Here is a 72,089-nt window from a genome sequence, read left to right on the forward strand (position 1 = left end):
TGCAGGAACAAATGAGGCAGCAACAGGAAACAAACCAGATGCTATTAAGGGAGATACAACTCCTGAAGTCCGGCTCGAGCAGACCTGCTGAGAATATCGTCACTCCATTACAGCCCAGAGCTTTGAACTTTAGTTCAGCCGTGTATACTGAGGATAATAGGGGGAATATTGTGCCCAGCCTCCCTCAGAATCCTACTCCTGAGATACCCTCCTCGGTTAGGATGTCAACCGTGAGGAGCTCAGGATATGCTTCGGGATATGGGCAGAATCCTCCGACTGGTAACGTATCTAATAATAATAATGTTATTGCCACTAACAGTGTTGGATCTTTGCAGGATACAACTGTAACGTCAGAATTATCCAGGGAGCTTCAGAAATTAAAGGATATGATATCCAGTGTACCTGGGGTGGTGCAGCCAATTCCTGAAGTATCCCAGGATAGCCACAGGATATCTCGGTTCGTACATCCTATATGTGATGCTGAAATCCCAAAAAGATTTCAGACTCCGAACATGAAGCGTTACGATGGAACCACGGATCCTGAAGAGCATATTGCCCAGTATAGGGAAAGGATGGAGATCAACCCTATCCCTCCGGATCTCAAGGAAGCTTGCCTGTGCAAGGGTTTCGGTTCTACTTTAGCAGGATCAGCCTTAAAATGGCTGTTAAATGTTCCTCCGCATTCGATTACATCATTTGCCCACTTAGTGAATTTATTTAATAGTCAATTTTCTTGCAGTCTGAGTTTTGAAAAACTAACCAGTGATCTTTACAGGATAACCCAAGGACCTCAGGAATCCTTGAGGGATTACGTGAACAAATTCAGTCGAGAATCCTTGGATATTCCGCATCTTGATGTTGCAACAGCTGTGCAAGCCTTTAAGATGGGGTTACAAAAGGACTCTCATTTTTATCAGGATCTTGTAATGAATCCCTGCAGGAATCTTGACGAAGCTCGTAACAGGGCTCTAAGATATATTCGGTTGGAGGATGACAAGAAAATGCAAGAAAGGATGAATGCATCCTCAACATACGAATCAACTAACAGGAAATTGGAATCCTCATATAAGCCATATCGCTCCAAGCCATATGGCAGAAATGATAACAAGCGAGTGAATGCTGTTGAAGACGAGGATCCTGAAGAATATCCTGAATTATCTGAATATTGTTTTTCTGTTAATATACCTGAACTAATGTATGCTATGCAGGGTCAGGGAGATAAAGCCAGGTGGCCTCGGAAGAATCAACAAAAAGCTGATTGGAAGGATAAATCCAAATGGTGTGCCTTCCATGAGGATTTCGGACATGTTACGAAGGATTGCATTGCTTTGAGGAAGGAAATAAGCTATCTTCTGAGCAAGGGATATCTGAAAGATCTCTTAGGAAGAAAGAAGAATAAAGGTCAGGATACTGAGAAGGATCCTGAGCGAGCAGCATCACCTCCCGCGAATGCCAAGATAATCAACTTCATTTCGGGAGGATCCGACATTTGTGGGACTTCGTATTCGGCAGCAAAGAGACATGCAAAGGAAGCTAAGGCCGAAAGGGGAGACAAACTTGTTAGGATGACCACCCTCACAACTGACAAAGTGATCACTTTTGATGCAGATGACAGGGATACTGTCCAGGATCCTCACCATGATGCTCTGGTAACAACGTTGTATGTGGCTAACCATTTTGTACGCAGGATATTGGTTGATAATGGCAGCTCCGTCAACATAATCCAACTTGAAACTCTGAAGAGAATGAATGTATCTCCAATGGATATCACTTCAAAGTCTACCGTGCTTGTTGGGTTCAGTGGAGAGGCTAGTAACACAGTGCGAGAGATAAAGTTGCCAGTATACATTGAAGGAGTCAACAAGATGCAACGTTTCTGTGTGATAGATTCTCTATCCTGCTATAACATCATCCTGGAAAGACCGTGGATTCATGATATGAAGGCCGTTCCATCAACATATCACCAATGCGTCAAGATCCCTACCCCTTGGGGAGTTGTCAAAATCGATAGTGATCAGCAAGAAGCGAAAGAATGTTACTCATCCTCAATGAAATCCTCGGCCAAACCGAGTCCAGCATAGCAATTAAAGATGCGGGCCCAGGATATCGTGGAGAATTCGGAGCAGGATGTGAAAAAAGTTGTCCTGGACCAGGATAATCCTGATATCTCGGTGCTCGTAGGAACCAATATCCCTCAGGATATTAAAGAACAATTAACTAACTTTCTGAAATGCAGGATGTCAACATTCGCATGGAAGCATGAGGATATGACAGGTATATCAAAAGACATTATTACTCACAAGCTTGGAATTGACAGGTCATACAAGCCTATACAACAAAAGAGAAGGAAATTCGCCCCTGAACGGAATGCAATTATCCAAGAGGAAGTTGAAAGATTATTGAAGTCTAGAATGATTAGAGAAGTCAAATTCCCTAGATGGCTAGCAAATGTGGTAGTGGTTCAAAAGAAGAATGGGAAGTGGAGAGTCTGTGTAGACTACACAGACCTGAACAAAGCTTGTCCAAAAGACCCATTCCCTCTGCCTCATATAGACTCGATGGTGGATGCCACTGCCGGCCATGAAATGTTAACCTTCATGGATGCATCCTCAGGATTCCAGCAGATTCAAATGGAACCTTCAGACCAGGAGGATACTGCTTTCATGACACCAACAGGTATTTACTATTATACTACTATGCCTTTAGGTTTAAAAAATGCAGGTGCGACGTACCAGAGATTGGTGAACATGATGTTCAAAGACAAACTGGGGGACATAATACCCCAGGCTGTTAGATGTGAATTCCCAGCTACTAACAATGAGGTAGAATATGAAGCTTTAATTGCAGGATTAGAATTGGCTAAGAATATGAATATCAAGAATTTGCAAGTATATGTTGATTCCTTGTTAATTACTAATCATTTTAATGGATCCTATGCAGTCAAGGGTGAGAAACTAATTGAATACCTCGGTATTCTTAAAGGATTAGCAGGATATTTCGATATTTTTACACTTGAACAGGTACCAAGAGAGGATAACGCCGAAGCAGACGCGTTGGCAAACTTGGGGTCATCAATCAGGATACCAGAAGGGACCCCGATACCGATATTACATATCCTATATCCTGCAACGGATCCTCAGCATAAGGAAGTAGCAAGTATCCAAAATCCTGGAGTGGTGTATCCTGAAGGGGATCCTAAATCCTGGACGACTCCAATTATGAGATATCTCAAGGAAGGACATATCCCCGAAGATGAAAATCCTAAGGCGTTTAGGATGAAGGTATCACGATTCACTATTATAAATAATATTTTATATAAGAAATCTCTTGCAGGACCATACTTGAGATGCTTTGAGGATCCTGAAGCCAAAGAAGTACTTCGGGATATACATGAAGGGGATTGTGGTAACCATACTAGGGGCAGGTCATTATTTTCAAAAGTATTAAGGACAGCATATTATTGGCCAACAATGAGAATAGATGCCGCAGAGTATGCTCGAAGATGTGATGCGTGCCAAAGACATAGTAACATATTCCATCAGCCCGCTGAACCGTTATATCCTATTGTTTCCCCTTGGCCATTTATGAAGTGGGGGATGGATATAGTAGGAAAATTACCAAAGGCCCCGGGAGGAAAAGTCTTTATGCTAGTAATGACGGATTATTTCTCTAAGTGGGTTGAAGCTGAAGCCTTTGTCCAAGTTAGAGACCAAGAAGTAGTATCCTTCATAAAAAGGAATATCCTGACCAGGTTTGGGGTACCAGCTGAAATCATCTGTGATAATGGGTCCCAGTTTATAAGCAAGAGGACCACTGATTTCTACAAGAGTTGGGGGATCAAAATGATAACATCCACTCCAGTACACCCTCAAGCGAATGGGCAGGCAGAATCCTCAAACAAGATAATTGTCAACAATTTGAAAAAGAGACTTGGGGCAAAGAAGGGAAGATGGGCAGAAGAATTACCATTTGTCCTATGGGCTGACAGGACAACTGTGAAGAATGCTACTGGGCAAACTCCATTTTCCTTAGTGTTTGGAGCAGAGGCAGTGATCCTGACAGAAATGACAATGCCCACTGTAAGATCTACCCTAAGTGATCCTGAGCAGAATCCTGAAGCCTTGTGTCAAGATTTAGACACTATAGATGAAAAAAGAGATGCGGCAAGGCTAAGGATGGCAGCATATCAACAGAGAATATCCAGGGCATATAACAAGAACATTAGGACCAGAAGGTTAAAGGTTGGAGATTGGGTGCTAAGAAAGGCTTTTCAGAATACTACTAATCCTGTCGATGGCAAGCTAGCCCCAAAATGGGAAGGACCATACGAGGTTGAATCAGAAGCAGGGAAAGGAGCATACAGACTCAAGAATATGGAGGGGGATATGCTACCGAGGTCCTGGAATGCTATACACCTCAAGCTCTATTTCAAGTGAGTTTAGAATTTAATCTCTAACTCAGGATGGTATGAATTCTACCTTTTTTAAATATGTTTGGTTTAATTTATTCTTTGTAACCCAATACTGACTTAAGCATCAGAGGGGTGTTAGCCAAGCTAACACCCACCTTAGTTTACAATTGTTTTGCAAGATATGTTTCAGGATGTAGCTTCAGGATATGTGCTCAGGATAACTCGAAAGATTAGAGGATTGGCCCCCTCTCTCACGTTTAAGGGATACTGATCCCTTCACAGGTTTAAAGGTATTCACCTTTCTTCCGAATTGGGTTTAAACACCCCGCCTGGAGCGCAAGTTATTCAGGGATAGTTCAAGGTGGCGGGACCAGTCCATGTAAAAGTGGCTGACAATTTCGTTACTGTTGGCTATATCCTGAATCCTAAAGGTATATGAGGATTGATCACCCTCTCTCACGAAAAGGGTATTTTCATACTCTCTAAGGTTTAAAGGTTTTCACCTTTCTAAGTCTTGGAGTTTATACACTCCCGCCTGTAGCGCATGAAAATTTGGGATTTTCCCCAGGATACAAGGGATTTATCTCCAGTACATCCTTGGGTTTTGCCCTTAGGACATAAAAAATTGCCTAGACAATGGAAACTAACATTCAGAAGATTTCTAAAGTATTTGAAGGCATTGTACACAGGGGGCATTCCCATTAAGGTGGTGGTGCAGAAGTTAAAAAGCTGGGATTTGGAACTAATGCACTAAATACCTTGCACTGGGGACATCTTTATGGGAAGAATTGCAAAAGGACTGAAGTTTGGTAATAGGTTTATACCCTATTTCTGGTATGATCTTTCCTTTGTGAACATCGTTTAAGTTTTTAATGACATTATGTTTTATAAAAAGGACAAGTATCCTGATATATTTTCAAAGTCTTTTTCAGAATATTTGATTAGGATGTTTGAAACTAATGATAGTTTGGAACTGGTCGTTTATCTAAAACTTTCTACAAAATTGAAAGGATGTTTGTAAGTTCTATCTAATAAAAAGTTTTACAGTATATTGCTGAGGATACTGATCAGGATATATTATAAGATAACAGTATGAAATTTTTGCAAAGCTAAAATTTATACTTAGAAATATAAAGAGATGAAATTATTCTTTGATAACCGAAGGTTTCATCCTGAAACCCAGGACCCATCCACCTTCGGCTATCGAATTGTTCAGGTACGAAAACGTAAATCGTTCTTAGAAACATAAAATTGTTCGAATAATTCAAAGGAAATAAGTTCTAGGGGATAGCGCCTTCTTGGTCCATTGTGGTTTCAGCGGCATCCATCTTGGGATCGGCCTCAGCATCCTTCTCAACATCGGTTGCTTTTTCGGCCGCTTTGGAAGACTCCTCGACATTTGATTTGGAAAAGGTGTCGCCGAGGTTCTTTAGCTTGGTCTCCCAAGCACCAACGTCCCAGGAAGGACAGTCGAAGCCTAATGTTTTGGCTTCGTGAGCCATCTTCAACCTGGCTTGAAGGAGGGAAATGAGAACGGAACTTTTGAGGCTCTCCCGGTAGCTAACCATATCCCTCTCGTACTGCACATGGGCGGCTTCTAGATCGGCCTGGGCTTGAAGAGTGGCTTGGTTGAGAGCAGCTTGGTGTTCTTGGGTCATAGCTTTGTATTTCTCCTCGTAATGACGAGATTTGGCGGCCGCAATCATACCTTGGTTGGAGATCGTGGCTTCTGCTTCCTTTAATTTAGATTCAAGTGTCTTGTTAAGCTTACAGGATTCTTGATATAGGTTAACCAAATGCTCGAGACCCTGTAAAGGTAAAAGGATAGGTATTAATACTGATAAACCTTGGATAATAGTGTAAATCGCAGGATACGGTATGAGGATACTGACGTGATTAAGAAAAGAGGTCATAAACCCGCTAGCTTCAATGAACCCGTGCTTCTCGTAAGGAAATGTGTCAGAAATGACGGGGGAATCAGGTTCTTTCCTTTTGCGGGAACTTGAACTCCGGGGTTTGGTGGCCGGTGAAGGTTTAGGTATGACGATGGCTTTGGAGCTGCTGGGTTTGGATGTAGCTGTGGTTTTGGGGTTAGGCTCTTTCTTGACCTGGATCTGATCAGAATAGCTGTCCAATTCGTCAAGATCAAAAACTTCAGGGATCTTAGCTGGCGCTGCATAAAAGGGAAAAGTCTTAATATTTATCATTGTGACTAATTATTCTGAAAGAAATTCTTACCAGACATCTCGGATGATGAGTATTGGCTGGAACTCGGGACGTGTGTGGTGAAAGTTCTATCTATTGCAGGTAACCGGTAAATGGTATTGATTCTCTCTTCTGAGTCAGCGCTAGGGGGAGCAACTTCCTTAAAGTTCACTGCATAAAGACCAAAAAGAAGGGTATTAATAGAAGACAGCAATTAAATGGTCTATGAGGATATTTATGATCCTACCGGTGGTTAACCACTCCACCGGAAGGTTGGCACCCTCGGCAATGGAATCTCGTTTGACAAAGAAAAATTTGCGTTGCCATCCGTCTTCATTTTTGGTGGCTTTGAGAATCAAGGGTTTGCTGGATGTCGAGAAAAGCAAGAATCGGCTAGAGCCGTGGGATCGGAGACGATAAGCGATAGGCAAGTCCTCGATGCGAAGGTCGGAACAGTGGAGATTTTTTATTTGATTAAGTACAATCAGTACTCTCCAAACCATGGGCATGGTTTGGGCAAAGGAGATGCCGGTGGTTCGAAAGAATTGCATCATGAATTCAGGAGAAGGGTACCGAAGACCTAGTGAAAAGGGATATGCCGGAAAACAAATCCATTCGGTAGAAGAAACATCCGATCGGACTGACCGATCGAATGGTCTGAAGACTGTGCTGTCGGGAAAAGCACCGGAAGCTCTTAAAGCTGCGATGTCCGCATTGTCAAAAGCGCAGACCTCCTTTTCGGGATTTTTAAGGAGATTCTGCTGAGTGAAGATCTCGGTATCTATTGCAAGCGAAATGAAGTAAATTGACAGGAAGAAGATTTGAAATGAAGAAATTACCTGAAGGTTCTGTTGGAGATATCTGCTTTTCAAACAAGAAGAGAGAAGATATAGGGGCATCGTAAATCTCCATTGAGTAAAAAACGCGTTGGAAGTTACGATGTGATCTTGACCGTCGCTTCGTTTTGAATGCCATGAGTTATGGGATAAGATTTTCAAAATATATCCGTTGGATTGGTACACCAACAGATATATTTGGGGACAATTGTTATGGGTCATTTTCTAAGCATGCATATCCTGACCAATATCCTGCCTTTGTTTGTTCACTTGTGAACAGGATGCTGCAAGAGGATATTGCTGACATCTTGGGTAATATCCTGAGATTTATTAATTAACCACGTGCAGGTTGGAGGTTAAGGCTTACTAACGGTCGAAAGGACTTCTTCTCCTCAAGACTCGGACGAATCTGTTGAAGAAGAGACGTTGAGCCCGAAAGACTAGGTCTACAACGTTCAATGAAGGAATATCCGGTGAATCCCGCAAGTTTAGGATAGTTTGTTGGTTTATCTTTACTATAAATAGATGTGGCGGATCAGTTTAAGGCACACACTTTTTCACCAACACTTCCGTACGCTCTAACTCTCTAGTTCACAGCAATCACCACACTTGTATCCAAATCATATTGTAACACTTAGTTGATCCGCACCACATCCTGCACTGTATCCTGATATTTGAAGCAATAGAAGAACAAGGCAGTTGCGATTGTCAGCTCCCGAGGTTTTATGCCGGCGATCTAGATTGATCAAGGGCTTTCCTCGTACATCTCGTGTCATTTACTTTACTTTCTGCTCATTGTTTGATCATTGATACAGCTCGATATCCTGAGCCGTATCCCGAATACTGATTTTATAAACAACTTAACAAGCACATTTTCAACAACACTTTCTAGCACACTACCTCACTTAACTAATTTGATCACTAAATTGCTTAGGTAATTTTTGACCAAAACAGGTATTATACCCGAAATTTATAATTGCTATTCAGAAATTAGAGAGGGAGCTCGAGAGATGAACGAATTCGACTGAAGACTAGAGGTCTCCATTTATAGGGCCAGATTTCGAGTTTTAGGCGGCCCACGTAAGACGTAGCTAAGGGCTACGCGGCCCGCGAGGCTCCCTAGGGTTGCTGATTCGGAACAGAGGCTCCACACACGTTATGCCACGTGGCACCTCAGGGTGCGACCCTGGTCTCGAGCTTTCGCGGCCCGCGAAGCTCAAGGGGATGGCTTACGCGCCTCGCGAGAGACCATAAAAACTTGTTTTTATTTTATTTTTATAAAAATAAAGTTATCGAGGGTCTGTTTTCGCGTATAGGGTGCATTTTAAGACATATTGAGATATTTTAATATATATTAGGGGTGTCGGAAAATATTTTGGAGGGTTGTTATATGAAGCAACGTCAAAATATTATAGCTTATGCCTCAAGAGAGCTTAAGAAACATGAAGAAAATTATACAACCCACAATCTAGAGTTAAGAGCCATAATTTTTGCCCCTTAAGATTTGGAGACACTATCTTTATGGTAGTAAATTCATTGTATTTACAGATCATAAGAGCTTAAAATATGTTTTTGGGCAAAAGGAATTAAATATGAGACAGAGACGTTGGATGGAGATTCTTAGTGATTATGATTGTGATATCCAGTATCATGCAGGAAAAGCTAATGTAGTAGCTGATATTTTAAGTCGGAAGTATCTTGAAAAGCCAAAACAAGTACACTCTCTCAGACTAAATCTGCAGATAGATTTAAATGAGCAAATTAGAAAGGTACAGGAAACAACAATCAAGGACGATGCTGAATGTTTAAAAGGAATGATTAAGGAATTAGAACTAGGAATAGATGGAATTTAGAGATTCCATAAGAAAAGGATCTGGATACCTAATCAAGGAAACCTACGAAACTAAATTTTTAGAAGAAGCCCATAAGTCTAACAATACAATACATCCTGGTAGTGATAAGATGTATCAAGTTTTAAGAAAGAATTTCTGGTGGATAGGAATGAAAAAGGATATAGCAAACTATGTTGCTAAATGTTTAACCTGTTCACATGTTAAAGCTAAACATCAGAAACCTTCAGGGTTATTGCAATAATTTGAGATGCCAATCTAGAAATGGGAATTAATAACAAGGGACTTTGTTACCAAATTACCCAAGACACGGAAAGGTAATGATACAATCTGGGTGATTGTCGACAGATTAACCAAATCTGCTTATTTTTTACTTATAAAGGAACCTTTCAGTATGGAACGGTTAGCCAAGTTATATGTAAACGAAATAGTTTCATTACATGGAATTCCTCTATCCATTATGTCTAATAGAAATAGCCGTTTTTCATCTCATTTTTGGACAAGTTTCCAAAAAGCAATGGGAACCAGGTTGAATCTAAGCACAGGTTATCATCCTCAAACGGACGGACAAGCGAAAGGACAATTCAGACAATGGAAGATATGCTTAGAGCCTGTGTAATTGATTTCGGAGGAAATTGGGATGATCATTTACCATTAATATAATTTTCCTACAATAACAGCTATCATATCATCATTAATGATGCACCATTTGAAGCCCTTTATGGACGAAAATGCCAAACTCCAGTCTGTTGGGCAGAGATTGGAGAAAAGCAACTATCTGGACCAGAGATAGTACAAGAAACAACAGACAAAATTATTTAAGTCAAGGAAAGACTAAAAGCAGCACGAGATCGTCAAAAGAGTTATGCAGATAACAGATAAAAACCGTTGGAATTTCAAGTTGGAGACAAGGTATTATGAAAAGTTTCTCCATGGAAAGGCATTGCGAGATTCGGTAAAAGTGGAAAGCTAAGCCCAAGTTATGTAGGACCTTTTGAGATTATCAAAAGAATAGGACCAGTAGCTTATCAGCTACAATTGCCAGAGGAAATGGTAGGAATACATGATGTATTTCATGTATGTAAACTTAAAAAGTGCTTAGCAGATGAATCATTAGTGATACCTCTTCAAGACATAGAGGTAAATGAGAAGCTTAAGTTTGTAGAGAAACCATTACAAATTGAAGATAGAAAAATCAAGAATCTCAATCACAAGAGATTAGTTCTGGTCAAAGTAAAATGGGATTCGAAGAGAGCACCAGAATATACATGGGAACTCAAGTCAGAAATGCAACGGAAATATCCACACCTATTCTAGTAAATCTCGAGGACGAGATTTAACACAAGGTGGGGAGGATATAACAATCCTCGAAAAACACCCTAAATATACCCCGTATACGCTAAACTAGACCGTATAACCTGAGTTTTTATAAAAATCAAATAAAATAAGAAATTATTGCCGCTGGCGGGCTGCGATAAAGTCAGGGGTGGCTCGCGGGGCGCGACAACCCCTTTGTGCGTCGGATCCTCTTGTGCCACGTGTCCCCTGTATGTGGCAAGTCTAGGTGGTGAGAAGGCCACCCTAGCCATAGCTAGGGGTTCTCTCGCGGGCTGCGAACGGCCGACCCCAGTGGGTCACGGGGCGCGAGCGAGTGTCGGATTCAATTATAAATTGAGACTTTCAGCCTCAGTATCAGTCGTTCAATTCTTTCTTCACTCAAGCCCCTATTATAGCAATATAGTAGCTCGGTATTATACCCCTAAAACACCAAGCTCTGCCTCGTTGTAAGTATTTTAACCCCTGATCACTAATTCGTTACCCTACCCGATTGATCTAGGGCTTCGTAACGTATGTCGAGGCTCTGCCTGACTAAGTTCGTTGTAAGTGACTTGGGTTATCTTACTAACACATGTGCATTGTGTATTTTTAATAGAAAATAATCAGGAACACCAACAGGAAGCTGTAGAATTACCTAAGTCTACAAAGTGAGTCCTTCTCTTTTTCCACTAAACTGTTTTACAAAACCTCAATTATTTTTAGTTATACGTACAGTGATTGAGTCTCTGTATTCTACAATTGTTGCCGATATGTGGTTTTGTATACACTATTAGTAAAGCGTTACTATTGGACAAATAGTTAGCCAATAGTAATATGACCACAGTCATGTAACTGCGAACATGACAAATACTGAATGAGTATATTGGTCGATATAAAAATTGTAATCACTCGCAATACTGTAAGTTATAAAAGCTTGTTTTGATTAAAATGGGATGCACTCGACAGTATTTCTTGCTGATAGTGGGGTCTTGTAGAGCCTGAAAAATTAGGCAAGTTAGGCTTTGAAATTAACTGATTTGGTGAAGAAATGAAAAAGATATCAATTCACCAAGTCCCAAGCCCTAGATTTGATCCTTGCTCAAATTCGGGAATTAGAGACCGATATTGCACGATATGAGAGTTCGTGTAATATAATATGGGATGTCGTTTTCTATAAGAGACATGCTTTGAAATAGACAAATGTTCGTGTTATGATTTGTGTTCTAGAAAGATGAAAAAGGTCCCTTGAATTATCTTTTAATTAGACAATTATGAGATGATAATGAGTCATAAAGTTTGCATTAAGTCATATCATCAAAACCCAATTGATTGGGTAAATAAAGAAACCGAAAGGTCATGTATTAAGCGAATTAGAAACTGGTCGGTTTCATGGACTCGCATTTATGAAGATGATGAATAACATATGTCGTTTGCAATACAGTAGGAGTCGTTTGGATTCTTTTGCAAACAACATGGGATATTGCTTGGAATTAAGGGTGTGAGCTAAAATTGTGTGTAGTTTGGAAATGGATTGTAATTTAGAGAGATGTTATCTGGGATTTTCCTTGTCGTTGGGTTGTTGAGACTTGGAAGAGGTTGGTATCGTTTGGCACATGTTGTATGGTTTAAAATACGGGGTATCGTTTGCTATTTTTTTTTAAACAATAAATAAAATAATAAACATCAATATAAAAAACATACACGTTATCATTTATTGCAAAAATTAAATCCAGTTTTTTTACAAACCGGTCGGTTTTTGCTACCCGTTTTTTGTAGATGTTACAATTGAGCCTTAATGGATCACGATAGACAATTAAAAAAATTAAGATGACCAAGTACTGCTAAAGGGTGTGGGGGACATGGTTGGGTTATTAATTACCATGTAGGATCATTAATAAATTGCTACACCACCCCCCTTGTTTCATCCACCATGGTTGGCATGGATTAAACCATGGCAACCATGACCCTCCTTTCCTTTTTTAATATTCTTTTTTCCTTTTTTACAAATAAATTAAAATAAGATAATAGTGATTTGGGTCATGACCACACCCTTAAGGTAGTGGTTTTGAATGATGAATTAAAAGTAACTGACATGGCGCTAATGTGGAGGGTCATGGAGACAATAAGGATCATTACCACACCCTATAGCCTAAAACGTCTAAAATAGTTGCCAAAAAAATCAACAAATATCAGGTTGGGTTGGCTCAAATATATATTCCAAAATTGTTTTTTACAATATCGGGTTGGTCAGATGTCTCAAATATAGTATCCAATATGATTTATAGATTTTGTACCTGTGTCCATAATGATCGCTTAAGATTGTATTTATTTCGATAAAATCTAGCTTTTTAAATGAACATCTACTATTTCCCAAATTATTTTACCTATTTGACTCGTTGGATATAAAGAAAATTATAATAAACCAAACAACAATCCACAGGATCTTCCACTCTCTCAATTTGGTATATTTATTTTCTATAACATCACATAAGATATATCTCAAATTAAAATTATTAATATGATCTTATCTAAAATGCTCCTAGATGGTATAAAGATATCTATAACTTTGGTTTCGAGGGCCCTTTGTGTTATGGTACATAATAGTATGATCGATTAGAAGAGAAAGACCAGAAAGAGAAGAAGAATTTATCTGAAATCATCGATGCACATTCCATTAGGTCAATGTGATTAAGTACAACATATTAACAACTAACGATTTGACTGCTACATTATTACACTATCACATTTTGGCCCTTCTACTTTTTGTACGGTAACAATACTCCCCCTATAAAAAGTTCTTGACCTCAAGAGCTATAATTAAACATTACTAACACAGGCAGAGTCTAACATTATATTCCCATTGTACCAACACATAATTTAGAGTTGCTCTATATCCACTCTTTGGTAACTTCGATCAAGCATTTTCATTGGTTGGAACACAAACTTGGATCTTGTGGCAATGGAATAGTAGTAGGACGTTAGAACACTTACATTTAGATAACTGCATAGATCATCATTTTCAAGAAACAAGGTCACCATTGTTTCTTTTGCTGTGAGTGTGCCTTGATGATCACAATAGCAGTAGGAATCCAGTGATTCTTTTAATGTTGGGCTTGGCCATAGCGTGGACAAGGGTCCGAGTAATCTCGAAGAAAAGGCCTGCGGGCATGTGGGAACCCAGTGGAGCCAGGGTCCCAGGAGCATAGTTGTGGTCGGCTACCCTCATTTGATGCTCAGACCAGGCGAAATATTCAGGTTCTAAGCACTAGATGCTTGTTTTGTGGTATTGGAGATGAATCAATAGATGAACCAATACTGATTCTTATCTAATTTTTTTGCTTTAAATTATTATTATTTAATTTAATATGGTCCTAACAAAAACAATCTATATTCTTATCTATTGTTTTTTGAAATTTTTATTATAATTATTTAATATGATTGTAATAAAAGCAAACGTTTATCCTAATCTAAATTTTTGTTTAAAATTATTTATAAAAAAATAAATATTTATTATTATCTAATTTTTATTTAAAAAAAATACTATTATCATATGACATATAAATATGAAAATAAGGTGAGAAAGCACCAAGATGTGATACGTGTACAAAAAAGATTTTCATTTAATAGTATAGAAAGATTTTGTTGGCTGTTATAAGAAAATTGACCGATAATCTTAATATTTATATATCACGTGGAAAAATTACACATTATTAATTCTATTCTATTATTAATAATTTATTAACCATCATAGCATCATCATAGATTTTAGATTTTGACTTTTTCTGTTGCATTGCTTAGAAAAACCTAATAATCCTGTTACAGATTTTATTGAATATATCATCAAGACAAATACATATATATTTAAGATGGTAGTTCCGCTGTTGTTATATTCTTCAGTTTTGCGAATCTACCCTAGATCATAAGATTTAATTTTAATAGACATATTTATACTTTTATTTATGTAATCTTTAAACCAACAAAGAAAATCATTTTGACAGGTAAGTATAACCTAACCGTAGCCCCTCACGCTTTATTAATATAATATTTTCCAAATATCCATCTAAACTATAATAAGACTAGGATAGAAACCTGTGTATTACACGAGATTAAATCAATAAAATATTACATTTTTAAGCAAGCAACAAAAAATAATAGAAACATTGAAAAAAGAAACACTAAACAAAAAAATATTCATAAAGTAAATATTATAAAGAAAAATAACAAATAGTTAAGAAACCTTTACATCAATTGAATTGACTCAACCGGAAAGTCATTCTTTTACTCATTGCCAACTAACTCTTCCCCGGCCTTAGGATAAATATGGCTAACTTTCCTTGAGACTCCTTCTGGAACATCCCTATCTTTCGATCAATTACTTCCAACATTACTTGTAATGAGACGAGGTTTGGCATTAGATGACTTCATTTGAGACATAACTTCGTCCAACTGAACTTCAATTCTTAGCTACCCGAAATAAAATAGAATAACGGAAGTAATTTCATTTAGTTAGTATCAACATTTCTTATTTTAAAATATTTACCATAATATTGGACCTTTAAATATATATGTTAAATAACTAATATTTTTTTTGTTAGATTAGGTTTGCTAAACCTTACTACAAAATCAACCCATACCTCAAACATATTTTTAATTTTTAACTTATATTGATAGATTTTATTTAAACCTTACAAAAAATAGATTTTACAAAAGTGTTTTTATATTACATTTATAATGATGATTATGTCTTTAAATTACTTTACCAATTTAAATATAGTTATTATATGTTGTTTTTAGAAAATATAATTAAAAAGTTTTTATTATTGAATCCGTATAATACACGAGATAATAAGCTAGTATTTAAGAAAAAGACAACAAAAATTATAATACACAAGACAAGGGTAGGGATATGGTAAAAAGTGTCTAAAATGTGAGAAGGGTAAGAAGTGTTTTAAACCATTGGATATTTGATCTAATGGTTGAGATCAATAGGGTATAAAATGTAAATTGTGTTTTAATTAGAAGGACCTTATGTAAAATTAAAGGGCAATAGTGACTTTTCCAACGTTTCAAATATGGTAACCGTTTCAAAATTCCCATCAATCTCCTATAAATCAGCGAATTTATGGTAACTGTTTCAAAACCCCCATCAATCTCCTAAAAAATCAGCGAATTTCTCGTACTGAAATAAATTCTTCGATTTCATTCACAACAACTTTTTATAACACTATAAAGAACAGTATATTACATGATAAAACACTATAGGAAGATATAACACTATCTGTTTACTGTAAGACACTATACATAAATAAAACACTGTCGATGGGGGATAAAACACTATGAAAAGGAACAATATATTACATGATAAAACACTATAGGAAGATATAACAGTATCTGTTTACTATAAGACACTATACAAAATAAAGCGCTATTGATGAGGATAAAACACTATGAAAAGGAACAGTATATTACATGATAAAACACTATAGAAAGAGATAACACTATCTGTTTACTGTAAGACACTATACAGAATAAAACACTATGAAAAAGAGATTAAAGATACCTGTACATAATATAACACTATTGACTGGGGAATATAACACTACAACAAGAACTTACCGTAAACAATGAAATGTATAGAACAAATCGAATTCGAATCACATCCCTAATATATCGCCTGATATATTTGGCAGTTATCTTTGGAAATCAATTAATTGATAAGAATGGACAATTACTAATATACCCTTTTGAATTAATTAAGATAAGGGACACTTGTCATTCCTAAATTATTTCTCACACTTCTCATAAAAGTTGGACTTTTTACAGGATCCTCTACCCACAAGACAATAACCTAGTATTTAACAAAATGACTAAAAAAGTTAAGAAGCTAACTATGTATGCAAATTCCGAATGTAAACTAATAACAAATAAGTAAAAAAACCTAAAATTAATTATGTGATTTGGTCATATTGTCCTATGCAATCCTTTAATATTAATTAAATTTAATATTTTCATGTTCGAAAAAAAAAACATAAGAGGTTTGGTGAAAAATAAAAAAGATTAAACGTGAATGGTAGGGTTTATAAAAGAGGGCTGGAAACACAATCATAGGCCTAAGAGACTATCTGTATTCAACAGAGTTTCTTTTATTATATGTGTAAATTTTATAGATTTAACAGAATTATACATTTATGCTTATAATTTTAAGTTTGCTAATTATAAACTATTAATCAAAATTAATAACCATACTTAATCTCGGTTTGTATACATTCACTAATATAATTATCATTTTGTTAGCTAGGGTATAGGATGTTTTAAGTTTATAATTTATACATTATTGTTTGATACCAAAGACAAACAAACACTCATGAAATCCAATGACTCAAAGCTCCCCAAACAGATTTAAAAAAAAAAAAAAAAAAAAAAAAAAAAAACAATCATGTATAAACATAAACTAACCTTATTTTGCACGAGGAGAAGAGGTGGTGACTGTGGTGGCCGTGGAGACAAGTTGGTGCCGGTGGTGGCCGGTGGTGGCCGTGGAGACGAGATGGTGGCCGGTGGATAAACTACATTCACCAAGAACCACTAAATTAACAACCAATATAACAAAATAAACAAAAAAATCAACATAAAACTAACCGATTATGCCGATTTTGGAGAGATTGCCCGATTTTTTTGCTCACCGGTGAAAGGGGAGGTGAAAAGATTTGGGGGAAAGTAGGTGGAGGGAATAAATGGCGCTGATAGCTTGTTTTATTCGTCGGGCCAATAGAGGCGACAACATGTCGCCGCTATTGGTTATGTTTGTCGCCGCTATTGATCTAGGCATACCCCAGCCGTTGGATGATGATAACAATCGTGTGGCTAGGGTATAACATGGGACACCGGATTGCGGATTGGACCAATAGCGGCGACACATCGGATGTCGCCGCTAATAATGTCGCCGCTATTAACTCTTTTTCTTGTAGTGTTAATTCAAGTGACTCAGGTTCAATTAATGCACTCAAAATTTAGTTTCTGCATCACCTGTTGATAATAGGAGGTTAGGCGTCGATTGTTAGTTCGATCGTTAGACTGTGCGGGTTTTACCTCACCACACTGACGTGCCTTCGGGCGGGCTTCTACCCTAGGTAAAGGTTTTCCCCGGTTCGGAATGTGAGTGTATCCCGATGTGGTGAATTTCGCTAGTAGCCAATTTGAATAATTCATTGGCCGTTCAAAAAAATATATAAAAGGATATAGTATTATTTTATTTTACCTAAAAAAAGGTTCTAATATAATCCTTTTTAATTTAAACAAACACATATATATTTTGTTATATATATTTAATTAATATAAAATAAACATAAATTAAGAGAGGCGGAAAAATATAAATGTAGATGTCTTTAATGGATGATACATACCACACATTGGTTTAGTTTATTTTACAGTAAGAGCATTCACAATAGACATGTTTTTTGGTGTTTTTAAAGAGAGAGAAAGTGAGGTGGAGGAGAGAGGGTGTGAGGTGGAGGAGAGAGAGTGTAGTTATGTTTGTGGAGAAAAATGAGAAAAAATGGAGCGAATAAAGTTATGTGAGTGTGATGTAGGAGAGAGGAGAGAGAAGAGAGAAATAGTGTTTTTTGTGTATGTGAGTGGGTCAAGAGAGAGAAATCTCTCATTGGTTGGGCAGGTGCCACATTAGCACAAAAAAACACCACCAAAAAACACCTCTATTGGTGATGCTCTAAGGCCACTAGGGGTGGCTAAAGTTCAACGAGTGATAGTGACTTTTCAACGCGTGGAAAAAACAAATTCCCACCACCACTCCAAGTGTTTCGCGTGATAGTTCAACGTAAACCCCGATTTAGTTATTTTCTTCACGGCGTGATGGTTTTTTTTGTGAGGGTAATTGTTGGTTGGGGGGAAATTGTTGGGTGTGGTGGTGAGTGATGACCATTGCCACCAAAAAAGGTTGTGCGTGATGAAAAAATTGTTGCTGACATGTCGGAACATGATTGAATATTGTGATTGATGGAATTCTATCACTAGTGACCACCGCCACTCCGCTAAGTCTAGATAGATTAGTATGAACCCTAGCAAATGTTAAAATATCACATATTGGTTTTCTAATAATCAACACAGCTGACCTATAAACTGTTAGTTTACGACTATAAGTATACACTCATAGTTTGTCACCTAAGCACCAAATTGCAATCTTTCAATACAAACAAACCTATAGTGATCTCATGGATCTTTCCCATTTGCAAGAAAACGATACACTCGTTATTTCAACTTGTACTATAATTCTAGTCATCTATTGTCTATCATTCTTCTATAAAGCCACTTCTAGTCCACCTGAAGCTAGTGGTGCATGGCCTATAATAGGCCACTTCAAAGTTTTTAATGGTCCGGATCTTCCCCATGTAACCTTGGCATCCTTGGCTGACCGATATGGACACATGTTCATGATCCGGCTAGGCATACGTAAAGTCTTGGTGGTGAGTGATTGGGAGATAGCCAAGGACTTGTTTACCACCCATGACGTGAATGTTTCCGACCGACCGCAATACATCGCTACAAAAATTTTGGGGTTTGATGGTGCGTCTTTTTCTTTCACACCTTATAGTCCATATTGGCGTGGAATACGTAAAATCATCTCCCAGGAGTTGTTGTCTACTAGTCAGCTCGAGAAGCTTAAGCCAGTTCGACTAGGCGAACTAGAAAGGGCGATTAAAAACATGCATGATATCTGGAGGGAGAAGAGAGATGGGCAGGGGAAAGTGTTGGTCGAAATGAAGAAATGGTTTGGTGAACTAAATATGAATACGATGCTTAAAGTGGTCGCTGGAAAACGATACACTGGAGGAGGAGTAGACGGTGAAGATGAGGAGGAGATGAAGAGATGTCGTGAAGTGATAAGGGTGTGGTTTCAATACTTGGGTCAATATGTGGTGGCTGACGCTCTTCCTTTTCTAGGTTGGTTGGATTTGGGTGGACATGAAAATACAATGAAACGAATTGCCAAGGAACTAGATTTGATGGTTGGGAAGTGGTTAGAAGAGCATCGCCATAAAAGATCTTCAAGCAACGCTACAGAGGCAGAAGACTTCATGGATGTGATGATCCGTGTGGTAGAAGATGATGATGTAGCGGGTTACAATGCAGATACCATCATTAAAGCCACGGTTGAGGTGCGCCCTACTAGAATTTACCTTTGAGATATCTCAATGTGGATGGAATATCTTTGTCTCGGAATGAAACTATTTACTTGTTTGTCTAGACATAACCAGAACTCAGTTTTAATGAATATATATATATATATATATATACATATATATATATATATACACATATACATATATATATACATATAGGGTAAGGTTCATGCGAGAACCACCCTTATTGCGAGAACCGCGAGAACCAATGTGAACACAAAATAAAATCTAAAAAAAATCAAAAAAGCACTCAAAAATTTTTTTTTATTTTTTTTAATATTTTTTAACCAAAAATCGCTATATTTCGTTCCATAAAAAAAAAAAAAAAAAAAAAAAAACTTTTTTTTCGAGTAACAGTTATCCATGCACATGTGCATATGTATCATTACTTCAACAAATTCGGTAATACATTATCAGGAATAGACAATTGCACTTTAATTTACAATACCATTAGTAATACACTACTTTTTACATTACCAATATTCAAAATGCACATGTGCATAATTAGGTATAACCATGATATAACGTGTTTTGGTACAAAAAGTTTGTGATTTTGAATGGAGAAGTAGACCCATATACATGTTTTTTGGTTAGTTATATCTAGTGGTTGATGGTTTGGTTATAGTTGTCAATTTTTTATGTAATATGTTGATTGGATGGTATAAATGGTGTTTACATACATGTAATAAAGTGAAAATATTGTTAATGGTATTGTATTATGGATGGTAGGAGGTAATGGTATTGTATTATGGATGGTAGGAGGTAATGGTAGTGTATTATGGATGGTATGATAGATGAAAGGGAAAGTGTATTCAAATTGGTGTACCAAAACACCTTATTTCATGTTGATACATATAATGCACATGTGCATTTCTAATATTGGTAATGTAAAAAGTAGTGTATTACATATGGTAGTGTAAATGAAAGTGCAATTGTCTAATATATGTAATGAATTACGGAATTTGTCAAAGAAATGACAGAAATGCACATGTGCATGCTTGTGTATTATGGATGGAATGATAGATGAAAGAGAAAGTAGTGTACCAAAACACCTTATTTGCTGTTGATACATATAGATGCACATGTGCATTTCTAACATTGGTAATGTAAAAGATAGTGTATTACACGTAGTAGTGTAAATGAAAGTGCAATTGACTATTATTTGTAATGAATTACGGAATTTGACAAAGAAACGACACATATGCACATGTGCATGGATAACTGTTACTCGAATTTTTTTTTTTTTTTTTTTGAAAATTTTTTTTTTATTTTTTTTTATTAACAAAATATAGCGATTTTTTCAAAAAAAATAGTAAAAAAATAAAAAAAAAATTTTGGGTGTTTTTTAGATTTTTTTAGGAATTACTGTTTGTGTTCACACTGGTTCTCGCGGTTCTCGCAATAAGGGGTGGTTCCTAACGGATCTTTGTCCTATATATATATATATATATATATATATATATATATATATATATATATATATATATATATATATATATATATGGGAGGTTTAAATGAGAACCCTAAATATTGTGAGAACCGTGAGAACAAATGAAAAAACCATGAGAACTTGGTTAAAAACAATTCAAATTCAAATTTTTTTTCTACACCTATCATTATTATTCGAATACAATGTTAGAAATTTAATTTACACGTTTAAATTTACGTGAATTCACGTTTAAATTTACATGAATTCGTAAATAAAGAAAATTTACACATGTGTAAGTTTGTCATTTACACATGCGTAAATCTGTTATATTTACACATTTGTAAAAAAATCTAAAAAGAGTGATTTTGAAAGGAGAAATGAATTATTTGATATTATAAATTCTTGTTTTGATGTTATATCTTAATTATAATGAGATTTGTATTAAAAAAAACTGGTTTTGATTGGTTTTTTCATTCGTTCTCACAGTTCTCGTAATATTTAGCATTCTCAAGATAACCCTCCCCTATATATATATATATATATATATATATATATATATATATATATATATATATATATATATATATATATATATATATAGGGGACCGCTAAAATGAGAACCACCCCCAGTTGTAAGAACCGCGAGAACCACTCTCCACCAATCATATTCAGCCAACAAAGAGGGTATATTGGTCATTTACTCTAAACGTCAAATCCTACCATCTCTCTCTTCATTTAATTTGATCAGATTATCTCTCCTCTCTCTATTTTAAATCCTTCATTCCTCTCTCATATTATACCTGTCTTCTCTCTCTCAAACTTGAAATGCATATCTCATCTTTCTTTTTTCTCTAGAAATTTTCATCTCCATCACCGGAGATACCCTCTGGTCTCCTCCGCAACCGTCAACGGATATCACTATCCGGACCACCGTCTCCTCTGCCACGGTCACCGTGTCCTCCGCCGCCGTTCACCACCATTCAACGGGGACAAACCCCTAGACCCCTGGACGCCGCCGCCGCGCCGCCGCCGCACAGGTAGTTTCTGTGTGTTTTTTTTCTTGATTTCAATGTCCAGTTCTTCTGGTTGTTCTTCATCTGAGAGATTAATGGCGATGATGATGTGGAAACCCACACATGAGCCTTATTCTTTAGTTTGAAATCGGAAATTATTGGTTGTGGATGAAGGCGGTGGCGGTGGATGAAGGCGGTGGCGGTGGATGAAGACGGTGGCGGTGGATGAATGAAGACCGGCGACGCAGGTCCGGCTCCTCTCGATCTCATGTCCGACCGACACAGGTCCGGCGACGGGGGTTTCTTTTGGCTGAGCCGGTGATGCCAATGTTTTTTTTGGTATGTGTTCTTGATTTTTCTGGGGTTGATTTTTGGGTGTTCTTGAATCTGGGTTTGATTTTTGGGTGTTCTTGAATCTGATGGGTGTTCTTGATTTTTCTGGGTTTGATTTTTCTGGGTTTTTTTGAATCTGATGGGTGTTCTTGAATCTGATGGGTGTTCTTGGGGGTTTGACTTTCTGGGTTTGATTCTGTTGAATCTGGGCTTGAATGTTTGTTCATGTTGAATCTGGGTTTGAATGATGTTATTGTGACCTTTTTTGGTCCTGTTGAATCTGCGTTTGAATGATATTCTGTTTTTTGAATGATGTTCATGCTGAATCTGGATTTGAATCTGGGTTTGAATGTTGTTCATGTTGATCTGTGGGTTTTGATTTGTGACATTTAAATCTGTGGGTTTTGATACGATCGACGGAGTGGCGATGATGCAAAAAAAAAAAAAAACCCGTAGATTTTGATGACGATGGCGCGGCAAGGACGGCGGAGGGTAGGGTTTTTGATCCCTGCAACCCCACTTTTGCAGCCTCTTGATTATCGAATAATCTGAGCCAAACCCCGTTTTTTTTTTCGAGATGCCCTTTGTTTTTTATGTTTGTTGAGTTTTTATATTTTTTTAGGCGTCGATGATGATAACAATATATCTGAGACACCTCCCGAGTTTACTTTTTACGTAAAACGTAAATCGTAAAAAGTCTTTACGTTTTACGTAAAACGTAAAACGTTTTACGTTTTACGTTTTACGTAAAAAGTAAAAAGTTCTACGTAAAACGTAAATTTTTTTTTACTAAAACGAAAAAAACGTTAACGTAAAAACGTTAACGTAAAAAACCGTTAACGTCACCGTTAACGTAAAAAAACCGTTAACGTAAAATAACCCGTAAAAACTTTTTTGACGTAAAACGTAAAAACGTGAAGCGTAAAAAGTTTTACGTAAAACGTTTTACGTAAGTCGTAAAAAGTCTTACGTAAAACGTAAAACGTAAAACGTTTAACGTAAAACGTTTTACGTTTTACGTAAAACGTAAAAAGTAAAAAGTTCTACGTAAAACGTAATTTTTTTTTTTTACTAAAACGAAAAAAACGTTAACGTAAAAACGTTAACGTAAAAAACCGTTAACGTAAAAACCGTTAACGTAAAAAAAAACCGTTAACGTAAAAAAACCGTTAACGTAAAAAACATGTAACGTAAAAAAAACGTAAAACGTTTTACGTTTTACGTAAAACATAAAACGTTTTACGTTTTACGTAAAACGTAAAAAGTAAAAAGTTCTACGTAAAACGTAAATTTTTTTTTATTAAAACGAAAAAAACGTTAACGTAAAAACGTTAACGTAAAAGACCGTTAACGTAAAAACCGTTAACGTAAAAAAACCGATAACGTAAAAAAACCGTTAACGTAAAAAACCTGAATTTAAAAATGTTAACGTAAAAAACGTTAACGTAAAAACCCGGTGCGTAAAATGTAAATAACGTTAACGTAAATTACCGGTGCGTAAAACGTAAGGGGTTTTACGTAAAATGTAAAAAGGTTTTTCGCAAAAACGTAAAAAGTTTTAAGCAAAAACGGTAAAACGGGACGCCAAAAACCGGCGCGCAAAAAAATTCGGGTTGTTAAAAAAATCTTAATTTAAAGAAAGATTTTAATAAAAAAATTCTTTTAAAAAAAATTATTATACAAATCTGAATTTAAATTATTGTTTAACATAAAATTCTGTTTTTTTAATATAAAGTAATTAATGAATAAGACAAAAAGGCAATTAAATATAATATATATATAAAGACAAAATAGTGTAATTTTACTATACTACCCTTTTGGATTATAATATTAAAGACATAATAAGACAAAATCTATTTAATATTAATTTTAGTTACTTTAAATCTCATCCATCCATCTCATTGATCTAAAGGCTAGAAAGTGGTTCTCTCAGTTCTTACAACTGGAGGTGGTTCTCATTTTAGCGGTCCCCTATATATATATATATATATATATATATATATATATATATATATATATATATATATATATAAGAATGATCCGTTAGAAACCACAATTTATTGCGAGAAGCGCGAGAACCAATGTGAACACAAACAAAAATACCTAAAAATAGCTAAAAACCCCCCATTTTTTTTTTGTTAACATTTTTTACAAAAAAATCGCTACTTTTGGAGAAAAAAAATTGTTTTTTTTTATTTTTTTATAATTTTTTTAAAATTTTTTCTACTAAAAGTAGCGATTTTAATGTAAAAATATTAAAAAAAGATTTTGTGTGTTTTTTTTTTTTTTTACTATTTAGATTTTTTTAGGTTTTTTGGGGGTTTAGTTTTTAGCGCCGGGGGGGGGGGGGGTAGGTTTTTTTTATGTTTTTTGATGGGTTTAGTTTTTAGTATTTAGCTTGGGGGGGGGGGGTTAGGTTTTTGTTTTGGGGGGGGGGGGAGGGGGGTTTAGGTTTTTTGGGTGGGGTTAGGTTTTTTTAAGTTTTTTTTAGCTATTTTAGGTTGTGCTCACATTGGTTATCGTGATGAACCTTACCTTATATATATATATATATATATATATATATATATATATATATATATATTATATTTATACGTATATGTATTCTAATCAACATGTTTTCAGTCTCTTATTGCAGGTGGCGCAGATACAACCACTGTCATGTTAACATGGACTCTATCGTTACTACTAAACAATTATCATGCTCTTAAAAAAGCTCAAGTAGAATTAGATAGACATGTAGGAAAAAATAGACAAGTAAATGAATCAGATATAAAAAAATTAGTATACCTTCAAGCTGTAGTAAAAGAAAGTATGCGACTATACCCGGCCGCATTCCTAGGAGGACCAAGAGCCTTTACAAAAGATTGTACCGTAGCTGGATACCATGTACCAAAAGGCACGTGGCTATTAATCAACATATGGAAGCTCCACCGTGATCCAAAGATATGGTCAAACCCATGCGAGTTTAGACCAGAGAGGTTCCTAACCCCCGACCAGAAGTGTTTAGATGCAAGGTTGATAGAATTTGAGTTTCTCCCCTTCGGAGCTGGAAGACGGTGTTGTCCTGGAATTACCTTCGCATATCAAATGTTACATATGGTTTTAGCCACTTTGCTACAAAACTTTCATATTTCAACTCAAAATAGTGCACCAGTTGATATGAGTGCGATTAACGGACTGACGGACGCAAAGGCGACTCCGCTTGAAGTCCTAGTTTCCCCACGCTAGCATGCACAAATCAACAATAAATGCACGAGTCTGTTCACAAATATTTCCACTTGTTTATCATATTGATTTGTTATTGTTCTAATACTACGTATAGATATAATTGTTTACTATTGTAAAACTACTATTACATGTAATAATTGTTAGTGATATGTATTGCTTGTAATTGATTTGTGCATATGTAACACCTCGAATTTTTGCGTCCAATAATGTGTTAACACGTGTCATTGATTACACGTGGCATTTATATAAAATAAAGGACAAATTTTGACAAACCTTGAAAGTATATAAATTCGAGGGTTATAAATGTCAACAAGGGTAAATATACTGTATAGTAACCCTAAATAATGCTTGAACCTTCAAACGAATAAATCATAGATCGTACAGAAGCGAAACGCGAAAGAAAGTGTGAGATTACGAGCTATAGGGGTTAACTGTGTCAACATGTTTAATTATACCTCTGAGTGACCCTTTAACGCTCCCGAGACTTTGTAACAGTATTATACGCTCACAAGAACATATTATATAAACTCCGCGAAGTTCCGTTTTAAAACGAGTAAGATATGATCGAATTCGTATGAGAAGGGTTAAAAGCGTCAATAATGAAAGTTAAGACTTTCTGAATAATTAATAAACTAAATAGGGACTTAACAACGCGGGTAAATAAAACGAGGTCCTTAGCTGTAATTAACCAAGGGCCAAACCGCAAAAGTTACCCCTTCAAACCCGAAAGGTCAGGTAAATCATTACGAAATATTTCGTTATTAATTACCAGGATTTCGTAATCATGACAAAAGATTTAAAAATCCTGAAATTTTAACCTCTCGCGACCCGCGTAAAGGATTGGGTTAAGTTGAGGCGGGCCGCGAGCCCCCTAAGATACGCGTCTGATATTTGAATCTCAGGCGACCCGCATTAAACATGCATGGAACTCCCATGCGGGCCGCGTGGGACGCCCAGATGCAGAAAACTTGTAACTACTTGCCTTTTGGAGCCTTTGAACGACCAACAACCAATAAATGAGGCATGGGCACCCTATGCTCGACCCATATCACTTAGGGGCACCTGCCCATCATCCATGATCACTTGTAGCATGTGTTGTGATGATCTAATGGCCTTGTAAACACTATAAATAGCCACACTTGGCTCATAAGTTCACCACACCTCAAACACACTCATCTGATCATTTCAAGAGCTCTCAAGCATTCCTCTGTGTTCTTAAGTCTTCTCTCAAGCTTCTGTAAGTGATCTAACCCTTTGTGGTTTCACATTTCCTTAGTAAATAGCTAAAAACCAAACCGTCGTAAATACGGTTTGACTTTAAAATAAATCAGTGATGGTTCAGTCTTATGACGAATCAAAAGTGGTTATGAGTTGGTATTTATGTGGGTAATAAACCCCTAAAAGGGTTCCCTCTGATCACCACTCTAACTATGTCAAATATCGAGTCAAACGCGCACTTAAAAAGTCAACAGAAAGTCATTTTGCCGTTTTCTACATAATCTGTAATGTATACGTCATGAAACCTGTTTTGATGTTCATAAAACATGATATTAAGCATATAAACTTGTTTGCGCTCGTTTGAATCGACCATTTGCTATATTGACCCGGTTCGGAGCCGAATGTCGCAAAAGTTTGACTTTTGCTTTGACTTCAGTTCTGACCTGTTTTAGTGAGGTATAGATATACCTTCGGACTCTCCTAGGACCAGGTTACATGATGGTATAAACCTCTGTGATCGGTTCATGAGTTATCCGAGTCTTTTGCGCATTTCCGTTAATCGCCTAAAAGTTGACCGTAACGCCATTTTGAAAATAAAACGAGTATTTCGGACACGTGAACGGACCAGAACCTTTCTTATTAAATTATAAGCATGTCCTTAAAGTTTCACGTCAATCCGAGGTCTAGAATGAGAGTTATGCTAATTAGCGCAATTAAAATAAACTTTTGTAATAAAAGGCGCAATTAGCATAACACCTATCTAAACCAAGATTTCGTCACCAAAACTTTTACCCACTGATATAAAATAATATTTTGGGAATTTTAGAGATTTTTAATAATTTTTACCTTGCTCATAACCTGCGGTTATGGCTACGGTTCGGTAAATACCGAATATGCCCTTTTCGGCCAAAACATGAGTTCTACAAGGTCTTTTGACCCGATTCCAGTTGCTACTGGTTCCAAATAATAAATAAAGTATTTTAAGCTTTATAAGCTGTTCGGGAAACTCAGGTTTCCTGTAGAACTCGAAAAGCCCTTTTAAAGTCTTTAAAATGACCGAAAACCCCCTACGGGGCGTAATATTAACTTAAACTCGTTACGGGCATCACGGAAGGTATCCTACTGATACCACAACCTCTTTAAGGCATATTGACTTAGGAAATAAGCGTAAGACTCTCATGGTTAACCGTTTCGCCTATTGCGCGCACGGTTCGGCTTATGAAATTAGTTTTCATAAATTAGCCGATACGGGTCAAATTATATTATTTGAACCCCAAATTCCAGAGTGTGAACCATAAACCCATATAAAACAAGTCTCTGAACGTGTTGGGTCAGAATCACACTCCATTCTCGGTTTTCGCCTTTTCGCGCGATTAAACCATATCTATATATATCGGAACCAACCGGTCTAGGCTACGGCTAATATAAGGACCCGTTAGGATTCTAAGAGGTTAATTAAAACCTTCGTTCCAGATTAGGAGCCCCGGTAAAAGCTATCGGCGATTTAATCGAACTAAGGATATATACTTACAAAGGTAAATACTTTAACTTATTTCCCCTATACGGGCTTGGGTTACGGTATGTTAATACCGCTTGATTGAGCATTATATTTTTCCATCGCTTAGGTGGTTAATTAAATAATATGATCGGCTCATTTAAACAGTTTTGTTTCTTAAAAGCCTTTGGGGGGTTTAATGACCGTTGTCCCGGATATCCTTGGCATCATTTTACGAAATGGCCACGACCATCGACATCCCGGTGTAGGCGTACACCCGGTATATATTGTCGACATTAATTAAAAGACGTAGCCGTTGGTTTTTATACTACGGTTATACGCAATGTGGTGTGTCTATAAATCTTTAACCCGGCACGACCCGGGCTACTGAACGCATAAAAGAACATGTAATACGTTCACAAGATTTTAATAATTTTCCCAAGTTATAAAAGAGTTTGTGCCTTGTGCATTCAAATCAATTTTAATAAACATTTTCAAATGTGTCAGTTGAATGTATTTACCAGTGTAAACTGACGTATTTTCCCCAAAAAGATTAAGTGCAGGTACTATACGAAATTGGCTGGTATAAGCTTCCTAAGCATCACGAATAGTCTCGCAAACTCGATGCCGTATCTGAATGAACAATATTTATTTATTTTGATCCGCTGTGGATACATTCGACTTCTGTAATACATTTGATATTACAACCAGAGGTTGAAGTATATATTATCTTTAAAGCTTCCGCTGTGCATTTATATAATTGTGTGGTTTGACTATATTGTTGCCAACATCGTCACGGTAATCCCCCACCGGGCCCACCGGTGATACACGTGGAAACAGGGGTGTGACAGGTTGGTATCAGAGCCAACGTTGAGTGAATTAAACACTATCCTAATGTGTTTAATCTCAATAACACAATTGCACATACTTGAGTCTAGACAATAACTTAGGACAAATTCGGATTAATACTCCTTTTTGTCTTTATTTTCCTTTCGATTTTTAATAAGTTTTGGAGCAGGAAAATGCCACCTGTTATATTCCGAGGAAGAGGAAGGGGAAGAAGAGGCAGAGGAGATGTCGTGACACATCACGATAACGAAGCTGGACCATCAGGTACAAGACATCCTTCGATGACAAGGAGCGAAGAACCACAACGACGAAGAGATCTTTACGAACCCACGAGGCATTCCACCTCGCACAGCTCGACGCCATCCTACCGGTACTCCTTTGGGCCAAACTCAGAGAATGATCCCAACAACCCACAACCTTCCTTCATACCTCTACAACGTTCGGTATCGCACCGAAATTACGACGACCCTACTCCATACTTCATAGGTCAGTTTAATCCGGCTGACTACATACAGGAACCTTCAGGCTTTGTTCCATTAGGGCCACAAGATCACTTCTCTGAGGACCATATGGATGAAGATACTGATCCAACTGAACCTGCTCGTGGTACGCCCACGCATCCGATAGAAGTCTCTGATGGGTCATCATTCCATGGCACACCCTATCAGGGACCAGACAGTTTCCAAGCGTTGTTTGACCGACATGAGTGGTACTACACGCCACCTCAACAGACATCACAACAACCGCGACATCCACAGGATCCCTCTGAGGATTCACGCTTTGAGGTAGTTACGCCACCACCTCCGCCACCGGCGCAACCAGTAATGCCTGATCCGCCAAGGCGTAGGAGGACAAATGCTCGTATGTCCACACGAGGAGGAGGGGGTATCCACTTCAGCACCCCTCGACATTCTAGTAGTAGCCACTATCCGCCACTACAAGAAGAAGGACCTTCAAGTCCTATACAGGAGGCGAACTCCGCACCAGCTGCACCAAATTCGCCACCATTTGGGTATGACCAACCCATACCTGCTTACACGGGTCCAACGGCTTACAACCCGTTCGAACCGTCACAAGAACAATACAACTATAATTATGAGCGCGACCCATATGTGGTGTCGGCTAGATATAATGCGCGCTACCCTGACGGAGCTCATGGGAACATGGGACCACCGGACTACTCAGCTCATGGGTATCCAATACCTCCCAGACCCCCAGTTCCCCAACAAGCGCCACAACCACGTTTCCCTCCTCCTGAACAGGAAGAGATACTCCATCGACTAGATCGTGTGGAGAGAGAGTTCGAAGAAGAGAAAAAGAGCCACCGAGGATTTCTCAAGGGCTTGGCGAACCTACTAAAGGGCAAAAAGAAGAAACGTGACCATTAGCCTTAATAGTTGTACTAATGTAATTTCTATTTTGAAATAAGTCCCTGCGTGGACACTTATCGTATTTCAGTCCCTACGTGGACTTATCTTTTAGTCCTTGCACAGACACGTATCTTGTATTAGTCCCTGCGTGGACTTGTCACTTATTTTAAACCTCTATGGAGGTATGTACTATTTGAAAGACCCGTCTAGGGCAATGTGTAATTGTATTTAAGATTATGGAATGTATGTTATGAGTTTTGTTTTAATATGTATGAAATAAATCAAAACCAATCCTTTTAAATTGATCTGCCTAAATAAAGAATCTTACGAGTGAAACCTAGCCTGGTGTCTTTTAAGATCCGGTCAAGATGGTAGGACTTAATTAAAAGATTCAGATTCCTTGTTAACCGCTGCAAGCATGGTAACAACCATGGCAGATGTGATTCGTTAAAATCACGCACGTCATTCTTATACAATAATCCTTTAAGGATTTCAAAGCCCAACTAAATGATTTATAAATCGTGGGTTAAATCACTTATGCAAGTGATCAATCTTATTAAAACATCCATTAGTGATGTAGTGCCTACGGGCCAATCTTATTAAAACATCCATTAGTGATGTAGAGCCTACGGGCCAATCTTATTAAAACATCCATTAGTGATGTAGTGCCTACGGGCCAACCATATTGAAACATCCATTAGAGGTGTAGTGCCTATGGGCCATAATAATTGTCTTATAAAGACAAAAGGCAGTGGTGGTCTATGACTCTCGGTCAGAAAGAGATAAAAGAACTACGGTTCAAATCTCTATGCCTTTGATTCTCTGAAATCTCGGCTAATATTATAAAACATCCTCGTGATTAGGCTTTATGCCGCCAATATTATTGATATAGCTGAAATAGGATATATTCAAATCCTAATATCTAATAAAGTAATAAGTTAACCAAATATGGTCTCTGTTACCATGGTTGACAAATTGTCATAAAAGATAATTATATATTAATCTCCTGAATAAAATTTTGTTATCTTCTGTAGCAGATTCAAGTTACAATGGCGGATCCCAATGGAGAGAACAGCCATACAAATGAAGATGACTACGACAATGCGCCAGTGCATCTGACAGGCGCACAGCTAAAGGCTCTGATTGACAATGCTGTTCAGGCAGCTCTTGATCGTCAATATACTGAGTCCCAAGGCAGAACCGTATCAAAACCACCCTCTAAACCAAAGACACACTCCAAACCACCCTCTCAACCCAAGAAAGATGACGACAAACACTCGTCCACTGAGAACAGCGTTCATCGCGATAGGGAATATACTGGTGCATCAAATGCTAAGGGTTGCACCTACAAATACTTTGTATCTTGTAAGCCCCGGGAATTTACAGGGGAGAAAGGTGCTGTTGATTGTATCACCTGGCTAGATGAGATGGACACTATTGTGGACATCAGCGGGTGTGCAGAGAGGGATGTGGTGAAGTATGTGTCCCAATCATTTAAGGGCGAGGCCCCGGCATGGTGGAGAGCGTTGGTGCAGGCATCAGGTAAGTCTGCTTTATACAAGATGACATGGGAGGAATTTATTGCTCTCATTAAGGAAAACTACTGCCCTCAGCACGAGGTTGAGAAGATCGAGGCTGACTTTGTGTCTCTGGTGATGACGAACCTGGACTGCCAGGCATATTTGACGAGCTTCAATACGATGTCTCGCCTGGTCCCCTACCTTGTGACACCAGAACCCCGAAGAATTGCTCGTTTCATTGGGGGCTTGGAGCCTGCGATAAAGGCGAGTGTAAAGGCCTCCCGGCCGACGACCTTCAGGTCAGTTACTGACCTCTCCTTGTCTCTCACCTTAGACGCTGTCCGTCTGAGGACACTAAGGAGCAAGGAGGCTGAGAAAAGAAAACGTGAGGATGATACCTCACGAAGGTCAGGGAAGAAGCACCGTGGAAACGGTGAAGGCAAAAGAGGGTCGGAGGCGAAGAAAGATGGGCAAGCTGGTGAAAGGCCCAACTGCAAACTCTGCAAGAAACCCCACTCTGGGAAGTGCAGGTTTGCATCAAATTCACAGTCGCAACCAAAGACTTTTTCCTGTGGACTATGCAAGTCCAAGGATCATAAGACTGTGGATTGCAAGAAAATCAAAGACGCAACCTGCTATGGTTGCAACGAAAAGGGGCATATCAAGAGTAACTGCCCTAAGAACGCCAAGAAGGCGGATGAGACAAAGAAGACTAATGCTAGAGTCTTCCACATGGATGCAAAGGAGGCAGTACAGAACGACAATGTGCTTACAGGTACTTTTCTCGTAAATAATATATTTGCAAGAGTACTTTTCGATTCTGGCGCTGATAAGTCCTTTGTAGACCAAAAGTTTTGCAAACTATTGAACATGCCAATCAAAACCCTAGATATGAAATACGAGGTAGAGTTAGCAGACGGCACGATAGAAACCGTCTCCACTGTTCTAGAGGGATGTGAAATGTCCATTAAGAACCATTCTTTTCCTCTATCTCTACTTCCCTTCAAACTAGCGGGTTTCGACATAGTTCTAGGCATGGACTGGTTATCCCGTAACCAGGCCCAAATCATTTGCGGCAAAAGGCACATAGTATTAAAGACTCCGAGTGGTGAATCGCTTACCATTCGAGGAGATACGCAGTACGGATTGCCCGAGGACGTGTCTATGCTCAAAGCTTCAAGGTGTTTGAACAGAGGCTGCGTAATTTACATGGCTCAGGTGATAATAGAAGAGCCGAAGCCAAAGATCGAGGATCTTCCTGTCATTTCTGAATATCCCGAGGTTTTTCCTGAAGAACTACCTGGTTTGCCACCAGATAGACAAGTGGAGTTCAGAATAGACATCATTCCTGGAGCAGCTCCGATAGCAAGAGCACCTTACAGGCTAGCTCCAACGGAAATGAAAGAACTGAGGACCCAGTTGGATGAACTGCTGGCGAAAGGTTTTATCAGACCTAGTTCATCTCCCTGGGGAGCACCAGTCCTATTTGTAAAAAAGAAGGACGGATCGATGCGGTTGTGCATCGACTATCGAGAGCTAAACAAAGTTACCATAAAGAACAGATATCCTTTGCCAAGGATCGATGATCTGTTTGACCAGCTGCAAGGAGCAAGCTATTTCTCGAAGATCGACTTGAGGTCGGGCTATCATCAGCTAAGGGTCAGAGATGAAGATGTACACAAGACAGCATTTAGGACTCGCTATGGTCATTACGAGTTCCTAGTGATGCCTTTTGGGCTCACAAATGCACCGGCTGCGTTCATGGATCTCATGAATCGCGTCTGCAAGCCGTATTTGGACAAATTTGTCATAGTCTTCATCGACGATATCCTTATATATTCCAAGAACCAAGCTGACCACGAGAAGCACCTCCGTTGCATTCTCGAATTACTACAGCGTGAGAAACTCTACGCCAAATTCTCGAAATGTGAATTCTGGCTACGAGAGGTTCAGTTTTTAGGTCACATTGTGAGTGAGCGTGGTATCCAAGTGGATCCCGCTAAGGTAGAGGCAGTCATGAACTGGCAAGAGCCAAAGACGCCTACCGAAATTCGTAGTTTCCTGGGTTTAGCAGGGTACTACAGGAGGTTTATTGAAAATTTTTCAAGGATTGCTGCGCCCTTGACTTCCCTAACCAAGAAGAAAGAAAAGTTTATTTGGGGCCCAAAGCAGCAAGAGTCCTTCGAAATACTGAAGCAAAAGCTAAGCAACGCACCTGTGCTGACATTACCAGAAGGTACAGACGAATTCGTAGTTTACTGCGATGCATCACACACGGGCATGGGGTGTGTGCTTATGCAGAAAGGCAAGGTGATTGCCTATGCTTCAAGGCAATTAAAGGTGCACGAAAAGAATTACACCACCCATGATTTGGAGTTGGGTGCCGTTGTATTTGCACTAAAATTGTGGAGGCATTACCTTTATGGTATTAAATTTGTGATTTATTCTGATCACAAAAGCCTCCAGCACTTGTTCAACCAGAAGGAGTTGAACATGAGGCAGCGCCGTTGGATGGAAACCTTGAATGACTATGATTGCGAGATCAGGTACCATCCCGGCAAGGCGAATGTAGTCGCTGATGCCTTAAGCAGGAAAGAAAGGGTAAAACCTATTCGAATCAATGCCAAGAGCATTGAGGTCAAGAACAATTTAATTGAAAGGATTTTAGCTGCACAGCGAGAGGCTGTGTTGGAAGCTAATTATCCTAATGAAAAGTTAGGAGTAACTGAGGAGCAGTTGACTCTTAGCAAGGATGGAATCCTTAGACTGAACGGACGTATATGGGTTCCGATTTATGGAGGACTACGAGATGTTATCCTCCAGGAAGCCCATAGTTCCAAATATTCGGTCCATCCTGGTGCAGACAAGATGTATCAAGATTTAAAGGCAAATTATTGGTGGATAGGCTTGAAAAAGTCTGTGGCCGCCCACGTAGCAAAGTGCTTGACTTGTGCTCAAGTCAAAGCCGAGCACCAAAAGCCGTCTGGCTTGCTACAACAGCCTGAACTTCCCGAGTGGAAGTGGGAATGCGTAACTATGGACTTCATAACCAAGTTACCCAAAACCAGGAAAGGAAACGATACAATATGGGTCATAGTCGATAGGCTGACTAAATCGGCTCATTTTCTACCCATCAAGGAGACGTATAGCTCCGATATGTTAGCCCAACTTTATGTTGATAAGATTGTAGCGTTACACGGCATACCTGTGACTATTATCTCCGACAGGGATACCAGGTACACGTCTCACTTCTGGAAGAGTTTCCAGCAATCTTTGGGCACGCGTTTGAACTTCAGTACGGCTTACCATCCACAGACGGACGGTCAGAGTGAGCGTACCATCCAAACGCTAGAAGACATGCTTCGTGCATGTGCAATCGATTTAGGCGGTAACTGGGATAAGAATCTACCCCTGATCGAATTCTCCTACAATAATAGCTACCACACCAGCATAAAGGCTGCGCCTTTCGAGGCATTATATGGTAGGAAATGTAGATCGCATGTTTGTTGGGCGGAAGTAGGAGAGGTCCAATTATCAGGACCAGAGATTGTTTTCCAGACAACGGACAAGATTGTCCAGATCCGGGAACGTCTCAAGGCTGCCCGCGATAGGCAGAAAAGCTACGCCGATCCAAAACGTAAGGATCTTCACTTCGAATTAGGTGAAAAAGTGTTGCTTAAGGTATCACCCTGGAAAGGGGTGATGCGTTTCGGCAAGAAGAGCAAACTGAGTCCGAGATACATAGGACCTTTTGAGGTCATTGAACGTATCGGGTCAGTCGCCTATAAGTTGAACTTGCCTGAAGAGCTCAATGGAATTCACAATGTATTCCACATCTGCAATCTCAAAAAGTGCTTCGCCAATGAATCATTGGTGATTCCACACACAGATGTGCATATAGATGAGAGCTTAAAGTTTTTAGAAAAACCTTTGTCGATTGAAGATCGACAGGTGAAGAAGCTTCGAAGAAAGCACGTACCGATTGTAAAAGTCAAATGGGATGCTCGTAGAGGTCCCGAATATACGTGGGAAGTCGAAGACACAATGAAAGAAAAATACCCCTATTTATTTGAGTAAATCTCGGGTCGAGATTTATTTTAAGGGGGTGAGGATGTAACACCTTGAATTTTTGCGTCCAATAATGTGTTAACACGTGTCATTGATTACACGTTGCATTTATATTAAATAAAGGACAAATTTTGACAAACCTTGAAAGTTTATAAATTCGAGGGTTATAAATGTCAACAAGGGTAAATATACTGTATAGTAACCCTAAATAATGCTTGAACCTTCAAATGAATAAATCATAGATCGTACAGAAGCGAAACGCGAAAGAAAGTGAGAGATTACGAGCTACAGGGGTTAACTGTGTCAACATGTTTAATTATACCTCTGAGTGCCCCTTTAACGCTCCCGAGACTTTGTAACAGTATTATACGCTCACAAGAACATATTATATAAATTCCGCGAAGTTCCGTTTTAAAACGAGTAAGATATGATCGAATTCGTATGAGAAGGGTTAAAAGCGTCAATAATGAAAGTTAAGACTTTCTGAATAATTAATAAACTAAATAGGGACTTAACAACGCGGGTAAATAAAACGAGGTCCTTAGCTGTAATTAACCAAGGGCCAAACCGCAAAAGTTACCCCTTCAAACCCGAAAGGTCAGGTAAATCATTACGAAAGATTTCGTTATTAATTACCAGGATTTCGTAATCATGACAAAAGATTTAAAAATCCTGAAATTTTAACCTCTCGCGACCCGCGTAAAGGATTGGGTTAAGTTGAGGCGGGCCGCGAGCCCCCTAAGATACGCGTCTGATATTTGAATCTCAGGCGACCCGCATTAAACATGCATGGAACTCCCATGCGGGCCGCGTGGGACGCCCAGATGCAGAAAACTTGTAACTACTTGCCTTTTGGAGCCTTTGAACGACCAACAACCAATAAATGAGGCATGGGCACCCTATGCTCGACCCATATCACTTAGGGGCACCTGCCCATCATCCATGATCACTTGTAGCATGTGTTGTGATGATCTAATGGCCTTGTAAACACTATAAATAGCCACACTTGGCTCATAAGTTCACCACACCTCAAACACACTCATCTGATCATTTCAAGAGCTCTCAAGCATTCCTCTGTGTTCTTAAGTCTTCTCTCAAGCTTCTGTAAGTGATCTAACCCTTTGTGGTTTCACATTTCCTTAGTAAATAGCTAAAAACCAAACCGTCGTAAATACGGTTTGACTTTAAAATAAATCAGTGATGGTTCAGTCTTATGACGAATCAAAAGTGGTTATGAGTTGGTATTTATGTGGGTAATAAACCCCTAAAAGGGTTCCCTCTGATCACCACTCTAACTATGTCAAATATCGAGTCAAACGCGCACTTAAAAAGTCAACAGAAAGTCATTTTGCATTTTTCTACATAATCTGTAATGTATACGTCATGAAACCTATTTTGATGTTCATAAAACATGATATTAAGCATATAAACTTGTTTGCGCTCGTTTGAATCGACCATTTGCTATATTGACCCGGTTCGGAGCCGAATGTCGCAAAAGTTTGACTTTTGCTTTGACTTCAGTTCTGACCCGTTTTAGTGAGGTATAGATATACCTTAGGACTCTCCTAGGACCAGGTTACATGATGGTATAAACCTCTGTGATCGGTTCATGAGTTATCCGAGTCTTTTGCGCATTTCCGTTAATCGCCTAAAAGTTGACCGTAACGCCATTTTGAAAATAAAACGAGTATTTCGGACACGTGAATGGACCAGAACCTTGCTTATTAAATTATAAGCATGTCCTTAAAGTTTCACGTCAATCCGAGGTCTAGAATGAGAGTTATGCTAATTAGCGCAATTAAAATAAACTTTTGTAATAAAAGGCGCAATTAGCATAACACCTATCTAAACCAAGATTTCGTCACCAAAACTTTTACCCACTGTTATAAAATAATATTTTGGGAATTTTAGAGATTTTTAATAATTTTTACCTTGCTTATAACCTGCGGTTATGGCTACGGTTCGGTAAATACCGAATATGCCCTTTTCGGCCAAAACATGAGTTCTACAAGGTCTTTTGACCCGATTCCAGTTGCTACTGGTTCCAAATAATAAATAAAGTATTTTAAGCTTTATAAGCTGTTCGGGAAACTCAGGTTTCCTGTAGAACTCGAAAAGCCCTTTTAAAGTCTTTAAAATGACCGAAAAACCCCTACGGGGCGTAATATTAACTTAAACTCGTTACGGGCATCACGGAAGGTATCCTACTGATACCACAACCTCTTTAAGGCATATTGACTTAGGAAATAAGCGTAAGACTCTCATGGTTAACCGTTTCGCCTATTGCGCGCACGGTTCGGCTTATGAAATTAGTTTTCATAAATTAGCCGATACGGGTCAAATTATATTATTTGAACCCCAAATTCCAGAGTGTGAACCATAAACCCATATAAAACAAGTCTCTGAACTTGTTGGGTCAGAATCACACTCCATTCTCGGTTTTCGCCTTTTCGCGCGATTAAACCATATCTATATATATCGGAACCAACCGGTCTAGGCTACGGCTAATATAAGGACCCGTTAGGATTCTAAGAGGTTAATTAAAACCTTCGTTCCAGATTAGGAGCCCCGGTAAAAGCTATCGGCGATTTAATCGAACTAAGGATATATACTTGCAAAGGTAAATACTTTAACTTATTTCCCCTATACGGGCTTGGGTTACGGTATGTTAATACCGCTTGATTGAGCATTATATTTTTCCATCGCTTAGGTGGTTAATTAAATAATATGATCGGCTCATTTAAACAGTTTTGTTTCTTAAAAGCCTTTGGGGGGTTTAATGACCGTTGTCCCGGATATCCTTGGCATCATTTTACGAAATGGCCACGACCATCGACATCCCGGTGTAGGCGTACACCCGGTATATATTGTCGACATTAATTAAAAGACGTAGCCGTTGGTTTTTATACTACGGTTTTACACAATGTGGTGTGTCTATAAATCTTTAACCCGGCACGACCCGGGCTACTGAACGCATAAAAGAACATGTAATACGTTCACAAGATTTTAATAATTTTCCCAAGTTATAAAAGAGTTTGTGCCTTGTGCATTCAAATCAATTTTAATAAACATTTTCAAATGTGTCAGTTGAATGTATTTACCAGTGTAAACTGACGTATTTTCCCCAAAAAGATTAAGTGCAGGTACTATACGAAATTGGCTGGTATAAGCTTCCTAAGCATCACGAATAGTCTCGCAAACTCGATGCCGTATCTGAATGAACAATATTTATTTATTTTGATCCGCTGTGGATACATTCGACTTCTGTAATACATTTGATATTACAACCAGAGGTTGAAGTATATATTATCTTTAAAGCTTCCGCTGTGCATTTATATAATTGTGTGGTTTGACTATATTGTTGCCAACATCGTCACGGTAATCCCCCACCGGGCCCACCGGTGATACACGTGGAAACAGGGGTGTGACAGTATATCTTCTCATAGTTAGGAATGATTTGTTTCCATAGTTGTCTCTGTAATTCTCCTATATATCGTAATTATCATTAGAGGAATGGATATAAGATTGATTTCATGGTATCAGAGCGCAGATGTTCTGGACCCTAATTCCTTCGGCCGCCATCATTCTTGAGACTTTGGTCTCTCTGCCGCTGACCTCCGCCTTTGGGCCCCCACAACCGGACATCTCTTTTTCTGTTTTTTGTTCTCCTCGCCTATCTCGATGGGTGATAATGAAGACCTTCAGTGGAAGACTGGTTCATCCGGATCCCAAACCCCTTTACACCCTGTGTATTATGTTAACAATATACAACAGAAAATTCGTACCCTTGACGGGAAAAAGGTCTCATACTCGTCCTGGGTCAGCCTCTTTCATCGCCACGCCACTACCTACCATGCGTTCAATCACAATATTTATGAAACACCGCCAATCGCTGCTGCCGATGCCTCCTATGCCGCATGGAAGGAGATTGATGCTGTGGTCCTCCAATGGATCTACTGCACCGTGTCGGACGATCTCCTCCTCAAAATCCTTCATCCGAAATCCACTGCTCGCTGACGTGATGTCGTGGTCACAATCAAATTTAATCCAATTACTACTAAATAGTTAATGGCAAGTGGGTATCGAACACAGGGAGTTTGTGGAATGTGTGTTATTTAAAGGTTTGTCTAGGTTAACTAGAATTAAACTAAATGCAATGAAAATAAAGTTTAAGAGTTGATTTGATTTGGAAAACTAATATTACTATTCTAACTGCAACATGAAAGTGTTGGTTGTAAACAAATTAGAGACAAATGACCATCTTTGGTTTCTGGTTTGCTTTGACATTTATGCTATCATTCCACTAGAAAGAACTACATAGACATAGTTCATGTGTGATTAATTGCAGTGATGAAAGGGAACTAAGTACTCAGATTCCAAGAACGTGAAGTTGTTACCCGATGATCAATCAACCCTTACCCAAACCTAACTATACCCATGATATCTCGATTGCCAACGGCACCAAGAACGTATGGTTTCTAATTAGTTTAACATAAGAATCAATAATTTACAAACAATCAATCACACACCCTAACAAACAATTCAATAAAGATCAAGATTGTTATTCTAGAAATAAGGAAATAAAGCATAAAGTCTTACAAAACCTTCCACCAAAGATGACCACAAAATGTTTGGCCACTCATGGCTTGAACAAACATCATAAACCAAGTTTTAATCTTCAAACAAGTTAAGAACATGAAAAACAATCATCCAAAATCGTCTTCAAGCTCCAAAGAACAACCAAAATTCGTCTCAAAGTGTTGTGTAACCGAACGGGATTGATTGGAGATGAAAAGACATCATAAATCCGCATTAAAAGGTGGAAGTTACACATTTACGCAGGTTAGCGCCGTAAGCTACGGTGGCCACCGTAGCTTACGGTGGCCACCGTAGCTTACGGTGGCTTGGAATGTCTTACGGTGGCTTTAAACGGTCATACGGTGACAAAAAGTGCCAGTCGGCGCCGTAAGCTACGGCCCTTGGCTTCAACATGAAAACTTGTTTTCAGCATAACTTTTTCGTTTCAACTCCGTTTTCTTCACCGTTTTCGCCTATGTTCTCGTAATTTCGTCCTCTATCATGCTATCCTCTTAAATATTCACTTCCAAAAATTGAATTTTTTCATTTATTCTCCGTGTTCCTTTCATTTTAAGCTCCATTTGCACCCGCATGTCCAAACAACTAGTAGTTACCAAGTTCAAACAATTAAACGTGTAAAGCATGGGGTTTTAATCTTTTTAAGGCACTTAAGAGTTGTCCTATGGACCACCCGTCACTCGCCAAGCCTGGATTCGTCTTGAAAACCATTTTCTTAACAACAAAGACTCACGTGCTGCAACCCTCGAAGAAGATTTCACCAACCTCACCCTTCAATCAGCGTCATCTCTCGAAGCCTATTTTCAGCGCCTCAAAGAAATCGCCGATCAGCTCGCTGCTGTTGACTGTCCCGTTTCTGAAAAACGTTTGGTTTTGAAGCTGGTCCGCGGACTTCCTCCGGAGTTCGACATGACCGGTGCACTCATTAATCAGGGGCTCCCCACCTGGGCTGACGCCTGTGACATGCTTCTTCGCGAACAAAGCCGCCAACGTGCACATGCTGCTGCCTCCTCAGGAACAGACGCGGGGGACCCTCTCGTTGTGGTCAGAACCATGGCCGAGGGCAATACTCGAACCAACCACGCAACCCACCCGCGTCTCCTTACCAGCAGCCTGGACCATATGGTTTTTATGGGCCACCACAGTGGGCTGTTCCGCCTTGTCCTTACCCAACCCAAGGCCCTTGGTTAAATCCTTGGACTTACACCACAGCTCCTCCAGCACCAACCCAGGCCGCCTCCCAGCCCACACCTCAGCAGAGTTCTTCATCGGCCTCGGCCCACATCACCGAGTTCGACGCACTGCAGCCCACTGATCTAGCCCAAGCCTTTGCAGCCATGGGAGTCGAACAACCTGATCACTCTTGGAACATGGACACGGGGGGCCACCTCTCATATCACGCCAATGCAAGGTAATATCTCTACCCTTTCTCCGTTTTCTCCCATAGTGTCCGTATTAGTTGTTAATTGCAACCGCATTCCAGTTATCGGTTCCGGACATTCTACGTTACCTTCCCTATCCCGACCCTTTAAACTTAATGGTATCCTATATTGTCACACCCCCAAAATACCACATGCGGAAATCCCCCGCGAGGCGTGTGACGTACCAGGATCTAGCCATCAATCACATTGAACTCATAGGTATATTTAAATAAAAATTTCATTCATTAACATTAGTGTTACAACGTTACAAATAATTCACAGTATACAGCGGAAGCATAATTCACTCGTTAAGTGTTTATAAACCACATGTAAAAATCATTAGTCTCGTGTTGCGATTCCATGTATCTCGACCCATGACCACTCCAGCCTCCCAAACAGCAAGTTCCAATCAATATACACCCAAAAGCCTGCAAGGCATGTAACAACGAATCAACCACAAAGTTGAGCGAGTTCACAGTTGGATGTCCATTTTAAAGTTGTTCCAAAAACCATATGTTCTTTCGAAAACCATGTGTTAACCAATTCCTTGTTTCCCAAACCATAACCAGTGGGAGCTACCCCATGTTATCCACTAGACCCGTTACCATATCGACTACTAACTGAAGTAAGTTGGTGCCCTAACGTCAATGTCTATCATCATTGACTAGTGCCCAGATCCATTAGTTCACGCACGTCCTCTGCGGCATGGTGTGAGGCTTGTCAAACCTAAATAGCGCTATCTAACTAATGACCCGCTCGCCATTGGCCCGGCGATTAAGTCGATATAAAAAGGAGGGACTTCATGATAGAGATTTTGGTCTAGTATCAATGTTATCACCCTTTAATAAAGAGGATGTGGTACGTGTCCCCAAACCAGGAGATCACGCAGGTTCCGATTAAATCCTTAGTACGTGTTATCACCCTTCAATAAAGAGGATGTGGTGCGTGTTCCAAACTAGGAGGTCACGTAGTTTCCGATTAAATCCTTTACCCATTCCCAACAACCGGGAATCCCATGCCTTATAGAAAGTGTGAACTCACCTTGGATTAGCTCGGCAGATAAATGGTTACCATACAAGTCAGGTTCATGTTCCAGTAATGCACCAAACTCCTACACGTATCTAACACGTAGCACGTAAAATATTATTGTGTCAAAATCTTAGGATCCAATTTATCACCATTTATTTTATAAAATTATTTACCGGGCTGCAATCAGATTCGTCACTTTCTGACTACAGTCTACGGAAAAATTCATTTAAAATTCATCGTATGTCCGATTGACGAATTTCTAGTTGGAGATTTGCATGGACACTTAACAGCATCTACAGTAAAACTTTTAAGTCTAAATAGTAAACACATACGAAGTTATGACATGAATCATGAGCTGCATTTCTGCAGAAAATGACAGCTTAGAGCAGTTTTACGATTAAATCCGTTAAAAATACCTAAACCTGTCCAAAAATATGAAATCACTGCGGTTTGAAAGCTACTTCCGGATACTTGATTTTAGGCTCAGAAAACACAGAGTTTCAATAAGCTCAAGTCCAGAAAAAGACTGTGGAAGTTGGCGTATTTTCCGCAGAAAATCGCTGAACGAAACTTTACTTGTTTTAAATTATTTTTCATGTATCCTACGACATTTTCGTTCATCACATAACATCAAGTTCATGCAGTTATACGTTCTATCACATTATCATGTATACCACACAATCCTTCTATCATACAAATTCACATACATGTCTCTTGGATTTAAACCGAAGTCGAACCGGGACTCTCCTTCCTACATTTATTTATAAAAGCTTTCTTGTTTAATCATAATCATCTTCCACCTATATACATATGTCACTGTACATGTATAGCTATTAACGATCGCATGAAAATCATTCAGTTATTGATACTTTCCTAACCACAGTTTACCCATAAAATCCTATACTTGCATGACTCTTGTCAGTTGTATTAATTCATTCCATCATGACACACAACATTCACAGTTCGCTCCTCATCACATATATACATATAATTTCATACCCTTCACCTCTACAGTTACATATTTATGCATACATATAAACATCTCGAGGTTATGACAAGAGAATCAAAAGGCGTTACCTATCGATTACGGAGATTAGATAAGATCTTGAAGCCGAAACTCGAAGTCCTCTTACACTCTTGTTAAAGTCGACAGAAAGAGAGGCAGAGAATGATCGCTAAAATCGCATGTAGGGTTTTTGGTTTGAGGGAAGTTAAATTCTGATAACATGTTACATATTATTTGGGATCACGTTGGGGCGGTTTTGGTTGTTGGGTTCGAAATTGGGCTTGAGCCCCTAATGTGGTGTTGGTTTCTTAATCACAAAATGCGGGTGTTTAGGCTGACTAAAAAAAAAAGAAGAAACAGTGTGGGCCGTAGCAATTGAGCAAAGGGTGAGGTGAGGCCACAATTTTACGGAACAAGAATTGAAACATAGCAATTATTAGTTGTTATATAACTACATATATATTATTTTTTTACACTAATACATACTAAGAACAAATAAAGGTAAATATAGTTAATCAACTAGTATAATGTATGATAATCAAATTATGGCTCGGGCCTCACAAGTTTCGAGTTACGCGAGTTATGCCATTGTTTAAACGGTTCAAGTCGGTTTAATCACAAATGGATAAACTATAAGTTTATGATTTCATTTATAAAGGTGAAACAAACGAGTTTTTTTACCTCAAAGTTACGGGTTGTCACATCATCCCTAAGTTGAAAGAAATTTCGTCCCAAAAATTTAGCGCGTAGTCACTAAGGAAGCTAGTTGTGTTGTGTATTTTCGTGGGGTATCACATCATCCCCACGTTGGTTTGGAATTTCGTCCCGAAATTCCATATTAGCTTCATTGTTGGACTCATCTTCCTTAAACAACTGAGGGTACTTGCGTTTCATCTGGTCCTCCCGTTCCCAAGTGAACTCTGGGCCCCGATGGGAATTCCAATGAACTCGAACAATAGGTATTTTAGTACGCTTGAGGGTCTTAACTTCCCGGTCCATAATTTCCACCGGTTCCTTGACGAATCGCAACTGGTCGTCGATAGTGAGTTCCTTAAAAGGAAGTATGAGGGTTTCCTCTGACAAACACTTCTTCAAATTCGACACATGGAATACGTTGTGAACTCCACTAAGTTCTTCGGGTAGATTCAATCTGTAGGCCACCTTGCCAATTCTCTCCGTGATTTCGAAAGATCCAACATATCGCGGGTTGAGTTTGTCTCGTATACCAAAACGAACTACACCTTCCCAAGGTGAGACTTTAAGTAGTACTCGGTCCCAAACCTGGAACTCGAGTGGTTTCCTGCGCTTATCAGCGTAGCTTTTATGACGGTCATGAGCTGCCGCCATTCGTTGTCGTATCTGAACAATCTTATCTGTTGTGTCTACGACGAGTTCTGGGCCAGCGTTTTGGCTATTTCCAACTTCTGCCCAACAAAGAGGTGATCGGCACTTCCGTCCGTACAATACCTCGAACGGAGCAGCCTGTATGCTGGTGTGGTAACTGTTGTTATACGAAAACTCCACTAAAGGTAGATGCCACTCCCAGCCATTACCAAAGTCGATTACACATGCTCGAAGCATGTCTTCAAGAGTTTCGACGGTGCGTTCAGTCTGCCCATCCGTCTGTGGATGATATGCTGTGCTCATGTCTAGATGTGAGCCCAAGGATTTGTGCATCGCTTGCCACAAATCAGATGCAAATCGTGGGTCGCTATCAGAGCTAATGGAGGTTGGCACCCCGTGCCTAGCAACCACTTCTTTCAGGTAGATGACTGCAAGTGTAGAAACTTATCCGTTTCCTTGATGGCTAGAAAGTGTGCTGGTTACATGAGGCAATCAACGATCATCCAGGTGATATTGTTTCCGTTTCGAGTTGTAAGTAGACTAGCGACCAAATCTATGGCAGTTTGTTTTCGCTGTCCATATAGGTGTTTCTGGTTGCTAACACTTCACCTTGACTTTCCCACAAGTCAAACATCATTCCCATACCTAGGTATGTGGGCCTTCATTCCCGATTACCAGTACAAGGTTTATAAATCCTAATGCCTCTCATCAAAACCTAGATGACTAGAATATCGAAGCCGGCGTGCTTTGCTCCACACGAGTTCCCTACAGTTGCCGTATAATGAGACCCACATTCGTTCTATGAGTTAACGAGTATCGTCCAACCTGTCAAAGGTTGCTTCTCCATGCCCCGCATGGGTTCAACTTGAAAATCCTCTTCCTTCAGTTCTCCAGTTTGAACAGAGCGAGTCTGATCACGTAAGTCAGAGTCGATAGTGAGCTGCAAAGCTCATGCACGTTCAAGTTTCATAGTTGTAATCATCCTAAAGTTCTCTCCAGCGATGCCATTAACTGATTTAGCTCTGTCGAAGCCAAGGTACACGGGAGGCCCTTGTGATCGGTCTAAATAACGCATCTGGTACCGTCCAAGTAACGCCTCCACCTAAAATCCCAAGGCCACGGTTTTCACCGCCGGTTGTGTGTCGTGCAGTTCCTCTTTATAACTCCATCACGTAAGTCATCACTCTCTCGTGTTGCGTCGGTGTGTAATTGGGACTCTCATTCAGACCATCATGGTATACCACTAAATCACCCGCACCCTCGGGTAAAGACGATGCTTGGTGCATTGCAGAGTTGGAATTCGAAAGCTGAAAAGACGTCCCCCTGTTTGTCTTCCACGAACACAGCACCCTGCTGTGCTAAAGAGGTTGCAGCAGCGTAATTTCCGAAAATCCCTCGATGAATCTGCGATAGTATTTAGCGAAACCAAGGAGTTATTGTGTCCCCGCATAAATCTTTGGTGTCGATCGGTTTTAACCAAAATGGGTCTTAGCGAGATCCATGCGTATACCTACTTCGTTGATTATATGTCCAAAAGGTACCTCTAGAACCCATAAATTACATTTAACAAGACTTTGCACGCAGTGGCTCCTCACTTAGAAGTTCTAAAATAAGATACAAATGCCACCCATGGCGTTCCTTTCTCCTGGTCATGATTCAGAACGTTGTCAACAAATACGGTCGATTCATGTGATCCCTGAAGCTGCTGGTGTGTTGATCACCTCAATGATCATGGTGTACAAAGTTGAAATGGCTGCATTGCGTTCGACGTGCTGTTCTAAGAGCATTCTCCTCTTGGACTTCCATCTGATGATAGTTCGTTCACTAGCCAACCCTCGAATGGAAGCTTGTTCCTCGCAACTGGTCGACAGGTGGCCAATACATGGTCGAGACAAGCGGTTCCTAACTGTAACCTTGTTTCGTTCTCAATAATCGGTATACATACGAAGAGGCTTATCTTCACTGGTATTACTGGGATCCCCAAAGCGAAAAACTAGATCCGATAGAACTCTTGTCCAATAGTTCCTGAAGTTGATTAGGTAGTTCGTGCAACCTTCCTGGTGTAAGACAATAAGGAATACTAGTAACAAGGGCTGCTTTTGACATGATACCGGTCTGATATTCCACCTGACGATGTGAAGGTAAAACTGATAGTTCTTCTGGTAGCACTTAGGGAGAAATCACGAACAGTTGGTGGATCCTCGATCCTCTTTTCCTTAGCCTTGACATCAGTAACGAGTGCTATCATAGCAGGGTAATCCTTCCGTTGACACTTCTAGCCTTCACTGCTGAATTGATGCTAACCTCTGCACCACTCGGATACTTTATGACAAGCGACAACTTTCCCCTCACAGAGTATAACTGCGCGATGTCTGGTTAACCAACCCATACTGACTACTGCATCAACAACATCGTGGATAGTAGAAGGAAGATCATTTCCAGTGTTGTTGTTTTCATTACAAGAATTTCCAGCACTGTCTTTGTTCCTTTGGTCGTTGCCTTCTTAACTTAACAACGGCCAATCCATGTTGTAGGCACCTTTATTTCCATTCTGTAGGCTAGGGTTACAAATACCTTGTTGTCGCTGTGACTGCTGCCCCCAATGTCGTTGCTCAAAACGAAGCCCTACGATCTTTCACCAACCAAGTCCATCTTTTCACATTCTTTGCCACGTCCTATCGTGCTACTCACTATGCTGGCAGTCACACATTCCACACTATAATCCGTTGTCATCGCTATGTCCTGATCAGCTCGTAAGAGTTGAGTGCCATATGTCGCCGACTAAGGTTAGGGATTCGGTTGAAGTCAATCTGCTGGCGTTCACTACCGGTAACCATGGTCGTCCCAATACTAAGGTTGGTAAGGCACTACACTCACCCTCATGTTCATCGTTCTTGTAATTTGACTGAGTAAATCACGGTCTGTTACGAGAGTGTGGCAGAAGTGATGACACTTCGGGATCTAGGACGTCAATACATGAGTTCCAGCAAACGAAGGGAAGCGAGACAGGTATAAACCAATCATTTGGCACTGCGACATCCAACTCATGGACGTTCGTACAAGCACCTAACACTCTACACGGTTCACTAGGTGTTCAGATGTGTGCTCAGGTAATACTCGATAGCAACGAGATTCGTAAAGATTCTGAAAGGAGTGAGAAGATCATGTTTGAATAGGAGACAATCACTACTTTGACCCCTATAGGTTTGTTACGTCTCTCATTGGTTAATTAGCAGGACAGAACCCCTTTTTCACTTGTTAAGGCTCACTGGGACTCACATGCACCCCACATTATTATTATGTGTGCACCCACAATAATATTGTGATTTGCATGCTCGTCTCAGTTCCTCCTAACTCGTGTCAAATGGTTCCTCCAACTCGAATGTCAAACAGAGGTTATCAAACGATAAGATCACGGAAACTCAACGGCTATGGCATACTATCAACACATCATAAAGTAAACAAGCAATCCATGTCATCGTGCCATAGTGACGAATGTGTGTTCGTATGTTACGTCATAAACAAATGTGTACTAGTCATGTAATGTATGCAACGAGTGAGAGAGACGAACCTTGCAATCTGGAGTTGAGTGTGTCATGGTCGTATTCACATATTCAAAAGTGTTAGGTTATAGTCTGGTTTTACAAAAACGATTTTCCCCTTTTTAAAACCAAGTTCACTATAACTAATGGCTCTGATACCAATATGTCACACCCCCCAAAATACCACATGCGGAAATCCCCCGCGATGCGTTTGACGTACCAGGATCTAGCCACCAATCACATTGAACTCATAGGTATATTTAAATAAAACTTTCATTCATTAACATTAGTGTTACAACGTTACAAATAATTCACAGTATACAGCGGAAGCATAATTCACTCGTTAAGTGTTTATAAACCACATGTAAAAATCATTAGTCTCGTGTTGCGATTCCATGTATCTCGACCCATGACCACTCCAGCCTCCCAGACAGCAAGTTCCAATCAATATGCACCTAAAGGCCTGCAAGGCATGTAACAACGAATCAACAACAAAGTTGAGCGAGTTCACAGTTGGTTGTCCATTTTAAAGTTGTTCCAAAAACCATATGTTCTTTCAAAAACCATGTGTTAACCAATTCCTTGTTTCCCAAACCATAACTAGTGGGGGCTGCCCCATGTTATCCACTAGACCCGTTCACATATCGACCACTGACTGGAGTAAGTTGGTGCCCTAACGTCAATGTCTATCATCATTGACTAGTGCCCAGATCCATTAGTTCACGCCCGTCCTCTGCGGCATGGTGTGAGGCTTGTCAAACCTAAATAGCGCTATCTAACTAATGACCCGCTCGCCATTGGCCCGACAATTAAGTCGATATAAAAAGGAGGGACTTCATGAGAGAGATTTTGGTCTCGTATCAATGTTATCACCCTTCAATAAAGGGGATGTGGTACGTGTCCCGAAACCAGGAGATCACGCAGGTTCCGATTAAATCCTTAGTACGTGTTATCACCCTTCAATAAAGAGGATGTGGTACGTGTTCCAAACCAGGAGGTCACGTAGTTTCCGATTAAATCCTTTACCCATTCCCAACAACCGGGAATCCCATACCTTATAGAAAGTGTGAACTCACCTTGGATTAGCTCGGCAGATAAATGGTCACTTGAGCTAATGTGGTCAACCACGCCCTAACATGGTTACTATACAAGTCAGGTTTATGTTCCAGTAATGCACAAAACTCCTACACGTATCTAACACGTAGCACCTAAAATATTATAATATCTATATATGTACACATGTATGCAAAGTGTCGCTATTCGAAATAGTGGCCACATTTTTGGCACAAAATACACAATAATCTTGTCACAAAATTTCAGCTTTTTGGTGCATTTTTGGACAATTTGCGGTGCGTTAATTGGGAATGTTCGGGCACTGGATAGTTCCCAAAAAATTAAAGAGCATTTCAATCGATCCAAATATTGTTGTGTCAAAATCTCGGGATCCAATTCGTCACCAATTATTTTATAAAATTCATATACCAGGCTGCAATCAGATTCATCACTTTCTGACTGCAGTCCATGGAAAAATTCGTTTAAAATTCATCGTAAGTAAGTCTGATTGACGAAATTACAGTTGGAGATTTTCATGGACACCTAATAGCATCTGCAGTAAAATTTTCAAGTCTAAATAGTAAACACATATGAAGTTATGACATGAAACATGAGCTGAATTTTCTGCAGAAAATGACAGCTTAGAGCAGTTTTACGATTTAATCCGTTAAAAATACTTAAACCTGTCCAAAAATATGAAATCACTGCTGTTTGAAAGCTACTTCCAGATACTTGATTTTAGGCTAAAAAAACAGAGTTTCGATAAGTTTAAGTCCTGAAAAAGACTGTGGAAGTTGGCGTTTTTTCCGCAGAAAATCGCTGAACGAAACTTTACTTGTTTCAAATTATTTTTCATGTATCCTATGACATTTTCGTTCATCACATAAAATCAAGTTCATGCAGTTATACATTCTATCACATTATCACGTATACCACATAATCCTTCCATCATACAAATTCACATACAAGTCTCTTTGATTTAAACCGAAGTCGAACCGGGACTCTCCTTCCTACATTTATTTATAAAAGCTTTCTTGTTTAATCATAATCATCTTCCACCTATATACATATGTCACTGTACATGTATAGCTATTAATGATCGCATGAAAATCATTCAATTATTGATTCTTTTCCAACCACAGTTTACCCACAAAATCCTATGCATGCATGACTCTTGTCAGTTGTATTAATTCATTCCATCATGACACACAACATTCACAGTTCGCTCCTCATCACATATATACATATAATTTCATACCCTTCACCTCTACAATTACATATTTATGCATACATATAAACATCTAGAGGTTATGACAAGAGAATCAAAAGGCGTTACCTATCGATTACGGAGATTAGATAAGATCTTGAAGCCGAAACTCGAAGTTCTCTTGGACTCTTGTTAATGTCGACAGAAAGAGAGGCAGAGAATGATCGCTAAAATCGCATGTAGGGTTTTTGGTTTGAGGGAAGTTAAATTCTGATAACATGCTACATATTATTTGGGATCAGGTTGGGCGGTTTGGGGTGTGGGTTCGAATTGGGCTTGAGCCCCTAATGGGGTGTTGGTTTCTTAATCACAAAATGAGGGTGTTTGGGCTGACTAAAAAAAAGAAGCAACAGTGTGGGCCGTAGCAATTGAGCAAAGGGTGAGGTGAGGCCACAATTTTATGGAACAAGAATTGAAACATAGCAGTTATTAGTTATTGTTATATAACTACATATATATATATTTTTTTACACTAATACATACTAAGAACAAATAAAGGTAAATATAGTTAATCAACTAGTATAATGTATGATAATCAAATTATGTCTCGGGCCTCACAAGTTTCGAGTTACGCGAGTTATGCCATAGTTTAAACGGTTCAGGTCGGTTTAGTCACAAATGGATAAATTATAAGTATATGATATTATTTATAAAAGTGAAACAAACGAGTTTTTTTTTACCTCAAAGTTACGGGTTGTCACATCATCCCCAAGTTGAAAGAAATTTCGTCCCGAAATTTAGCGCGTAGTCACTAAGGAAGCTAGTTGTGTTGTGTGTTTTCGTGGGGTATCACATCATCCCCCCGTTGGTTTGGAATTTCGTCCCGAAATTCTGTAGTAGCTTCATTGTTGGACTCATCTTCCTTAAACAACTGAGGGTACTTGCGTTTCATCTGGTCCTCCCGTTCCCAAGTGAACTCTGGGCCCTGATGGGAATTCCAACAAACTCGAACAATAGGTATTTTAGTACGCTTGAGGGTCTTAACTTCCCGTTCCATAATTTCCACCGGTTCCTTGACGAATCGCAACTGGTCATCGATAGAGAGTTCCTTGAAAGGAAGTTCTTGTTATATAACTACATATATATTATTTTTTTTACACTAATACATACCAAGAACAAATAAAGGTAAATATAGTTAATCAACTAGTATAATGTATGATAATCAAATTATGGCTCGGGCCTCACAAGTTTAGAGTTGCACGAGTTATGCCATTGTTTAAACGGTTCAGGTCGGTTTAATCACAAATGGATAAACTATAAGTATATTATTTGATTAATAAAAGTGAAACAAACGAGTTTTTTTTACCTCAAAGTTACGGGTTGTCACATATATAACCCGAAATTTATTAAAAACCTTATCTCCGTTCGTAAATGTACTAGAGATAACCTTGTTTCTGTCGAATTTGACCCATATGGTTTTTCTTTAAAGGATCTCAAGGATGGTGTGACAACTCGAACTTTAGACTTGCTTTGATGTAACGTTACGTGCTTATGTGACATTTTGAACTAATGGATGTTATGTGGTTTATTGAATGTCGTTATGTGCTTAGTGTTTTACGTGTTTGCATGTTAATCGAGCTAAACCCGATTTGCACATTATAATCGGTCACACAAGCCCTTTGGGCCACACCTTGTTCACGGACCCTTAGTAGTAACCGGATAGGCTCGGCCCACTCCCCCACTCGCAACACAAAACCGAGTTTAAGGGTTTTGTTTTATTGTTTTGCAAAAACACAAACACACACAACCCTACTTGCTCTCTATCTCTCTCTCGTTTGCTTGGAACCCGACGGCAAGAGCATCCACAATTCGGATCACCCTCTCTTCTTCTCTAATTCGGTTAGTACTTGTCATGTTTGTAATTGTTTGTGGGTGTGTTGATGTTTCGAGTATGTTTGCTTGATGTCCGAGGATTTTTGTTGACAAGTGATAGTAGTTAGTAATGATTGTGAATCGGCTCACATGTGCACCTTATAATAAATCGGATAAATCTGCTGTTATGATATGTGATTCGGATGGTGTGATGATACTAATCGGCTGCCATGTATTGGTTTGGGATGTTAGATTGAGTATGAATGTTAATGATGTTCTTGTTGATGCTTGTTTCGATTAGGGTTTATATGAGTTCATGATAGGTTGGCTTGTTTAATCGATGATATGTTGTTTGAATTTGGTTGATCTTGGAATTGAAACTGATTTGATCCGAATCATGAAACTGCCTAATTGTTTGCTGATATTACGGAGTGTTTGTTGCTAAGGTTTATGGAAACAAGTTACACAGCCGGTTGCGACATAGATTGCGAGTCGAAACCTCACAATCACGACTCGAGACCTCAACAGCACAAGCCGGAACCATGGTTGCAAGTCCCGTTGCGACTCGTAACCAGACCATGATGAGCCGAGATCACCATTGCGACTCGCAACCTCCTGTTGCGACTCGTAATCTCCGGCTGTGACTCGTAACCGGGCCATGACGAACCGAGACCATCGGTTGCGACTCGAGATCGCCGGTTGCGACTCGAGACTAGCTACACGTACACTATTTTGGGCCTACACTGTCACGGGCCCAACCTTATGACTGTTATGATATTGGGCTGCTTATTGTCATTGGGCCGGGTAATGATTGGACCGAACACTTAGATTGTTTATCGGATTGATGATACATGTACGTGTTTGCCATGATTATACGTGATACAATATACGTGCTATATACGAACCTGACTTGTATAATAACCATGATAGGACGTGGTTGACCATTTACTAGCTTAACTGTACTCTTTGTGTATCTGCCGAGCAAACCAAGGTGAGTTCACACAGCCAAGGCATGGGATTCCCGGGTTGGGAATTGGGTTGGATATGTTGGAAAGAATTACTCGTACTTACGCATACTCTAGACTATAGACCATCGTCCTCAGGTAGTCAGGACACGTTACGTAAAGCCTACGTAACCCAGTATAATTGCCATTTGTCTCCCGGGTCGGGAGGACACGTTACGTAAAGCCTACGTAACCCAATACCATCCACTGGCTTCCATGTCGGAAGGCCACGCTGCGTAAAACCTACGTAGCCCCACGCGTACCATGTCCTCGGGGAAGGGCACGTCACGTAAAGCCTACGTGACCCTGTACGTATTCCTGTTCTCGGTAAAGAAGAACACATGGTCGGAAGTTAGTCTAGTAAGTACCGTTAATGAGAAGCCCTCATTAGCCAGGATAAACATGGGAAGCCCCCACCAGTATTATGAACACAAGGTTTGGGAAGCCCCCACCTTTAGTACACACTAGTATGGGAAGCCCCCACTAGCTATACTTATGCACTACGTTATGAACTTACTTTCTGTGAACTCGCTCAACTAGTTTGTTGATTATTTGCTGCATGCCTTGCAGGACCTTAGGTACATTATGGAGCTTGCACAAGGAGGAGCAGGTCGTTGTGGGATACGGATCACGAACGCCATCTGAACTTATAACTATTTTGAGATTACATACTATGCTTCCGCTACTTAAACGATGTTTGGTTTTGAAACATCAATCATGTCATGACGATTTACATTAATTACTTTTATTATTAAATGCTATGTTTGATATGATTGATGGCTTGATCCTGGTCATGTCACGCCTCCAAGCGGTGGTACTCCGCGGGTGGATTTTGGGGGTGTGACAGATTGGTATCAGAGCCATTGGTTATAGAGAACTTGGTTTTAATATGGGAAAACGTTTTTATTAAAACCGGACTATAACCAGAACAGTGCTCTCAACGATCCACAACGACGCTTCGCTCCACGTGCAAGACTCGACATCCTAGGTAATAAGGTTTATGTTTATTGCCTGTTTGCTAGAACTGTTTAGAACTTTGCTCGCATTACGTTTACATACACATGATACTATAGCATGAGAAACCCTAGGTGCTTACGCTTTTCTGTCATCGCCCTATTCGCGAACCATTCTTACTTATGCTACTTGTTACAATGAAGATCATGTCTGGACGAATCAACATGACACAAGCCCAGCTAGAGGCTCTCGTTCAAGCTCAAGTTGCTGCGGCAGTTGCAGCAGCTCAAGCAGGTAGTGTATCCTGCAGTATAGGCACACACTAGGATCTTTAGATCCTACATTAACTCTCGTATTTAACTTCGTCCTATTCGTACACAATAGGTCAACACGCGCAGCAGCCTGTCTGCACATTCAAGAACTTCATGGACTGTCGTCCAAATTCCTTCAGCGGCACAGAGGGGGCAGTGGGACTCCTCCACTGGTTTGAAAAGCTAGAATCTGTATTCGAAATGTGCGAGTGCCCTGAGGCTCGCAAGGTCAAGTTTGCCACCGGCACTTTGGAAGGGATAGCACTGACTTGGTGGAACGCCCAAGTTCAGATCTTAGGGTTGGCAGCTGCTAACGCCACCCCATGGAACGATTTCAAGGAACTCATCAAGCGTGAGTATTGCACGCGTGAAGACATTCACAAGCTGGAAGACGAGCTGTATAACCTGAAAATGGTTGGATCAGAGATCGAAGCGTATACTAAACGGTCGAATGAGCTGGCCGTTCTGTGTCCAACTATGGTGGACCCTCCATACAAGCGCATTGAGATGTATCTCAAGGGATTGGCGCCAGAAATTCAGAGCCACGTCACATCGGCTAATCTCGACAACATCCAGGAAATCCAGCGTCTCGCTCACCGTATCACCGATCAGGCAGTGGATCAGAATAAACTGCCCAAGCGTGTCAACGCTACTGCTACAGTCACTCCTTCCGTTACTCCTGCTACTACTAGCGACAACAAAAGAAAGTGGGAAGGAGATTCTAGTAAAGGATCAGCATCCGTTCAGTCTCAAGCTCAGCAACAGAAGACTGACCACTACCAGAGCCCCAGTCAGCAATCATCTGGTGGTCACAGACAGAGGAGATATCAGGGTAGTCAACCTAGGTGCCACAACTGCAACAGGCATCACCACGGCCCATGTAACAAGGGTCGTTGTCAAAGGTGTCTTAAGATGGGTCACGAGGCCAAAGACTGTAGGAGTCCACGGCCTGCGAATCAGAATCAGCAGCCTCAGCAACCAGCTCCACAGAACCAGCAGCAGCAGCAGTAGCCACAGCGTGGAAACCGGGGATGTTTCCAGTGTGGGGCTGAAGGTCATTTCAAACGTGATTGCCCTCAGTTGAACCAGAACCGTAACAACAATAACCAGGGCAACGGGAACAACAACGGGGGAAACAACAACAACGGCAATGAAGCTCGTGGTCGTGCATTCGTACTAGGTCGAGGCGACGCAGTGAACGATCCCAACGTTGTCATGGGTAAGTTTCTCCTCGACAATATTTACGTTACTGTTTTGTTTGATTCGGGTGCGGATACAAGCTATATGTCTGTGAAAATGTGTCAACTGCTAAAACGTGCACCAACACTTTTACCCACCAAACATGTAGTAGAGTTAGCTAACGGTAAAAGTCTAGAAGCCACGCACGTAGTTCAGGGTTGTAATCTTATCTTAGCTGGCCAAGCCTTCTCTATTGATCTCATTCCCATAGTTTTGGGTAGTTTCGACGTCGTGATTGGGATGGATTGGTTATCCCAACACCAGGCAGAAATCTTATGCAGTGAGAAGATCATTCGCATTCCTCGTTCTGGTCAGGAACCTCTAGAAGTTCAAGGCGACAAGAGTGGTGCTGTGGTTGGCATCATCTCTTTCTTGAAGGCTCAGAAATGTTTACGAAAGGGGCACACAGCCATTTTGGCTCTTGTTTCAGACGCATCAGTAAAGGAAAAGAAATTGGAGGATATACCAGTCGTACGTGACTTCCCTCAGGTGTTTCCTGAAGATTTACCTGGCTTACCGCCTCATCGTCAGGTTGAATTTCAGATCGAGCTTGCTCCAGGAGCAGCACCCATAGCTCGCGCGCCATATCGTCTAGCTCCATCAGAATTGGAAGAATTGTCAAAGCAGCTACAAGAGCTCTTGGAAAAGGGCTTCATTCGTCCAAGCTCTTCGCCTTGGGGAGCTCCAGTACTATTCGTGAAAAAGAAAGACGGTACGTTCAGGATGTGCATCGACTACCGTGAACTCAACAAGGTGACGGTGAAGAACCGTTATCCTCTTCCACGCATAGACGACTTATTCGACCAGTTGCAAGGGTCGTGTTACTATTCGAAGATAGACCTAAGGTCAGGGTATCATCAGCTGAGAGTCCGGGATGAGGACGTCTCTAAGACAGCATTCAGAACTCGCTATGGTCACTACGAGTTCTTGGTTATGCCGTTCGGACTTACGAACGCACCTGCAGTATTCATGGATCTTATGAACAGGGTGTGCAAACCCTATCTCGACAAGTTCGTCATTGTTTTCATCGACGACATCCTGATTTACTCCAAGAGTCAGGAGGAGCACGAGCAGCATCTTCGCCTTATTTTGGAACTCCTTCGGAAGGAACAGTTGTACGCCAAGCTTTCTAAATGCGACTTCTGGCTTCGTGAAGTCCACTTCTTAGGCCACGTGGTAAACAAGGATGGGATTCACGTCGATCCATCCAAGGTAGATTCGATCAGAAATTGGCCTGCACCGCGTACACCGACAGAAATACGTCAATTCTTGGGTTTGGCAGGCTACTACAGACGGTTTATTAAAGACTTTTCAAAGATCGCGCAACCACTTACACTACTGACACAGAAGGGTGTCACCTACAGTTGGGGCAACACGCAGGAAACTGCTTTTCAGTATTTAAAGGATAGGCTTTGCAGCGCACCTATTCTTTCATTGCCAGAGGGCACAGAAGACTTCGTGGTGTATTGTGATGCATCCATTCGGGGACTTGGATGTGTGTTAATGCAACGCGACAAGGTTATCGCTTACGCCTCTCGTCAACTCAAGGTTCATGAACGCAACTACACGACGCACGATTTAGAGCTGGGAGCTGTTGTTTTCGCGCTTAAGATATGGCGACACTACCTGTACGGTACCAGGTGCACGATTTACACCGATCACAGGAGTCTCGAGCATATTCTTAAGCAGAAGGATTTGAACATGCGTCAACGAAGGTGGGTTGAGTTACTTAACGATTACGAATGCGCTATCAAGTACCATCCAGGCAAAGCCAATGTTGTGGCTGACGCTCTTAGTCGAAAGGACACCTTACCGAAGCGCGTGCGAGCGCTACAGCTTACGATTCAGTCTAACCTTCCAGCACAGATACGAAATGCTCAGGTAGAAGCATTGAAGCCCGAAAACGTCAAGGCTGAAGCCTTACGCGGCTCACGACAACAAATGGAACAAAAGGAAGACGGCGCCTACTATGTAACGGGCCGGATTTGGGTCCCTCTCTATGGCGGTTTACGCGAACTTGTAATGGATGAAGCACACAAGTCTCGCTATTCGGTACATCCAGGGTCGGATAAAATGTACCACGACATCAGCACTACTTATTGGTGGCCTAGTATGAAGGCCCACATTGCTACGTACGTTGGAAAATGCTTGACCTGTGCGAGAGTCAAGGTTGAATATCAGAAGCCAGCTGGTCTACTTCAACAGCCTAAGATACCTCAATGGAAATGGGAAGAAATTTCCATGGATTTCGTTACAGGCCTACCCAGATCCCAGCGGGGAAATGATACCATATGGGTGATCGTGGATCGACTCACCAAGTCTGCACACTTCCTACCTATAAAGGAAACGGATAAGTTCTCCACTCTCGCAGACGTCTACCTTAAAGAAGTTGTTTCGAGGCACGGGGTGCCCACATCTATCATTTCGGATCGCGATGCACGATGCACGTCAGAACTTTGGCAAGCAATGCACAAGTCTTTCGGCTCACGACTAGACATGAGCACAGCATATCATCCTCAGACGGATGGGCAGTCTGAGCGAACGATTCAAACTCTTGAAGACATGCTTAGGGCATGCGTTATAGATTTCGGCAACGGCTGGGAAAAGCATCTCCCTTTGGTGGAGTTCTCGTATAACAACAGTTATCACACCAGCATTCAAGCCGCTCCATTCGAGGCATTGTACGGACGTAAATGCCGGTCACCCCTCTTCTGGGCAGAGGTGGGGGATAGTCAGATTACGGGTCCAGAGATTGTAGTGGACGCCACAGAAAAGATTGCACAGATACGACAACGCATGGCGGCAGCACGCGACCGTCAGAAAGCCTACGCGGACAAGCGTAGAAAGCCATTGGAATTTGAGGTCGGGGACCGGGTTTTATTGAAAGTTTCACCCTGGAAGGGTGTGGTTCGTTTTGGCAAACGGGGCAAACTGAATCCGCGATACGTCGGACCATTCGAAATCATAGAAAAGATTGGCAAAGTAGCATACAAGTTGAATCTACCAACTGAACTCGGGGCAGTTCACAATGTCTTTCATGTATCGAACTTAAAGAAGTGCCTATCAGATGAAAACCTCATCATTCCTTTTAAGGAACTCACTATCGACGAGCGGTTGCAGTTCGTCGAGGAACCAGTGGAAATCACGGACCGGGATGTGAAGGTCCTCAAAAACAAGAGAATCCCTCTTGTTCGAGTTCGTTGGAACTCCAAACGTGGTCCAGAGTACACCTGGGAACGCGAAGACAGGATGAAAGAAAAGTACCCCCAGTTATTCGAAACCAATGCTACCACTACTGAGGCTGAAGCTACTACTTCGGAATTTCGGGACGAAATTCCAGATCAACGGGGGGAGGATGTGACACCCCAGGAAAACCAGTGAACAATACAGTTTACCTAGCTTCCTCAGTGAGTGCATACCAAATTTCGGGACGAAATTTCCAATTAGTTGGGGATAATGTGACAACTCGAACTTTAGACTTGCTTTGATGTAACGTTACGTGCTTATGTGACATTTTGAACTAATGGATGTTATGTGGTTTATTGAATGTCGTTATGTGCTTAGTGTTTTACGTGTTTGCATGTTAATCGAGCTAAACCCGATTTGCACATTATAATCGGTCACACAAGCCCTTTGGGCCACACCTTGTTCACGGACCCTTAGTAGTAACCGGATGGGCTCGGCCCACTCCCCCACTCGCAACACAAAACCGAGTTTAAGGGTTTTGTTTTATTGTTTTGCAAAAACACAAACACACACAACCCTACTTGCTCTCTATCTCTCTCTCGTTTGCTTGGAACCCGACGGCAAGAGCATCCACAATTCGGATCACCCTCTCTTCTTCTCTAATTCGGTTAGTACTTGTCATGTTTGTAATTGTTTGTGTGTGTGTTGATGTTTCGAGTATGTTTGCTTGATGTCCGAGGATTTTTGTTGACATGTGATAGTAGTTAGTAATGATTGTGAATCGGCTCACATGTGCACCTTATAATAAATCGGATAAATCTGCTGTTATGATATGTAATTCGGATGGTGTGATGATACTAATCGGCTGCCATGTATTGGTTTGGGATGTTAGATTGAGTATGAATGTTAATGATGTTCTTGTTGATGCTTGTTTCGATTAAGGTTTATATGAGTTCATGATAGGTTGGCTTGTTTAATCGATGATATGTTGTTTGAATTTGGTTGATCTTGGAATTGAAACTGATTTGATCCGAATCATGAAACTGCCTAATTGTTTGCTGATATTACGGAGTGTTTGTTGCTAAGGTTTATGGAAACAAGTTACACAGCCGGTTGCGACATAGATTGCGAGTCGAAACCTCACAATCACGACTCGAGACCTCAACAGCACAAGCCGGAACCATGGTTGCGAGTCCCGTTGCGACTCGTAACCAGACCATGATGAGCCGAGATCACCATTGCGACTCGCAACCTCCTGTTGCGACTCGTAATCTCCGGCTGTGACTCGTAACCGGGCCATGACGAACCGAGACCATCGGTTGCGACTCGAGATCGCCGGTTGCGACTCGAGACTAGCTACACGTACACTATTTTGGGCCTACACTGTCACGGGCCCAACCTTATGACTGTTATGATATTGGGCTGCTTATTGTCATTGGGCCGGGTAATGATTGGACCGAACACTTAGATTGTTTATCGGATTGATGATACATGTACGTGTTTGCCATGATTATACGTGATACAATATACGTGCTATATACGAACCTGACTTGTATAATAACCATGATAGGACGTGGTTGACCATTTACTAGCTTAACTGTACTCTTTGTGTATCTGCCGAGCAAACCAAGGTGAGTTCACACAGCCAAGGCATGGGATTCCCGGGTTGGGAATTGGGTTGGATATGTTGGAAAGAATTACTCGTACTTACGCATACTCTAGACTATAGACCATCGTCCTCAGGTAGTCAGGACACGTTACGTAAAGCCTACGTAACCCAGTATAATTGCCATTTGTCTCCCGGGTCGGGAGGACACGTTACGTAAAGCCTACGTAACCCAATACCATCCACTGGCTTCCATGTCGGAAGGCCACGCTGCGTAAAACCTACGTAGCCCCACGCGTACCATGTCCTCGGGGAAGGGCACGTCACGTAAAGCCTACGTGACCCTGTACGTATTCCTGTTCTCGGTAAAGAAGAACACATGGTCGGAAGTTAGTCTAGTAAGTACCGTTAATGAGAAGCCCTCATTAGCCAGGATAAACATGGGAAGCCCCCACCAGTATTATGAACACAAGGTTTGGGAAGCCCCCACCTTTAGTACACACTAGTATGGGAAGCCCCCACTAGCTATACTTATGCACTACGTTATGAACTTACTTTCTGTGAACTCGCTCAACTAGTTTGTTGATTATTTGCTGCATGCCTTGCAGGACCTTAGGTACATTATGGAGCTTGCACAAGGAGGAGCAGGTCGTTGTGGGATACGGATCACGAACGCCATCTGAACTTATAACTATTTTGAGATTACATACTATGCTTCCGCTACTTAAACGATGTTTGGTTTTGAAACATCAATCATGTCATGACGATTTACATTAATTACTTTTATTATTAAATGCTATGTTTGATATGATTGATGGCTTGATCCTGGTCATGTCACGCCTCCAAGCGGTGGTACTCCGCGGGTGGATTTTGGGGGTGTGACAGATGGTATGCTCCTGAGCCGCCACAATAGCTCCGGTGATCTTTACCGCTTCACTACCAATGGTTCCGCTGCTGCTTTTGTTGCTACCTCATCTTCTACTTTTTGGCACGATCGACTTGGCCACCCGGGTCGAAACGTGATGGATTATCTTTCGTCTAAACATTTGATTCCATGTAATAAACTAAATGCTTCGTTTGTTTGTCATGCATATCAACTGTCAAAACAAAAGTGTTTACCTTTTTATGATTATGTTACTAGCACTCATTTACCATTTTCAATAGTCCATTGTGATCTTTGGACCTTACCATTACTTAGTACTGCTGGTTACAAGTACTACATGGTTTTGATTAATGATTACACACAATATACCTGGGTATACCCCTTAAATTACAAAAAATTGTCAAGTTTTACAACTTTGTTAAAACCCAATTTCATTTGTCCATATAAACCTTCCAATGTGACATGGGTGATGAATTTAACAACCATAAATTTCAAAATTTTTCAACCTCAAATGTCATGGAATTTCGATTCTCTTGCCCTCACACCTCCCAACAGAATGGTAAATCCGAGCGCATGATCCGTCGTCTAAATGACATCATGTTGTCCCTTTTGACCCACGCTTCTCTCCCATCTCGTCTCTGGGTTGAAGCTCTCCATACCGCCTGCTATCTCCATAACATTTTACCTTCAACGGTCCTCCATAACCATACCCCTACCGCCGTGCTTTATCGGCGTCTTCCCGCCTATGACCATCTCTGAGTTTTTGGATGCGCATGTTATGCTAGCACCACCGCCACCCGACCCCATAAACTTGACCACAAATCTACCCTTTGTGTCTTTCTAGGCTACCCCGCAAACTACCGGGTTTATTGGTGCCTTGAATTTTCCACCGAGAAGGTTATTTTCTCTCGCCATGTAATTTTTAACGAGTTAAAATTTCCTTTTCACTCCCCGTCTACACCCCCCCACCCACTCCTTCCTTGACCCACCACCTCCCACTGCCCCTTTCTTCACCACTGCATTTCCGCAAACTGCACCCTCACCCACTCCCGTTCACACCGTACCGGCCCAGCCCAATCCCTCCCCCATACAACAATCGGCCCATACCTCTCACACCTCTCCAACAGCCCACTCGGCCCAGCCTACATCCCACACTACACCAACCCACCCATTACCACCTCATCCGAACCCACCCCAAAGCCCACCGTCTCCACCCCCAACAACCCGGCCCACTTCCTACACACCCCATAGTTACCTGCGCACGCGCTGGTATCTCTAAACCATGGGTCCCGTTTAACTTGACTTCCGTATCAACCTCCACCCTCTCCCCACTCCCAAAGTCCCATCTCTCCGCCCTGTCCGATCCAAACTGGAAACATGCACTAGTGTTAAACCTAGTGATGGCTGATGAATACAAAGCACGATTGGATAATAAAACGTGGGAATTGGTACCAAGACCTCTCGATGCTCCAGTAATTCGGTGTATGTGGTTGTTCAAACACAAGTTTCGCTCAGATGGCACATTTAAGCGCTATAAAGTGCGCCTAGTTATTAATGGTAAAAGTCAAACCGTGGGTATGATTGCGATAAGACTTTTAGCCCAGTGGTTAAACCTACCACCATTCGGACCGTTCTCAGTGGCGGTCTCTCGGGCCCCTGGCCGATTCACCAACTTGATGTGAAAAATGCATTCCTTCATGGTAATCTTAATGAGACAGTGTTTATGCATCAACCTCATGGCTTCGTGGACCCTAAAAATACCTGGTTTGTGTGCAAGTTTCAAAAGTCTCTTTATGGTCTCAAGCAAGCTCCGCAAGCCTGGTATCACCGGTTCACCACTATCCTTAGTACATGTGGTTTTCAAAGCAGCACATGTGACACCTCCCTCTTTGTTTATCGATGCGAAAATCATTTGGCATATTTGCTATTGTACGTAGACGACATCATTCTTACGGCATCATCCTCAGCTCTTCTACAACACTCCATTCGGGTTTTGTCCAAAGAATTTGCCATGACAGACCTTGGTACTTTACATCATTTTCTGGGTATCCAAGTCCAGCACAACAAAGATGGTCTATTCTTATCTCAGTCATCATATGCTGCGGATATTCTAAAATGAGCCAACATGTTCGATTGCAAGCCTTGCAACACTCCAGTCGAGATTCGGTCCAAACTTAGCGTCAACTCCGGTCCTCCGGTCTCAGGCGGTACAATCTATCGAAGCCTTGCCGGTGCATTGCAATACCTCACCATTACTCGGCCTGATCTTTCATACGCAGTTCAAGGCATCATTAACTTCGGTCCGGTCTCATGCATGACCCTCGGGAGCCTCATTTCTCGTTCTTTAAGCGCATACTTCGGTACGTTAAAGGCATCATTAACTTCGGTCTACATATTTCCCCCTCCAGATCCACATCTCTCACTGCATACTCTGATGCGGACTGGGGGGTGTCCTGATTCTCGGCGATCAACCTCGGGTTACTGTGTTTACATGGGCGAAAATTTGCTCTCTTGGAGTTCTAAACGCCAACCCACTATTTCTAGATCTAGTGCTGAAGCTGAATATCGTGGGGTGGCTAACGCTGTTACTGAAACATCTTGGATCCGTAATTTACTACTTGAGCTTGGCGTCTCCACGAAACAAGCTACCATTGTTTACTGTGACAACGTGTCTGTTGTTTACTTAGCTCAGAACCCAGTCCAACATCAACGAATGAAGCACGTGGAATTGGACATTCATTTTGTCCGTGATAAGGTCCGTGTGGGGGACGTTCGCGTTCTTCACGTTCCAGCCGACTACAAGTACGCATATATCTTCACAAAAGGGCTGTCCAAACACCTGTTTCTCAGATTTCGTACAGTTTGTGCCTTCGTCCGGCTGCGGCTCAAACTTCGGTGGCCTGTTAGTGATATGTATTGATTGTAATTGATTTGTGTATATCTCCTCATAGTTAGGAATGATTTGTTTCCATAGTTATCTCTGTAGTTCTCCTATATATTGTAATTATCATTAGAGGAATGGATATACGATTGATTTCACTAATAACGCAAGTTTCATACTTTCACTATTATAATATTCATATCAAATTATACGATAGCACCTTTCTTTTGAAGTTCGGATCGATTTCTTTTTTCTGATGCATCTCTTCCTTCTCTCATCACTGAATGAGCAAATTAAAATTAAACTAATTGATTGTTCAAGTTTCATTTTTAAATAAATTAAAATACATTAGTTACAACTTCAACAATAAGATTGAAGTGATTTAGGCCGCCGGTAATGGAGCATTGTAGGGGCGTAGAGGAGCTTGATAACACCTCCAACACCGCCCTCTTGGGCATTATATAGGGATATAAAGAAGAGAAACATTTCTAGTATAATGCCTAATGGAGAGAAAGCATAATGGAAAGTATTGATTGAAAGGGCATTAAAGGGCGTTAAATATTACACATTTTTTTAAAGGAGAGTTACGGTGCTGATGTGATGAAAAATACCCTTAGGGGCATTAATCATTACGCATGATCAGACAACAATACGTACCAAGAGCCAAAATCACCCGCATCTATTGATTTTAAATGGATCTCGTTGGTGCTTGAAAAGAAAACACGTGATGGTGGCTAGCTTAGTGATAGGTGATAAGAATCAAATCAAGAAATGTCTTTTGTCTACACTTACATGATTAATTTACGACTCGCATGTTGGCCGCCGACCCTTGAAAGTTTGTTACCGAAAACAAAATCATAAAATCATGGTTAATGACCAACTTCCTGAAAAAATAAAAGAAAAAATAGAGTTAATGACCAATTTTCTAGTAATAATTACTGATCATGATCTGGTACCTAATAGCTTTATTTAGTAACACTCAAATAAGGGGGGACGGGGCGCCCCCGTGATAGCCATCCACCACGCGTGTAACAAGAAATAACACCGCCGCCACCCATATGTGTGACGCATGAACTTTAAAACAAGTGAAGTTTTTAACGCATTTTACATGTTTGTGTGGTGAGTTGTTTTTAATGGTAGATGTTTGTGTTGTGAGTGATGAGATTTTTTTCACTAAAATCCATTACTAGTGATGGAATAATGCTCGATGACATGTTGGAAACTGAATGGATATTGTGGGTGATGAGTAAGTGGTGGGTACAAAACAAAAAATTATGTCATTGTAGACAAATGATGCCTAATAATAAATAGTATCTAGTGAATACAAAACAAAAAAATTAATTACAGTTACTAAATCATGGTTGTCACTAAGTTGGAAGCTTAACGGCAAACTAATGATCACCAACTTGTAGTGTTTAGTTTTTTTTAGACTTGAACCTAAGACCTTCCCCTTCCCAACCTAGGTGTTTTTAAGGCTTTTCCTTTGCCATTTGTAGTGTTTACTAAATCATGGTTGTCACTAAACGGTTTATTTATATAAAGTTTAAGTTTGTACACCTTTTCCGGAGTTTTGTGTGTTTAAAATTGATTATCGCATATATTATAGGGTGATTTTTGGGTTTTAGAAGCAGTTTAGTACCAAAACGATAACCGCCTCAAAAACTATTCATCTATATCTATACTACCTTATAAAATGTTTCATGTGGGTAGAATATAGTAATTTTACAACAAAAAAAGACTCTCGGAATTAAGACGCCGGAGAAAGTAGTATAACCGGCAACCAACACACGCTTGCAATAATTATAAATGTTTTCAATGCTGGTGAAAGGGACAACGGACGGAATTTGTAATTGTTTTCAATACTGGAGAAAGGGATGGATTATCAATTGCCTCGACTCAATCGGCAACTAACAGGGACTTGGAAGAATAACTGATGGGTTTATTACAGCCGTTTAAAGTAACCACCTTTTGGGTTAATTACAGCCGTTTAAAGTAATCAACTTTTAATCTCAGTCGTTTAAAGTCACTAAATTCCTTCTAGAAGCAAAAGTTGGCGTCGGTTTTGCACTCTCTCGCCCATGATCTTGCAGTTTCCTGTAGTTTATTAAGATACACCAATCAGAAATGTAGGTTACAATACGGTTTAAAGTGTGTCCCTTATTTTCAGGAACTTAGTGGGGTAGTGGGCACTTAACTGAATATTTTGCTGGCTATATAATACCAGTTCAGGTAGTGTAAACTTCTGTCTTTTTTTCGCATTTCTTGTATTCATACAGCAAGACATCTACATCAATGGATCTCTCGGATGACTTCGTGGACATATGTGAAGCCGACGATCTGCAATGAAAGTAAGTAGGAAAGTAAATTGTTAGTAACCAAAGCATACAGGGAGATTGAAATGTTAAGAATTCTAACGTTTAATTACAGTTGAGTTCCAATGCAATAGCAAAAAAGATTGAAATTGAAATGTTTAGCCCACAGAAAGATTCTTCTATGGTACCTTTTTTATAGTGCATACTTATTTTAACAATCTAAATGTCGATGGTTTCTAATCTTTTGTGAATTGCACCAAATACTTAGTATTCTAATATATGGTAGCAATTGTAATTTTTACAGCTAGGTACTAATGCAATGACACCGAAGAAGAATCAAATATGCAGCCTAATGAAAGATTCTCCGAAGGTATCGTCTTAAGTCACATCTAATGTATAAACATTGTTTTGATATTTTGCCTGATTTGTTAAATTCAATGAATTTATTGTTTCAGACAGATAGTGGAAGTGTAGACATCATTTCATATGGCCAGTATTTCAGTCCATTCAAATTTGAAATGCACAGGGAGGTTTTTGAACAGGTGGGTGTTTTTTAAAATAAAGTTATAAATGCAGAATTAAATCATGATTGTTCCATACCTATATGTTTTTTTATAAATGTATTATACTAATGTTTTTAGTACTTGTAGTTTCAGAACATAGAAAAGCAAGCTAAAAGAAAGCATGTGCTCCTAACTTGGAAATTGGATGAGGTCATTGATATTACACAAAGTGAAGATTCGAATGGTCAGAAAGATGATTATAAGGCAAAACAACAAGATGATTTGTGTTGGTGCAGTCATCTGCCGTCTTCGTCTTATATCGAGTCTCAGTTTACTACTCTTGAATCTGAAAGTTTGAAGCTGAAAGTTTGAAGAAGCTGAAAGTTTGAAGCTGAAAGTTTGAAGAAGCTGAAAGTTTGAAGAAGCTGAAAGTTTGAAAAGTGTTCCGTTTGAAAAGGGCATGTCACTTTCAAACGGAAGGGTCCTTGTCTATATATAGCTTTCAAACTTTCACCATTTGTAACTTTCCGGCTTGTGCAACGAAGTGCTGCCGAAGTGTTGTCAGGTTGTAAATTGTCATAATATCAATCATACAACAGTTTATAGTGTATTTCTAGCTGAATTGACCTCCACACGTCTGTTTCCGCCATTCGTTTAGAGATAAACTCTTCTGATCGACTCGTTCGGGTCAGAAATCGATCCTACAAGTGGTATCAGAGCTCAGGAAGAAGAGTTCTATACAATTCAGCTGCAATTTCTGTTTCTACACCTTTCTTTTTCAAAAATTACAAGTTTTTACGGTTAAAATCGGCTGAAACTTTCATAATATGTGCGTAATTGTGTTTTGACAAACCCTTGAGAATTTCAGTTCAAAACTCGAAGTATAACTGGTAAAAATTGACTGAAAACTGGTGTCCGTTTGAACGAAGCCTAGCTATTCCGTTTGAAAATGCCTATTCAGTTTGAAACCATCGTTTGAAGCAACCTTCTGTTTGAACTATCGTTTCCGTTTGAAAGACCGTTTGAAAACTTCTTGACCGTTTGAAACAGGATCCTATCGTTTGAAGATATGCATTTCGTTTGAACTTATCGTTTGAAGTGGTCCTATCGTTTGAAAAACTGCACCTTTCGTTTGAGGGTGTGCTACCGTTTGAAAGGTTCCAACCGTTTGAAACACAACATCCCGTTTGAAAGTGGTTCGGTCCTATTGATTAAAGAATCACTACAAGTGGCAGCCCATGATTTGATGAGTTTAAGGCCCTATCAACATATTTGTCACCGACCCACTAACCTTTAAAGGCCCAATCCAAAATTAAATGAAGTAAAAGTTGTCAGAAGTGACATATTCATTGTTAAATTCATCAGTTCACGTGACATATTCATTGTCTATGTGAATCATCAAACAAGAACAAGTACAAGTCAGAATCATTTGTTAGTTTAATGGAATTTGAGAGGTCCAATCAGAATTATTGAACAATTAAGAAAGGTGTCGGCTATTAAGAAAGGTTCGGCTATTATAAAATTCAGTTTGTTTGTTCAAGAAAGGTTTCAAAAGTGTCAGCCCAATCAGTGTTGTGGCACAAAAAAATTGAATTGAATTGTTACCTTCACCGGTTAGTGGAGTAAACGGCCCAATCTTTATTCAAGAAATTTGTCGGTCATTAATTTGATTTGATATATTGCAAGTGATTCAAGGTTGTCGGTAAAATTCATTGCTATAAGTGTTGGCCCAATCAGTTGTCAAGCACATGTGAATAAATTGCCAAAGTCTTCGGCTACTGTTTCATTTGCGGCTAAATAAATTGATGGTTAAGGTTGTTGGCTTAATGGAATTTGAGGCCCAATCAGAGTTTTAAATTGTTTGGTCCTATCATCAACTAGCGATTTTTTGGCCCAATCAAAATGTTTGTTTAATCCATCAGTCATCTTGACCCAAGTTCAAAGTTTTTTTTAATCAAGATCAAAGTATAACATTCACAAGAGATGGTTCAGTTCGTTTGATTTCAAACTCGGTCAAGGTCAAGAGGTGTAGTGAGGTCATTGGAAAAGGGTCGTTTTAAATTTGATCTGGGTCATAACAGTCCGCAAAGTGTGTCAACCTTCAGTCCGCACAGAATATTCACCAGTTCGAGTACCAGTTCGTTTCTATTAATTGATAAATCTTTAAACTGATTGTGTTTTGTTTGTGTGTTGTCAGGTATCTTACGAGGTGATCCAGTCGGTTCAAGGTGATTTGTGTACCAACTCGTTTAAAGAACAGTTGGTGATTTCTTGAAAAGAATTATGGACAACGATTTTTACAAAATTCGCTACGTCTTCATCTACTCCGCCTGTCATCGCTCAGAACATGAATCTTGAAAACGAAACCGGAACTACCCAAAAACCCCCTAAATTGATGAGTATCGAAGAATATCATGGATGGAAAGATCGGTTTGAAAACTGGGTTCAAGCCAACCATCTAAGATCGTGGGAGTGCATACTAAAGAAATATGTGTTACCGTGTACTGATATTCATGTTGAAAAGGAAATATCTGAATTTACTACCCAAGAAAGAGAAATGTATCGGGCTGAGAAGATGATGATTAGTTTGCTTCAACAAGCTATCAAAGAAGACATCTTCATACTGCTTCAGCATGATAAAAATTCAAAGTCTATTTGGGATGCTCTTCGTACTAAGTTTGAAGGCAGTGAAAACATGATCAAGAGCAAGAAAGCATTACTAAAGAAAGAATTTGATCTTTTTAGTAGTTTACCCGGAGAAGACACAAAGCAGCTTATCGAACGGTACTGCCACTTAGTACGATCCATGTCGATGCTTAGTATAAAGAAGGATAGAGATGAGTGGGTAGACAAGCTAGCAGATGCGTTACCGTAGAAAGAATGGGGAACGTATTTGATGATTCTGAAGAATACCAGTGTTTATGAAGGATTAACAATTAGACAGTTTATCGAAAAAATCAAGAGTCAGGATCTGGAATAGCAGAAGATCGCCAGGATGAACAGTCCGAGTGGTCAACAGGACGTGAAGATGTACTATAAAGGTAGCATTCCAGTTCCAGAATCTGAGAGAAGTCCGAAAATCTAAACTGCATTCAGTGCTGGGGATTCATCAGAAAAAGCTGATCAGGGTTCAAACAAGAGTAGCAGCGGGTTCTCATCATTTCTGAGTGTAAATCCTAAAGAGTCAAATTCAAGTTTTCAGTCACAAAGCACAAAAACGGGAAATAGATATGTGATTCAGTGTAACATCGCGCTAAATCTTCCAGAAGGCCAAAGCTTTTCAGAAGACACCGCTAAGGACCATATGGCTCTACTTGGTTCTGTATTGTTATCTTATGATGTCACAACCCCCGGTCCCTAGTTCCCGGGAACGGGCGGCCGTGAGCTAGTTTCGGTGGTATCACATTTATTTATCCAATTTGGCAGCGGAAATTTTCATCAGGACCGTAGTTAGGAAATATTTAATCAGAGTAAACCACCATGTTTTATAACATTAAACATATGGGTAAAACCCAAGTTTTCAATACACGCATTTCATAGGAATAAATCCTATTTATTTAATAAAAACATCCGTTTTATTATTAGGTAACTTTATTGCCACTTTTCTAAGCCTCCAGTGCTGTCCAGCTGGCTTCTATTTGGCTTTCACATTTTGTTACCTGAAACGCGTTTTAAAACATTTTGTCAGTGAAAAATACTGGTGAGTGAATCCCAGTTTAGTCAGGTTTAAATAAAATTCACAGTGAACAGTATTAAGCGGATCCCGCAATTACATTTGTTTCCAAGTTATATCAATTA

The 72,089-nt window shown here is 40.0% G+C and overlaps 1 protein-coding gene across 1 annotated transcript; it reads left to right on the forward strand.

Moving 5' to 3' along the window:
- Positions 1-18,832: 18,832 nt before the first annotated feature.
- On the forward strand, positions 18,833-25,956 carry LOC110923341 (cytochrome P450 CYP82D47). The gene is made up of 2 exons (XM_022167462.2): positions 18,833-19,792; positions 25,217-25,956. Exons 1-2 carry the CDS (start codon positions 18,848-18,850, stop codon positions 25,820-25,822), a joined length of 1,551 nt encoding a protein of 516 aa, XP_022023154.1. The 5' UTR covers positions 18,833-18,847; the 3' UTR covers positions 25,823-25,956.
- Positions 25,957-72,089: the final 46,133 nt, after the last annotated feature.

The sequence above is a fragment of the Helianthus annuus genome, chromosome 4 (genome assembly GCF_002127325.2).
Source record: "Helianthus annuus cultivar XRQ/B chromosome 4, HanXRQr2.0-SUNRISE, whole genome shotgun sequence".
Lineage (NCBI taxonomy): Eukaryota > Viridiplantae > Streptophyta > Magnoliopsida > Asterales > Asteraceae > Helianthus > Helianthus annuus.

Bases quoted from the DNA above. Each gene is read 5' to 3' on its own strand.
- LOC110923341 (XM_022167462.2), top strand. From the start codon at position 18,848: ATGGATCTTTCCCATTTGCAAGAAAACGATACACTCGTTATTTCAACT. The intron at 19,793-25,216 runs GTGCGCCCTACT...ACATGTTTTCAG, and splicing joins TCATTAAAGCCACGGTTGAG to TCTCTTATTGCAGGTGGCGC.